The sequence below is a fragment of the Oncorhynchus clarkii genome, chromosome 16 (genome assembly GCF_045791955.1).
Source record: "Oncorhynchus clarkii lewisi isolate Uvic-CL-2024 chromosome 16, UVic_Ocla_1.0, whole genome shotgun sequence".
Taxonomy (NCBI): domain Eukaryota; kingdom Metazoa; phylum Chordata; class Actinopteri; order Salmoniformes; family Salmonidae; genus Oncorhynchus; species Oncorhynchus clarkii.
This window is the reverse complement of record NC_092162.1, coordinates 75,268,547-75,340,635: the sequence shown is the minus strand read 5'-3', so window position 1 is coordinate 75,340,635 and position 72,089 is coordinate 75,268,547. Positions and strand designations below refer to the sequence as shown.

Genomic DNA, 72,089 nt, shown 5'->3' with positions numbered 1-72,089 from the left:
CATCCCTGGTCATCCCTACTGCCTCTGATCTGGAGGACTCACTAAACATAGAACATCCCTGGTCATCCCTACTGCGTCTGATCTGGAGGACTCACTAAACAGAGAACATCCCTGGTCATCCCTACTGCCTCTGATCTGGAGGACTCACTAAACATAGAACATCCCTGGTCATCCCTACTGCCTCTGATCTGGAGGACTCACTAAACAGAGAACATCCCTGGTCATCACTACTGCCTCTGATCTGGAGGACTCACTAAACAGAGAACATCCCTGGTCATCCCTACTGCCTCTGATCTGGAGGACTCACTAAACATAGAACATCCCTGGTCATCCCTACTGCCTCTGATCTGGTGGACTCACTAAACAGAGAACATCCCTGGTCATCCCTACTGCCTCTGATCTGGTGGACTCACTAAACAGAGAACATCCCTGGTCATCACTACTGCCTCTGATCTGGAGGACTCACTAAACAGAGAACATCCCTGGTCATCCCTACTGCCTCTGATCTGGAGGACTCACTAAACAGAGAACATCCCTGGTCATCCCTACTGCCTCTGATCTGGAGGACTCACTAAACAGAGAACATCCCTGGTCATCCCTACTGCCTCTGATCTGGTGGACTCACTAAACAGAGAACATCCCTGGTCATCCCTACTGCCTCTGATCTGGAGGACTCACTAAACAGAGAACATCCCTGGTCATCCGTACTGCCTCTGATCTGGAGGACTCACTAAACAGAGAACATCCCTGGTCATCCCTACTGCCTCTGATCTGGAGGTCTCACTAAACAGAGAACATCCCTGGTCATCCCTACTGCCTCTGATCTGGTGGACTCACTAAACAGAGAACATCCCTGGTCATCCCTACTGCCTCTGATCTGGAGGTCTCACTAAACAGAGAACATCCCTGGTCATCCCTACTGCCTCTGATCTGGAGGACTCACTAAACATAGAACATCCCTGGTCATCCCTACTGCGTCTGATCTGGAGGACTCACTAAACAGAGAACATCCCTGGTCATCCCTACTGCCTCTGATCTGGAGGACTCACTAAACATAGAACATCCCTGGTCATCCCTACTGCCTCTGATCTGGAGGACTCACTAAACAGAGAACATCCCTGGTCATCACTACTGCCTCTGATCTGGAGGACTCACTAAACAGAGAACATCCCTGGTCATCCCTACTGCCTCTGATCTGGAGGACTCACTAAACATAGAACATCCCTGGTCATCCCTACTGCCTCTGATCTGGTGGACTCACTAAACAGAGAACATCCCTGGTCATCACTACTGCCTCTGATCTGGAGGACTCACTAAACAGAGAACATCCCTGGTCATCCCTACTGCCTCTGATCTGGAGGACTCACTAAACAGAGAACATCCCTGGTCATCCCTACTGCCTCTGATCTGGAGGACTCACTAAACAGAGAACATCCCTGGTCATCCCTACTGCCTCTGATCTGGAGGACTCACTAAACAGAGAACATCCCTGGTCATCCCTACTGCGTCTGATCTGGAGGACTCACTAAACAGAGAACATCCCTGGTCATCCCTACTGCCTCTGATCTGGAGGACTCACTAAACAGAGAACATCCCTGGTCATCCCTACTGCCTCTGACCTGGAGGACTCACTAAACAGAGAACATCCCTGGTCATCCCTACTGCCTCTGATCTGGAGGACTCACTAAACAGAGAACATCCCTGGTCATCCCTACTGCCTCTGATCTGGAGGACTCACTAAACAGAGAACATCCCTGGTCATCCCTACTGCGTCTGATCTGGAGGACTCACTAAACAGAGAACATCCCTGGTCATCCCTACTGCCTCTGATCTGGAGGACTCACTAAACAGAGAACATCCCTGGTCATCCCTACTGCCTCTGATCTGGAGGACTCACTAAACAGAGAACATCCCTGGTCATCCCTACTGCCTCTGATCTGGAGGACTCACTAAACAGAGAACATCCCTGGTCATCCCTACTGCCTCTGATCTGGAGGACTCACTAAACAGAGAACATCCCTGGTCATCCCTACTGCGTCTGATCTGGAGGACTCACTAAACAGAGAACATCCCTGGTCATCCCTACTGCCTCTGATCTGGAGGACTCACTAAACAGAGAACATCCCTGGTCATCCCTACTGCCTCTGATCTGGAGGACTCACTAAACAGAGAACATCCCTGGTCATCCCTACTGCGTCTGATCTGGAGGACTCACTAAACAGAGAACATCCCTGGTCATCCCTACTGCCTCTGATCTGGAGGACTCACTAAACAGAGAACATCCCTGGTCATCCCTACTGCCTCTGACCTGGAGGACTCACTAAACAGAGAACATCCCTGGTCATCCCTACTGCCTCTGATCTGGAGGACTCACTAAACAGAGAACATCCCTGGTCATCCCTACTGCCTCTGATCTGGAGGACTCGCTAAACAGAGAACATCCCTGGTCATCCCTACTGCGTCTGATCTGGAGGACTCACTAAACAGAGAACATCCCTGGTCATCCCTACTGCCTCTGATCTGGAGGACTCACTAAACAGAGAACATCCCTGGTCATCCCTACTGCCTCTGATCTGGAGGACTCACTAAACAGAGAACATCCCTGGTCATCCCTACTGCCTCTGATCTGGTGGACTCACTAAACAGAGAACATCCCTGGTCATCACTACTGCCTCTGATCTGGAGGACTCACTAAACAGAGAACATCCCTGGTCTTCACTACTGCCTCTGATCTGGAGGACTCACTAAGTACATGCTTCGTTTGTAAATTATATATTATAGTGTTGCAACGTGCCCCTGGCAATCCTTCAATTAAAAAAACAAGAACAGCTATATGTCTGGCTGGCTTAATATAAGAGATATTTAATTACTTATACTTTTACTTTTGATAGTCAGTACATTTTAGAAATACTTAAATGTATTTAAAAGCAAATACTTTTAGACTTTTACTCAAGTAGTATTTTACTGAGTGACTTTTAGTTGAGTCATTTTCTATTAAGGTATCTTTACCTCTACTCAATTATGACATCGGGTACTTGTTCCACTACTGGTGGCTTCCGTCACTCTTACATGGCAGAAGTTTGTAACCATCAAGACTCTTCCTAGAGCTGGCCGCCCATCCAAACTTAGCAATCGGGGATGAAGGGCCTTGGTCAGGGGAGGTGACCAAGAACCCGATGATCCCTCTGACAGCCATCCAGAGTTCCTCTGTGGAGATGAGAGAATCTTCCAGAAGGACAACCATCTCTGCAGCACTCACCAATCAGTCCTTTATGGTAGAGTGGCCAGACAGAAGTCACTTCTCAGTAAAAGGCACATGACAGCCCGTTTGGAGTTTGCTAAATTAAAACAAATTGTATTTGTCACATGCGCCGAATAGTGTAGTGTAGACCTTATAGTGAAATGCTTACCTACAAGCCCTTATTAACCAACAATGCAGATTTAAGAAAATACAAAAAAAACATTTGTATTAAAAAGTAGGAGATAAGAATAACAAATAATTCAAGAGCAGCAGCAAATAACAATAGTAGGGCTATATACAGGGTATTACGGTACAGAGTCAATGTGGAGGCTATATACAGGGTATTACGGTACAGAGTCAATGTGGAGGCTATATACAGGGTGTTACGGTACAGAGTCAATGTGGAGGCTATATACAGGGTATTACGGTACAGAGTCAATGTGGAGGCTATATACAGGGTGTTACGGTACAGAGTCAATGTGGAGGCTATATACAGGGTATTACGGTACAGAGTCAATGTGGAGGCTATATACAGAGTATTACGGTACAGAGTCAATGTGGAGGCTATATACAGGGTGTTACGGTACAGAGTCAATGTGGAGGCTATATACAGGGTATTACGGTACAGAGTCAATGTGGAGGCTATATACAGGGTATTACAGTAAAGAGTCAATGTGGAGGCTACATACAGGGTATTACGGTACAGAGTCAATGTGGAGGCTATATACAGGGGGTACCAGTACAGAGTCAATGTGGAGGCTATATACTGGGGGTACCGGTACAGAGTCAATGTGGAGGCTATATACAGGGGGTACCAGTACAGAGTTAATATGGAGGCTATATACAGGGGGTACCGGTACAGAGTCAATGTGGAGGCTATATACAGGGGGTACCGGTACAGAGTCAATGTGGAGGCTATATACAGGTGGTATCGGTACAGAGTCAGTGTGGAGGCTATATACAGGGTATTACGGTACAGAGTCAATGTGGAGGGTATATACAGGGGGTACCGGTACAGAGTCAATGTGGAGGCTATATACAGGGGGTACCGGTACAGAGTGAATGTGGAGGCTATATACAGGGGGTACCGGTACAGAGTCAATGTGGAGGCTATATACAGGGGGTACCGGTACAGAGTGAATGTGGAGGCTATATACAGGGGGTACCGGTACAGAGTCAATGTGGAGGCTATATACAGGGGGTACCGGTACAGAGTCAATTGTGCAGGGGTACAGGTTAGGGCAACGGTGTCGAGGTAATTGCGGTAATTTGTACATGTAGGTCGAGTTATTTAAAGTGACCATGCATAGACAATAACAGACAGTAGCAGCAGCGTAGAAGGGGGGAGGGTAATGCAAATAGTCTGGGTAGCCATTTGATTAGCTGTTTAGGAGTCTTATGGCTTGGGGGTAGAAGCTTTTTAGAAAGCCTCTTGGTCGTAGACTTGGAGCTCCGGTACAGCTTGCCATGCGGTAGCAGAGAGAACAGTTTATGACTAGGGTGGCTGGAGTCTTTGACGATTTTTAGGGCCTTCCTCTGATACCGCCTGGTATAAAGGTCCTGGATGGCAGGAAGCTTGGCCCCGGTTATGTACTGGGCCCTTTGCACTACCCTCTGTAGTGCCTTGCGTTCGGAGGCTGAGCAGTTGCCATACCAGGCAGTGATGCAACCAGTTAGGATGCTCTCGATGGTGCAGCTGTAAAATCTTTTTAGGATATGGGGACCCATGCCAAGTCTTTTCAGTCTCCTGAGGGGGAAAAGGTTTTGTTGTGCCCTCTTCATGACTGTCTTGGTGTGTTTGGACCATTCTAGTTTGTTGGTGATATGGTGCCAAGGAACTTGAAGCGCTCAACCTGCTCCACTACAGCCCCGTCGATGAGAATGGGGGTGTGCTCGGTCCTCCTTTTCCTGTTGTTCACAATCATCTCCTTTGTCTTGATCACATTGAGGGAGAGGTTGTTGTCCTGCCAGGTTTCTGACCTCCTCCCAATAGGCTGTCTCATCGTTGTCGGTGATCAAGCCTACCACTGTTGTGTCGTCAACAAACTTAATGATGGTGTTGGAGTCGTGCCTGGCCGTGCAGTCATGAGTGAACAGGGAGTACAGGAGGGGACTGTGCATGCACCCTTGAGGGGCCCCCGTGTTGAGGATCATTGTGGCGGATGTGTTGTTACCAACCCTTACCACCTGGGGGCGGCCCGTCAGGAAGTCCTGGATACAGTTGCAGAGGGAGGTGTTAAGTCCCAGGGTCCTTAGCTTAGTGATGAGCTTTATGGTGTTGAACACTGAGCTGTAGTCAATGAACAGCATTCTCACATAGGTGTTCCTTTCGTCCAGGTCTGAAAGGGCAGTGTGGAGTGCAATAGAAATGGTATCATCTGTGGATCTGTTGGTGCAGTATGCAAATTGAAGTGGGTCTAGGGATTCTGGGATAATGGTGTTGATGTGAGCCATGACCAGCCTTTCAAAGCATTTCATGGCTACAGACGTGAGTGCTACGGTTGGTAGTTATTTATACAGGTTACCTTGGCGTCCTTGGCCACAAGGACTATGGTGGTCAGCTTGAAACATGTAGGTGTTACAGACTGGGTCAGTGAGAGGTTGAAAATGTCAGTTAAGACACTTGCCATTTGGTCAGCGCATGCTCACAGTACATGTCCTGGTAATCCTTCTGGCACTGCAGCCTTGTGAATGTTGACCTGTTTAAAGGTCTTACTCACATCGGCTGCGGAGAGTGTGATCACACAGTCTTCCGGAGCAGCTGATGCTCTCATGCATGTTTCAGTGTTACTTGCCTTGAAGCGATTTAGCTCTTCTGGTAGGCTCGTGTCACTGGGCAGCTCTCGGCTGTGCTTCCCTTTGTAGTCTGTAATTGCCAACGATTCAATCTTAGTCCTCTATTGACGCTTTGCCTGTTTGAAGGTTCGTCATAGTAGGGCATAGCAGGATTTCTTATAAGCTTCCGGATTAGAGTCCTGCTCATTGAAAGCAGCAGCTCTCCCTTTTAGCTCAGTGCAGATGTTGCCTGTAATCCATTGCTTCTGGTTGGAGTGTGTACGTATAGTCACTGTGGGGATGTCGTCATCGATGCACTTATTGATGAAGCCAGTGACTGATGTGGTGTACTCCTCAATGCTATCAGAATATTCCAGTCTGTGATAGCAAAACAGTCCTGTAGTTTAGCATCTGTTTCATCTGACCACTCTTTTATAGACTGAGTCACTGGTGCTTCCTGCTTTAATTTTTGGTTGTAAGCAGGAATTAGGAGGATAGAATTCTGGTCATATTTGCCAAATGGAGGGCGAGGGAGTGCTTTGTACGCGTCTCTGTGTGTGGAGTAAAGATTGTCTAGAATTGTTTTCCCTTTGGTTGCACATTTAACATGCTGATAGAAATGAGGTAAAACTGATTTAAGTTTCCCTGCATTAAATTCCCCTGCCGCTAGGAGAGCTGCCTCTGGGTGAGCATTTCCTGTTTGCTTATGGCGGTATACAGCTCATTGAGTGTGGTTTTAGTGCCAGCTTCTGTCTGTGGTGGTATGAAGACAGCTACGAAAAATACAGATGAAAACTCTCTAGGTAGATAGTGTGGTCTACAGCTTATCATTAGATACTCTACCTCAGGCGGACAAAACCTTGAGTCTTCCTTAGCTATAGTACACGGCCCTAAGCACAAAGCAAAGACAATGCAGGAGTGGCTTCGGGATAAGTCTCTGAATGTCCTTGATTTGCCCAGCCAGAGCCCAGAGTCGAACCCGATCTAACATCTCTGGAGAGATGCTCCCCATCCAACCTGACAGAGCTTGAGAGGATCTGCAGAGAAGAATGGGAGAAACTCCCTATCCAACCTGACAGAGCTTGAGAGGATCTGCAGAGAAGAATGGGAGAAACTCCCCATCCAACCTGACAGAGAGGATCTGCAGAGAAGAATGGGAGAAACTCCCCATCCAACCTGACAGAGAGGATCTGCAGAGAAGAATGGGAGAAACTCCCCATCCAACCTGACAGAGCTTGAGAGGATCTGCAGAGAAGGATGGGAGAAACTCCCCATCCAACCTGACAGAGAGGATCTGCAGAGAAGAATGGGAGAAACTCCCCATCCAACCTGACAGAGCTTGAGAGGATTTGCAGAGAAGGATGGGAGAAACTCCCCAATTACAGATGTGATATTTCAGCTTTTTATTTACTTATACATTTACTAACATTTCTAAAAACTGTTTTTGCTTTGTCATTATTGGGTGTAGATTAATGAGGGGGAAAAACAATTTAATCAATTTTAGTTTAAGGCTGTAAAGTAACAAAATGTGGAAGAAGTCAAGGGGGTCTGAATACTTTCTGAATGCACTATATATCTGGTATATACATATATAACTGATATACATAAAGCTGATATACAGTAACAGTCAAAAGCTGTCATCAAGGCAAAGGTTGGCTACTTTGAATAATCTAAAAATATAAATATATTTAGATTTTTTTTTACACTTTTTTTGGTTACCTCATGATTCCATATGTGCTATTTCATAGTTTTGATGTCTTCACAATTATTCTGTAGAAAATGTAGATAAAGAAAATCCCTTGAATGGGTTTGTCCAAACTTTTGACTGGTACTGTACATATTGTTAATACATTGATATACATACAGCTGGTATGTATGGCTGATATACAGTACCAGTCAACAGTGGTGACACTGTCTGTGATTTATTTAAAATTCAAGGCACACTTAACCAGCATGTCTACCACAGCATTCTGCAGTAATACGCCATCCCATCTGGTTTGCGCTTAGTGGGGCTATCACTTGTTTTTCAACAGGACAGTGACCAAGGCTGTGTAAAGGCTATTTGCAGTGCTGCATCAGATGACATGTCCTCCACAATCACCTGACCTCAACCCAATTGAGATGGTTTGGGATGAGTTGGACCGCAGAGTGAAGGAAAAGCAGCCAACAAGTGCTCAGCATATGTGTGAACTCTTTCAAGACTGTTGGAAAAGCATTCCAGGTGAAGCTGGTTGACAGAATGCCAAGAGTGTGCAAAGTTGTTATCAAGGCAAAGCTACTTTGGAAAATTAGAAATTGTAAATATATTTAGATTTGTAAAAGAAGAAAAAGTTAAAGGGTGACATGATTCCATAGGTGTTATTTCATAGTTTCTATGTCTTCACTATTATTCTACAATGTAGACAATAGTAAAAATAAAGAAAAACCCTTGAATGAGTAGGTGTGTCCAAACCTTTGACTGGCACTGTAAATATAACTGATATACAAACAGCTGATAAATAAATATATAGCTGATATCCATTACTGATTTATACTGAGTATACAAAACATTAAGAACACCTTCCTAATATTGAGTTGCACACCTTTTTTGCCCTTAGAACAGCCTCCATTTGTCGGGGCGTGGACTCTACAAGGTGTGGAAAGCTTTCCACAGGGGTTCTGGCCCATGTCGACTCCAATGCTTCCCACAGTTGCGTCAAGTTGACCGAGCTAACCGGGCTATCTGCAGTGTGTCCCACCACCCACCACCCCCTCTTTTACGCTACTGCTACTCTCTGCTACTTTTATAGCCTCGCTACTGTATATAGCCGGTCATTTTACTGTTCTTTACCTACCTATTGTTCACCTAATACCTTATTTGCACTCTTGGTTAGAGCCTGTAAGTAACCATTTCACTGTAAGGTTGTATTCGGCGCACGTGACAAATAAACTAAATAGATTTGATTTGATGTCCTTTGGGTGGTGGACCATTCTTGATACACACAGGAAACTGTTGAGTGGGAAAAACCCAGAAGCATTGCAGTTCTTGACCCACATACACAATCGATGTCTCAATTTTCTCAAGGTTTAAAAATCCTCCTTTAACCTGTCTCCTACCATTCATCTACACGGAATGAAATGGATTTAACAGGTGATTAAGAATGAAATGGATTTAACAGGTGATTAAGGGATCGTAGCTTTTCATCTGGATTCACCATGGAAAGAGAAGGTGTTGTTTTGTTCACTCAGTATAGCTGTTATGTAGTCTACTGTGTGACACTTCCTTCCTCTATATCTCTGTCCATCTCTCACTCTCTGATCTCACACACACAAACACACTATGACAGAAGCACCAACCTACCCGGACAGCGTGATCACAGGGGTAAATAAAATACATTGAAGAACTGTTTGACCTCCTACAAAACATCTCTCTCCTTCCATCATCAGACATCATACCATGCGCGCGTGCACACACACACACACACACACACACACACACACACACACACACACACACACACACACACACACACACACACACACACACACACACACACACACACTCACACACTGACACACACACACACACACACACACACACTCACACTCACACTCACACACTGACACACACACACACACACACACACACGCACCTACATGTACACACATATGTTTTCATATGCACACACACAGATGCACATACGCACACACAAACATGCATAGGCTACACACCACTGACTCACTGTACAGGCCGAGCTCAAGGACACAGAGACGGAGGCAGAATCCCGTTAATGCGCCTGGAAGCAGAGAATCTACTAAAGTAACAGAGCTGATTCCGTTATCGCTTGGTCCATATGTTGATATTGATCATGATGATGAATATTGTCCCCTTGAAGATCCGCTCTGTCTGTCTGATTGATCTCGCTCAGCAGCGGGGCGCAGAGAGACAAGACGCAGAGGTGATGTGCTTCCTAGGCAGGCGGGGGGGGGGGGGGGGGGGGGGGGGGAGGGACCACGGGGTTCGGTAGCACCCTCAGGTAACGGTTATCAGTCTACCGGGTTCTGCTCGCAGTGTTTATAGTCCTAAAGATAGACAGAGATAGAGAACTACGAGGGCGCTAGGAGAAGCTGATGATGATGCGACATTCCGGGGTTGAACTGAGACCTCTGCACGCACTCGGAGGCATGCAGCGTCTGCAAGAGGAAGGAGAGGAGGGCGGAAGAGAGAGAGAATGGGGAGGAGGGAGGAGGAAAGGGAGGAGGGAGGAAGAGAGAGAGAATAGGGAGGAGGGAGGAAGAGAGAGAGAATGGGGAGGAGAGAGGAGGAAAGGGAGGAGGGAGGAAGAGAGAAAAGGAAGGGAGGAGATAAAGAGAGTCCAAATAAACATACACTGAACAAAAATATAAACGCAACATGTAAAGTGTTTCACAAGAAATAAAACATTCCAGAAATGTTCCATACATGTAAAAAATCATTTTATTTCAAATTTTGTGCACAAATTAGTTTACATCCCTGTTAGTGAGTATTTCTCATTTTGCCAAGATAATCCATCCAGCTGACAGGTGTGGTATATCAAGAAGCTGATTAAACAGCATGATCATTACACAGGTGCACCTTGTGCTGGGGACAATAAAAGGCCACTCTAAAATTTGCACAATGCCACAGATATCTCATGTTGTGAAGGACTGTGCAATTGGCATCCTGACTGCAGGAATGTCCACCAGAACTCTTGTCAGGGTATTTAAAAAAATGCTGTACCGTAAGCCGCCTCCAATGTCGTTTTAGAGAATTTGGCAGTTCATCCAACTTGCCTCAGTAAAATGACACCGACAGATAGGGCAGCCATGCTTCTAGCTGCTAAGAAAAACATTTTTGTGTTCTTACGTACAACCGGGAAGAACTTTTGGATATCAGAGCGGCGGTATCTCGCCAGCCTTACCAACATTACAAACAGGAATCCCCAGGGCAATTGAACTGCACCCCCCAGGGCAATTGAACTGATTCCAGACGCTGATCCAAAACACAGCTGGCAGAGAAGAAGTATTTGCAGTGGACTTCAAGTCTGACTCAGGAGGCGCGCACACCACCTATCGCTTCCAAGTATATTACTCGCTAATGTTCAGTCTCTGGATAATAAAGTTGACGAGCTCAGGGCGAGGATCTCCTTCCAGAGAGACATCAAGTATTGTAACATAGTCTGTTTCATGGAAACATGGCTCTCTCGGGAAATACTGTCTTAGTCCATACAGCCAGTTGGGTTCTCAGTTCATCGCGCAGACAGGAATAAATATCTCTCCGGTAAGAAGAAGGGTGGGGGTGTATGTTTCATGATTAACTACTCCTGGTGTGATTGTGATAACATACAGAAACTCAAGTAATTGCGTTCACTCCAACCTAAAATACCTCACAATCAAATGCCAATCGTATTACCTCCCAAGATAATTATCTTCCTTTATAGTCACAGCCATGTATATACCCCCTCAATTCGACACCACAACTGCCTTTAAAAATAATTTCTCTGGACTTTATGCGAACTGGAAACCACATATCCTGAGGATGCATTTATTGTAGCTGGGGATTTTAACAAATTTGAGGAAAACGTTACCGAAGTTCTATCAACACACTGACTGTAGTACTCGAGCTGCTAAAACACTTGACCACTGCTACTCCAACTTTCTGGATGCCTACAAGGCCCTCCCCGCCTTCCCTTCGGCAAATCTGATAACCACTCTATTTTCCTCCACCCTTCCTATAGGCAGAAACTCAAACAGGAAGTGCCCATGCTAAGGACTATTCAACGCTGGTCTGACCAATCGGAATGCACGCTTCAAGATTGTTTCGATCACGTGAACTGGGATATGTTCCGGGAATCTTCTGAGAATAATATTGAACCAGTGCATTTAACCATGTCAAGGTGACTGGAGATATGGCCGAATATAAACCGTGTAGTTATTCACTCCGCAAGGCAATCAAACAGGCAAAACATCAGTATAGAGACAAAGTGGAGTCGCAATTCAACGGGACGTTGAGACGTGTCTGCGTAGCCAATGTAAATCATTTTTAACATTTAAACGTGTTAACCGTCGCAAGGCTGCCGTCCCAGATGGTATCCCTGGCTGCATCTTCAGAGCATGCGCAGACCAGCTGGCTGGTGTGTTTACGGACATATTCAATCGCTCCCTATCTCAGTCTGTTGTCCCCACATGCTTCAAGATGGGCACCATTGTTCCTGTACCCAAGAAGGCAAAGATAACTGACCTAATGACTATCGCCCTGTAGCACTCACTTCTGTCATCATGAAGTGCTTTGAAAGACTAGTCAAGGACCATATCACCTAACTTACCTGAGATTCCTAGACCCACTTAAATTTGCATACTGCCCCAATAGATCCACAGACGATGTAATCGCCATCGCCATCGCACTGCACACTGCCTTATCCCATCTGGACAAGAGGAATACCTATGTAATAATGCTGTTCATGGACTACAGCTCAGCATTCAACACCATAGTACCCTCTAGCTCATCATTAAGCTTGAGGCCCTGGGTTTGAACCCCACCCTGTGCAACTGGGTCCTGGACTTCCTGAAGGGCCGCCCCAGGTGGTGAAGGTAGAAATCAACATCTACACTTCACTGATCCTCAATACAGGGACCCCACAAGGGTGCATGCTCAGCCCCCTCCTTTACTTTCTGTTCACCAATGACTGCATGGCCACGCATGCCTCCAACTCAATCATCAAGTTTGCAGACGACACAACAGTAGTAGGCTTGATAACCAACAATGATGAGACACCCTACAGGGAGGAGCTGACGGTCCTGTAGGGTGTGATGCCAGGAAAATAACCTCTCACTCAATGTCAATAAAACAAAGGAGATGATCGTGGACTTCAGGAAACAGCAGAGGGAGCACGCCCCTATCCACATCGATGTTCATAACTGTGCACTCTCCTCAAACAATAGAATGGTATTATTTTACTGTAATAGCTACTGTAAATTGGACAGTGCAGTTAGATTAACAAGAATTTAAGCTTTCTGCCAATATCAGCTATGTCTGTGTCCTGGGAAATGTTCTTGTTATTTACAACCTCATGCTAATTGTTAGATATTACTTGTTAGATATTACTGGACTGTTGGAGCTAGAAACACAAGCATTTCGCTACACCCACAATAACATCTGCTAAACACGTGACCAATACAATTTGATTTGATTTGACAACCACAGACCACATGTAACGACGCTCAGGGATCATCTGAGACCATCTTAGGGAAGCTCATCTGCGTGCTCGTCGTCCTCACCAGGGTCTTGACCTGACTGCAGTTTGGCATCGTAACCGACTTCAGTGGGAAAATGCTCACCTTCGATGGCCACTGGCACACTGGAGAAGTGTGCTCTTCACAGATGTATCACAATTTCAACAGTACCGAGCAGATGGCAGACAGCGTGTATGGCGTTGAGCGGGCGAGCGGTTTGCTGATGTCAACGTTGTGAACAGAGTGCCCCTTGGTGCTGGTGGGGTTATGGTATGGGCAGGCATAAGCTACGGACAGAATTACATTTTATCGATGGCAATTTGAATGTACAGAGAAACCATGAAGAGATCTTGAGGCCCATCGTTGTGTCATTCATCTGTTGCCATCTCCTCATGTTTCAGCATGATAATTCACGGCCCCATGTCGCAAGGATCTGTACACAATTCCTGGAAGCTGAAAACGTCCCAGTTCTTCCATGGCCTGCATCCTCACCAGACATGTCACCCATTGAGCATGTTAGGGATGCTCTGGATCGACGTGTACGACAGTGTGTTCCAATATTCACTTCGCACACCCACTGAAGAGGAGTGGGACAACATTCCACAGGCCTTCCAACAGCCTGATCAATTCTATGTGAAGGAGATGTGTTGCGCTGTATGAGGAAAATGGTGGTCACAGCAGATACTGACTGGTTTTCTGATCAACACCCCTACCTTTTATTTTAAAGGTATCTTTGACCAACACATGTATATCTGCATTAATTTCACAGTCATGTGAAATCCATAGGTTGGGGACTAATTAATACATTTCTATTGACTGATTCCCTTATATGAACTGTATGTCCCTAGGAGGGGTGAGTCACTGGCTTACTGGTGCTCTTCCATGCCGTCCCTAGGAGGGGTGAGTCACTGGCTTACTGGTGCTCTTCCATGCCGTCCCTAGGAGGGGTGAGTCACTGGCTTACTGGTGCTCTTCCATGCCGTCCCTAGGAGGGGTGAGTCACTGGCTTACTGGTGCTCTACCATGCCGTCCCTAGGAGGGGTGAGTCACTGGCTTACTGGTGCTCTTCCATGCCGTCCCTAGGAGGGGTGCGTCACTTGAGTGGGTTGAGTCACTGACGTGATCTCCTGTCTGGGTTGGCGCCCCCCCCTTGGGTTGTGCCGTCGCGGAGATCTTTGTGGGCTATACTCGGCCTTGTCTCAGGATGGTAAATTGGTAGTTGAAGTTATCCCTCTAGTGGTGTGAAGGCTGTGCTTTGGCAAAGTGGGTGGGGTTATATCCTGCCTGTTTGGCCCTGTCCAGGGGTATCGTCGGGTGGGGCCACAGTGTCTCCTGACCCCTCGTCTCAGCCTCCAGTATTTATGCTGCAGTAGTTTATGTGTCGGGGGGCTAGGGTCAGTTTGTTATATCTGGAGTACTTCTCCTGTCCTATCCGGTGTCCTGTGTGAATTTAAGTACGCTCTCTCTAATTCTCTCTTTCTTTCTCTCTCTCTTTCTTTCTTTCTTTCTTTCTTTCTTTCTTTCTCTCTCTGAGGACCTGAGCCCTAGGACCATGCCTCAGGACTACCTGACATGATGACTCCTTGCTGTCCCCAGTCCACCTGTCCGTGCTGCTGCTCCAGTTTCAACTGTTCTGCCTGCGGCTATGGAATCCTGACCTGTTCACCGGATGTGCTACCTGTCCCAGACCTGCTGTTTTCAACTCTCTAGAGACAGCAGGAGTGATAGAGATACTCTTAATGATCGGCTATGAAAAGCCAACTGACATTTACTCCTGAGGTGCTGACTTGCTGCACCCTCAACAACTACTGTGATTATTATTATTTGACCATGCTGGTCATTTATGAACATTTGAACATCTTGGCCATGTTCTGTTATAATCTCCACCTGGCACAGCCAGAAGAGGACTGGCCACTCCACATAGCCTGGTTCCTCTCTAGGTTTCTTCCTAGGTTTTGGCCTTTCTAGGGAGTTTTTCCTAGCCACCGTGCTTCTACACCTGCATTGCTTGCTGTTTGAGGTTTTAGGCTGGGTTTCTGTACAGCACTTTGAGATATCAGCTGATGTACGAATGGCTTTATAAATACATTTTATTTGATTTACAGATGGGCTACCTACCTCATCCCCATACTGTATTTATTTATTTACAGTGCCTTGCGAAAGTATTCGGCTGTCACACCCTGACCATAGTTTACTTTGTATATTTCTATGTTGTGGTTGGTCAGGGTGTGATCTGAGTGGGCATTCTATGTTACATGTCTAGTTTGTCTAGTTCTATGTTCGGCCTGATATGGTTCTCAATCAGAGGCAGGTGTTCGTCATTGTCTCTGATTGGGAACCATATTTAGGTAGCCTGGGTTTCACTGTGTGTTTGTGGGTGATTGTTCCTGTCTATGTGTTTTCACCAGATAGGCTGTTTAGGTTTTCGTTACGTTCATTACGTTCTTTATTTTTGTAGTGTTTGTATTGATTCGTGTTTTATGTTTGTTTATTAAAACATGGATGGAAATCTACACGCTGCATTTTGGTCCGACTCTCCTTCTCATATAGAAAACCGTTACAGAATCACCCACCACCAACGGACCAAGCAGCGTGTCAACAGGCAGCAACAGCAGTGTAAAGAGGAATGGACATGGGAGGACGTTATGGACAGCAGGAGTATGGACTATACTACTTGGGAGGAGATCGACAGGTGGGCGGCCGACCCAGGGAGAGTGCCGGAGCCCGCCTGGGATTCGCTGGAGCAGTGCGAGGAAGGTTATCGTAGAATGGAGGCGGTGAAAGCAGAGAGGCGCTGGTATGAGAAGGCAGCACGGCGACGCGGATGGAAGCCCGAGAGGCAGCCCCAAAAATTTCTTGGGGGGGGGGCTAACAGGGAGTATGGCTACGCCAGGTAGGAGACCTGCGCAAACTCCCTGTGCTTACCGGGGGGCTAGAGAGACCGGACAGGCACCGTGTTATGCAGTGGTGCGCACGGTGTCTCCAGTGCGGGTGCATAGCCCGGTGCGGTATATTCCAGCTCCGTGTGTCGGCCGGGCTAGATTGAGCGTCGAGCCTAATGCCATGAAGCCGGCTCTACGCAGCTGGTCCCCAGTGCGTCTCCTTGGGCCGGCTTACATGGTACCAGCCTTGCGCTCGGTGTCTCCGGTTCGCCTGCATAGCCCAGTGCGGGCTATTCCACCTCGCCGCACTGGCAGGGCGACCGTGAGCATTCAACTAGGTAAGGTTGGGCAGGCTCGGTGCTCAAGAGCTCCAGTGCGCCTGCACGGTCCGGTTTTTCCAGTACCACCTCCACACCCCAGCCCTCCGGTAGCAGCTCCCCGCACCAGGCTTCCTGTGCGTGTCCTCGGCCCAGTACCACCAGTGCCAGCACCACGCATCAGGCCTACAGTGCGCCTCGCCTGTCCAGCGCTGCCAGAGCCTTCCTCCTCTTCAGCGCTGTCGGAGTCTCCCGCCTGTTTAGCGCTGTTAGAGCCTTCCTTCTCTACAGCGCTGCCGGAGTCTCCCGCCTGTTCAGAACTGCCAGTTTGCAAGGAGCTGCCAGTTTGCAAGGAGCTGCCAGTTTGCAAGGAGCTGCCAGTTTGCAAGGAGCTGCCAGTCTGCAAGGAGCTGCCAGTCTGCATTGAGCTGCCAGTCTGCATTGAGCTGCCAGTCTGCATAGAGCTGCCAGTCTGCATAGAGCTGCCAGTCTGCAGGGAGCTGCCAGTCTGCAAGGAGCCGCCAGAGCTGCCAGTCTGCAGGATGCCGCCAAAGCTGCCAGTTTACAAGGAGCCGCCAGAGCTGCCAGTCTGCAAGGAGCCGCCAGAGCTGCCAGTTAGCATGGAGCAGCCAGAGCCGCCAGTCAGCATGGAGCAGCCAGGGCCGCCAGTCAGCATGGAGCAGCCAGGGCCGCCAGTCAGCATGGAGCAGCCAGGGCCGCCAGTCAGCATGGAGCAGCCAGGGCCGCCAGTCAGCATGGAGCAGCCAGAGCAGCCGGTCAGCATGGAGCAGCCAGAGCTGCCAGTCAGCATGGAGCAGCCAGAGCTGTCAGTCAGCATGGAGCAGCCAGTCAGCATGGAGCAGCCAGAGCTGCCAGTCAGCATGGGGCAGCCAGTCAGCATGGAGCAGCAAGAGCTGCCAGTCAACCAGACTCTTCCAGATCTGCCAGTCGACCAGACTCTTCCAGATCTGCCAGTCGACCAGACTCTTCCAGATCTGCCAGTCGACCAGACTCTTCCAGATCTGCCAGTCGACCAGACTCTTCTAGATCTGCCAGTCGACCAGACTCTTCCAGATCTGCCAGTCGACCAGACTCTTCCAGATTCTCCAGTCAGCCAGGATCTGCTAGATCAGACTCTTCCAGATTCTCCAGTCAGCCAGGATCTGCTAGATCCAACTACCTGCCTGGGCTTCCTCTCAGTGCTGAGCTTCCTCTCAGTGCTGAGCTTCCTCTCAGTGCTGAGCTTCCTCTCAGTGCTGAGCTACCCATCAGTCCCGAGCTACCTCTGTCCCGAGCTGCCCCTCTGTCCCGAGCGGTCATTAAGGAGGGTAACCTATCTAGGGACGCTAAGGAGGTGGACTAAAACTATTATGGAGTGGGGTCCACGTCCAGCGCCAGAGCCGCCACCGCGGACAGATGCCCACCCAGACCCTCCCCTATAGGTTCAGGTTTTGCGGCCGGAGTCCGCACCTTGGGGGGGGGGGGGGGGTACTGTCACACCCTGACCATAGTTTACTTTGTATATTTCTATGTTGTGGTTGGTCAGGGTGTGATCTGAGTGGGCATTCTATGTTACATGTCTAGTTTGTCTAGTTCTATGTTCGGCCTGATATGGTTCTCAATCAGAGGCAGGTGTTCGTCATTGTCTCTGATTGGGAACCATATTTAGGTAGCCTGGGTTTCACTGTGTGTTTGTGGGTGATTGTTCCTGTCTATGTGTTTTCACCAGATAGGCTGTTTAGGTTTTCGTTACGTTCTTTATTTTTGTAGTGTTTGTATTGATTAGTGTTTTATGTTTGTTTATTAAAACATGGATCGCAATCTACACGCTGCATTTTGGTCCGATCCTTGTTCTACCTCTTCATCAGAGGAGGAGATAGAAGAAAACCGTTACATCGGCCCCCTTGAACTTTGCGACCTTTTGCCACATTTCAGGCTTCAAACATAAAGATATAAAACTGTATTTTGTTGTGAAGAATCAACAACAAGTGGGACACAATCATGAAGTGGAACGACATTTATTGGATATTTCAAACTTTTTTAACAAATCAAAAACTGAAAAACTGGGCGTGCAAAATTATTCAGCCCCTTTACTTTCAGTGCAGCAAACTCTCTCCAGAAGTTCAGTGAGGATCTCTGAATGTTCCAATGTTGACCTAAATGACTAATGATGATAAATACAATCCACCTGTGTGTAATCAAGTCTCCGTATAAATGCACCTGCACTGTGATAGTCTCAGAGGTCCGTTAAAAGCGCAGAGAGCATCATGAAGAACAAGGAACACACCAGGCAGGTCCGAGATACTGTTGTGAAGAAGTTAAAAGCCGGATTTGGATACAAAAAGATTTCCCAAGCTTTAAACATCCCAAGGAGCACTGTGCAAGCGATAATATTGAAATGGAAGGAGTATCAGACCACTGCAAATCTACCAAGACCTGGCCGTCCCTCTAAACTTTCAGCTCATACAAGGAGAAGACTGATCAGAGATGCAGCCAAGAGGCCCATGATCACTCTGGATGAACTGCAGAGATCTACAGCTGAGGTGGGAGACTCTGTCCATAGGACAACAATCAGTCGTATATTGCACAAATCTGGCCTTTATGGAAGAGTGGCAAGAAGAAAGCCATTTCTTAAAGATATCCATAAAAAGTGTCGTTTAAAGTTTGCCACAAGCCACCTGGGAGACACACCAAACATGTGGAAGAAGGTGCTCTGGTCAGGAACATTTTGGCAACAATGCAAAATGTTATGTTTGGCGTAAAAGCAACACAGCTGAACACACCATCCCCACTGTCAAACATGGTGGTGGCAGCATCATGGTTTGGGCCTGCTTTTCTTCAGCAGGGACAGGGAAGATGGTTACAATTGATGGGAAGATGGATGGAGCCAAATACAGGACCATTCTGGAAGACAACCTGATGGAGTCTGCAAAAGACCTGAGACTGGGATGGAGATTTGTCTTCCAACAAGACAATGATCCAAAACATAAAGCAAAATCTACAATGGAATGGTTCAAAAATAAACATATCCAGATGTTATAATGGCCAAGTCAAAGTCCAGACCTGAATCCAATCGAGAATCTGTGGAAAGAACTGAAAACTGCTGTTCACAAATGCTCTCCATCCAACCTCACTGAGCTCGAGCTGTTTTGCAAGGAGGAATGGGAAAAAAATTCAGTCTCTCGATGTGCAAAACTGATAGAGACATACCCCAAGCGACTTACAGCTGTAATCGCAGCAAAAGGTGGCGCTACAAAGTATTAACTTAAGGGGGCTGAATAATTTTGCACGCCCAATTTGTCAGTTTTTGATTTGTTAAAAAAGTTTGAAATATCCAATAAATGTCGTTCCACTTCATGATTGTGTCCCACTTGTTGATTCTTCACAAAAAAAAATAGTTTTATATCTTTATGTTTGAAGCCTGAAATGTGGCAAAAGGTCGCAAAGTTCAAGGGGGCCGAATACTTTCGCAAGGCACTGTATCTTGCTCCTTTCCACCCCAGTATCTCTACTTGCACATTCACCTTCTGCACATCTACCATTCCAGTGTTTAATTGCTATATTGTAATTACTTCGCCACCATGGCCTATTTATTGCCTTAACTCCCTTATCTTACCTCATTTGCACTCACTGTATATAGACTTTTCTACTGTATTATTGACTGTATGTTTGTTATTCCATGTGTAACTCTGTGTTGTTGTTTGTGTCAAATTGCTTTGCTTTATCTTGGCCAGGTCACAGTTGCAAATTAGAACTTGTTCTCAACTAGCTTACCTGGTTAAATAAAGGTGAAATAAAATTTAGAACTCAGCATTCATACTCTTTAGAACAGAAGTTGAAATGGACACAGTGACATCTAGGTTGCATTTAACATATATGACAATACCTCCACCCACCCTGTCTGCTCTGTAGACATTATACCCAGCTAACAGAACATCTGAGTCTACCTCTACCCACTCTGTCATTATACCCAGCTAACAGAACATCTGAGTCCACCTCTACCCACTCTGTCATTATACCCAGCTAACAGAACATCTGAGTCTACCTCTACCCAACTCACTCTGTCATTATACCCAGCTAACAGAACATCTGAGTCTACCTCTACCCAACCCACTCTGTCATTATACCCAGCTAACAGAACATCTGAGTCTACCTCTACCCAACCCACTCTGTCATTATACCCAGCTAACAGAACATCTGAGTCTACCTCTACCCAACCCACTCTGTCTGTAGACATTATACCCAGCTAACAGAACATCTGAGTCTACCTCTACCCACTCTGTCATTATACCCAGCTAACAGAACATCTGAGTCTACCTCTACCCAACCCACTCTGTCATTATACCCAGCTAACAGAACATCTGAGTCTACCTCTACCCAACCCACTCTGTCATTATACCCAGCTAACAGAACATCTGAGTCTACCTCTACCCACTCTGTCATTATACCCAGCTAACAGAACATCTGAGTCTGGAACAGAGACACAGAGACAGGATTCAGATATGATCAAGTATCAAGGTAAGGCCCAAGTGCAGACTGTGTGAAGTAACAATGTTTATTGTAACAGGGGCAGTCAGAAGACAAGGCAGGCAGGGGTCGATAATCCAGAGTAGGAGCAAAGGTACAGGACAGCAGGCAGGATCAGAGACAGGCAGGCTCAGGGTCAGGGACAGGCAGGCTCAGGGTCAGGGACAGGCAGGCTCAGGGACAGGGACAGGCAGGGTCAGGGACAGGCAGGGTCAGGGACAGGCAGGGTCAGGGTCAGGGACAGGCAGGGTCAGGGACAGGCAGGCTCAGGGACAGGCAGGCTCAGGGACAGGCAGGCTCAGGGACAGGCAGAGTGGTCAGGCGGCTGGTACAGGGTCAGGACAGGCAGAGTGGTCAGGCGGCTGGTACAGGGTCAGGACAGGCAGGGGTCGATAATCCAGAGTAGGAGCAAAGGTACAGGACGGCAGGCAGGATCAGAGACAGGCAGGCTCAGGGTCAGGGACAGGCAGGCTCAGGGTCAGGGACAGGCAGGCTCAGGGTCAGGGACAGGCAGGGTCAGGGACAGGCAGGGTCAGGGACAGGCAGGCTCAGGGTCAGGGACAGGCAGAGTGGTCAGGCGGCTGGTACAGGGTCAGGACAGGCAGAGTGGTCAGGTGGCTGGTACAGGGTCAGGACAGGCAGAGTGGTCAGGCGGCTGGTACAGGGTCAGGACAGGCAGAGTGGTCAGGCGGCTGGTACAGGGCCAGGACAGGCAGAGTGGTCAGGCGGAGTGGGTACAGGCTCAGGACAGGCAAGGGTCAAAACCCAGAGGATGAGAAAAAGAGGGGCTGGGAAAAGACAGGAGCTGACAGGACAAACGCTGGTAAGCTTGACAAACAAGACGAACTGGCACAGACATAAGTGGGGAAGATGGGTGACACCTGGAGGGGGGTGGAGACAAGCACAAGGACAGGTGAAACAGATCAGGTTGTAACAGTTATAATCGATATGTCAGCATGTGATTGTGAGACCAGTATTTCAATCAAATCTAACTTCTGGATCAAGCTTCTAACATTCAAATTAATAATTCCAAGGCCACTGTTTCCAGAGCTCATATCAGATGGAGCATTCAAGGTAATATTAGATGATCGACGCTTCCTTGTGACAGGCCTGAGTTGGATGGAGATGAGATTACTTCTAAAGTCCGTCTGATGGGGAATCGACCGAGTATCAACCCCCATGGCTACATATTGTCAGTTCTGACATGCTCTGTGTGAGACTATAGTGAGAGCCAGGTTTGAGGTTAGAAGGCTTGTACCATACCTATTCAGATGTAATCCATCCTGGAGAAAGCTGTAAAGTTGTCCACATATTGTATGCTTATTGAACAACAGTAACCTTTAAGCCAGATGTGTAGCTGGCGTATACGACTGTAATGATCATCCATAGAGCGTGGAGACGGGACCTGAATTAATGCATTGTTTACCTGATTTAAGTACAGTATGAATCAGTGATTTAAAGTCCTTTTTAAGTTGCTCAGATTCCTGTAGTTTAATATCATTTGACCCTACATGGACAGTGTTAGCTGAAGCAGTCGGGTGTTTACTAATGAGTAGCGGAATCATACAGTCAATGTCCTGGATCCAGGCACCCGGGTAACAGATGGTCTCTGAAGCAGTCGGGTATTTACTAATGAGTAGCGGGATCATACAGTAAGTGTCCTGGATCTGGGCATCCGGGTAACAGATGGTCTCTGCTTTCCTAATAGAAACATGTTGGGATCATAGATGAGCCCACAATAAGGACAGTGTGACTGATGCTTGGTAAATGTTTAAAGTTGCGTCTATCTTGAGTTTATCTTCCTCCTAGAAAGTTGTCTGTGGCTGGTTGTATAGAGCTGTTTCGTTGTAAATTGTTTAGATGGCAGGGGGTCCCCTTGTTTCCGGGCAGAGTTGTTTGTTCCTTTGGGGCCAACGGCAGAGACCTCCAACTCTTCCAAAATACGGTATCTGTTTCCCAGTTCCAAGGCATCACTTTAGCAAAACAGTCCTGTAGCGTAGCATCAGCGTCATCTGAACACTTATTGAGTGGTCTAGTCTCAGTCCTGTAGCGTAGCATCAGTGTCATCTGACCACTTATTGAGTGGTCTAGTCTCAGTCCTGTAGCGTAGCATCAGTGTCATCTGACCACTTATTGAGTGGTCTAGTCTCAGTCCTGTAGCGTAGCATCAGCGTCATCTGACCACTTATTGAGTGGTCTAGTCTCAGTCCTGTAGCGTAGCATCAGTGTCATCTGACCACTTATTGAGTGGTCTAGTCTCAGTCCTGTAGCGTAGCATCAGCGTCATCTGACCACTTATTGAGTGGTCTAGTCTCAGTCCTGTAGCGTAGCATCAGTGTCATCTGACCACTTATTGAGTGGTCTAGTCTCAGTCCTGTAGCGTAGCATCAGCGTCATCTGACCACTTATTGAGTGGTCTAGTCTCAGTCCTGTAGCGTAGCATCAGTGTCATCTGACCACTTATTGAGTGGTCTAGTCTCAGTCCTGTAGCGTAGCATCAGCGTCATCTGACCACTTATTGAGTGGTCTAGTCTCAGTCCTGTAGCGTAGTCCTGATTTAAATAGAAAATCAGAGACAGGGCTTGTGTGTGTGTGTGTGTGTGTGTGTGTAACTGGCGGGATCTGAACCCCGGTCTGACGCTAGACTTGTTACAACAGACGGGGCTAGAGTCATTCCAACAGGATCAGACCACATCACCTCAGCTACATTCACTGTGTGTCTGTTCAGTGAGTTTGTGTGTGTCTGTTTAGTGTGTGTGTGTGTGTGTGTGTGTGTGTGTCTGTTTAGTGTGTGTGTGTGTGTGTCTGTTCAGTGAGTGTGTGTGTGTGTGTGTGTGTGTGTGTGTGTGTGTCTGTTCAGTGAGTGTGTGTGTGTGTGTGTGTCTGTTCAGTGAGTGTGTGTGTGTGTGTGTCTGTTCAGTGAGTGTGTGTGTGTGTGTGTCTGTTCAGTGAGTGTGCGTGTGTGTGTCTGTTCAGTGAGTGTGCGTGTGTGTCTGTTCAGTGAGTGTGTGTGTGTGTGTCTGTTCAGTGTGTGTGTGTGTGTCTGTTCAGTGTGTGTGTGTGTGTCTGTTCAGTGAGTGTGTGTGTGTGTTCAGTGAGTGTGTGTGTGTGTCTGTTCAGTGTGTGTGTGTGTGTGTCTGTTCAGTGATTGTGTGTGTGTGTGTGTGTGTGTGTGTGTGTCTGTTCAGTGAGTGTGTGTGTGTGTGTCTGTTCAGTGAGTGTGTGTGTGTGTGTGTGTCTGTTCAGTGAGTGAGTGTGTGTGTGTGTGTCTGTTCAGTGTGTGTGTGTGTGTCTGTTCAGTGAGTGTGTGTGTGTGTGTGTCTGTTCAGTGAGTGAGTGTGTGTGTGTGTGTGTCTGTTCAGTGTGTGTGTGTGTGTGTGTGTCTGTTCAGTGAGTGTGTGTGTGTGTGTCTGTTCAGTGTGTGTGTGTGTGTCTGTTCAGTGATTGTGTGTGTGTGTGTGTGTGTCTGTTCAGTGAGTGTGTGTGTGTGTGTCTGTTCAGTGAGTGTGTGTGTGTGTGTCTGTTCAGTGAGTGAGTGAGTGAGTGAGTGAGTGAGTGAGTGAGTGAGTGAGTGAGTGTGTGTCTGTTCAGTGAGTGTGTGTGTCTGTTCAGTGAGTGTTTGTGTGTGTGTGTCTGTTCAGTGAGTGTGTGTGTCTGTTCAGTGAGTGTGTGTGTGTGTGTGTGTGTGTGTGTGTCTGTTCAGTGAGTGTGTGTGTGTGTGTGTGTGTCTGTTCAGTGAGTGTGTGTGTGTGTGTGTGTGTGTGTGTCTGTTGAGTGAGTGAGTGAGTGAGTGAGTGAGTGTGTCTGTTTAGTGAGTGTGTGTGTGTGTGTCCAGTGAGTGTGTGTGTGTGTGTGTGTGTGTGTGTGTGTGTGTCTGTTCAGTGAGTGTGTGTTTTCAGAGTGTTTATTCCTCCTTTGTAGTAATCCTGATCTTCTTGATGATAACCCAGTCATTCTGTTTGGCTGTGACTCTTATCTTCAGACAGGAAGAGGCGTGGCCAAATCTCTTCTTGTGTACGTCCGTCATGTCCATCCTGCCTCCCTGCAGATCCCCCACATTATAGAACTCTTGGCATGTTGTCCCCGACCCAGTCTTCTCGGTTACCGGGTGGAGACCCAGTTCTACGGTCGCAGATGCCAACCGATCACGACCCTCTGCTGAACCAGTCACCACGGTAATGGAGGTAACCACAACAGGATGTTTGAAGGTGACGGTTAGGTGGTTCCCTGAAGAGGGACTCCGCCCCCAGAAGAAGGTTCCAGTACCAGGAGACCAGGCCATGGCCGCCACATGGTCCTTATAGACTAGAGAGAGATACAGACAGAGATACAGGTTAGATATCAACCAGGAGACCAGACCAGAGTCACCACATGGTCCTTATAGACTAGAGAGAGATACAGACAGAGATACAGGTTAGATATCAACCAGGAGACCAGACCAGAGTCACCACAGGGTCCTTATGAGGCCTTTTCACACTGCACGGTGTGTGTGTTTCTACCTGGTATGTCACTATAGACGTCAGCAGCAGGGTTGATATAGAGATCCTCGTAGTCGTCATCCTTCAGCTTGTTGAAGGTCCCCAGGAAGGACGAGTATGAGCCTGTGTGTTGAAACAGTGAGGGTGTGAAGCGGATCACCTCGCTCTGTGTCAAAAGCACCCGGAAGTGACTGAACAGGAAGTCGCAGGGCATTTCCTGGTAGAACAGGAAGAGGAAGCGTGAGAGGAGGGGGAGGTGTTCTGAGTGGTACAGCTTCCCAATGTAGCCCAGCGCTGAGAACTCTAACGTGGCCCAGGGCACTTCCATTTGCTGGACACGCCCCCTGATGGCGGACAGGAAGTGATGCGAGCAGGAGACGTCGTCCTCCAGCTGCAGGTAGTGCAGGCTCCGCCCAGTGCAGAACTGAATCAGGAAGCTATAGTCAACGTTCTGTTTGGAGCGGAAGGTCACACGGTCAGCCTTGTCGTTAAAGTTCCTTTTCAGGCCTAGAATATAGAAACAACTAGTTAACCATCTGACCAACCAACCAACCAACCAACCAACTGACCGACCGACCAACAGAGCATATAAGCGGTGTTACAATCTGAGTGTGTTTATAAGGTGTGTGTATATAGGTGTGTGTGTGTTTATAAGGTGTGTGTGTTTATAAGGTGTGTGTGTATAGGTGTGTGTGTTTATATGGTGTACCTGTATTAGTGGGTAGCAGAAGTGTGGACTCGAGTCACATGACTTGGACTCGAGTCACAAATATGATGACTTGCAACTTGACTTTGACATTAACACCAATGACTCTTGACTTGACTTGGACTCGAGTCACAAATATGATGACTTGCAACTTGACTTTGACATTAACACCAATGACTCTTGACTTGACCTTGAACCTTTTGACTCAAACTAACTTGATACCCTCCCCAAGCCTCCCCAAGCCTCCCCAACCCTGCCCAAGCCTCCCCAACCCTCCCCAAGCCCAAATATTAAAAGTCATGCTATTAAAAAAGTGTGCAGCGCATCAACTCTTCATTTAACGGATTACAGTTTGAATCGGACAGCAGCCAATCAAATTGTGCCATCTGGGAAAAAGTTGGGCGTGGCAGTGCAGAGTGGTCTGACGCTAGACTTTTATTCTTTCCCATGGCTACCCATGTATTTCCATGGAAAAGAATACAAATACATATTTTTAAAGCATTCATGATTTGCGTAAATGTAATATACTAACTATTACTCATTAAAAATATTAAATGGTATTACATTTGGTGAAGAGCATATTATAACTTAACTCGAAACTCAAAGTTTAGGACTTGACACTTGACTTGATACTTGAGTGCTGAGACTTGAGACTTACTTGTGACTTGTAAAACAACGACTTGGTCCCACTTCTGGATGGTAGTACTGTGTGTGTACCTGTATTAGTGGGTAGTACTGTGTGTGTAGTTGTATTAGTGTTGATACTGCGTGTGTACCTGTTATTGGTGGGTAGTACTGCTTGGGGACATGTACCACCAGTAGCTGGTTTGCCTTCAGCTGGGAGGGAAAGTTAGCTGTAATCTCGCCCAGCGTGGTCGCTCTCCATTGGGCATCGAAGTCTGTCAGCAGTACCACCACCAACATGGAGTTTAGCTCTGCCAGGGAGGAGCGGGAGAAGATGGAGGACAAGGTGGAGATCAGATAGCTGCCTTTAGGACGACTCACCGAGCACAGCCCGATGGTCAGGTACTCTGGAGAGAGAGAACAGACCAATAGTCAGGTACGTGAGTGTAATATTTACTGTTCATTTGTATTGTTTATTTGACATTTATTTATTATCTACTTCACTTGCTTTGGCAATGATAACATATGTTTCCCATGCAAATAAGACCTTAAATTGAGAGAAAAAACAGCCCGATTGTCAGGTACTCTGGAGACAGAGATATGACAGCATTCCCTCCCCCATATGCCCCACTAGACAATACTACGACAATATAACCAACAAAAATGGGTCACAATTCCTGCAGCTGTCACACGCTGGGTATGTACATAGTCAATGGTAGACTTCGAAGAGACTCCTATGGTAGGTACACCTATAGCTCATCTCTTGGCAGTAGTACTGTAGACTACTTTATCACTGACCTCAACCCAGAGTCTCTCAGAGCGTTCACAGTGAGCCCACTGACACCCCAATCAGATCACAGCAAAATCAGTCTACTTGAACAGAGCAATACTCAATCGTGACACATCAAAGCCAAAATAACTGCATAATATTAAGAAATGCTATATACGGAAGGAAAGTAGTTCTCTCTCTCTCTCTCTCATCCTGACCTGTTCACCAGACGTGCTACCTGTCCCCAGAGCTGCCGTTTTCAACGCTCTAGAGTTGGGCCTTTCTAGGGAGGTTTTTCCTTTAGGCTGAGTTTGTGTACCGCACTTTGAGATATCAGCTGATGTAAGAAGGGCTATATAAATTTGATGGAGGAAAACATAACACATTTCTTTCCACAGGGCCGTGAGGTGAGACAGGGATGCAGCTTAAGCCCCACCCTCTTCAACATGTATATCAACGAATTGGCGCGGGCGCTACAACAGTCAGCCTCACCCTACTAGAATCTGAAGTCAAAAGTCTACTGTTTGCTGATGATCTGGTACTTCTGTCACCAACCAAGGAGGGCCTACAGCAGCACCTAGATATTCTGCACAGATTCTACCAGACCTGGGCCCTGACAGTAAATCTCAGTAAGACAAAAATAATGGTGTTCGAAACATGGTCCAGTTGCCAGGACCACAAATACCATCTAGACACCGTTGCCCTAGAGCACAAAAAAATTTCTTCATTTCTTAAAGATATCCATAAAAAGTATCATTTAAAGTTTGCCACAAGCCACCTGGGAGACACACCAAACATGTGGAAGAAGGTGCTCTGGTCAGATGAAACCAAAATTGAACTTTTTGGCTACAATGCAAAATGTTATGTTTGGCATAAAAGCAACACAGCTCATCACCCTGAACACACCATCCCCACTGTCAAACATGGTGGTGGCAGCATCATGGTTTGGGCCTGCTTTTCTTCAGCAGGGACAGGGAAGATGGTTAAAATTGATGGGAAGATGGATGGAGCCAAATACAGGACCATTCTGGAAGAAAACCTGATGGAGTCTGCAAAAGACCTGAGACTGGGACGGAGATTTGTCTTCCAACAAGACAATGATCCAAAACAAAGCAAAATCTACAATGGAATGGTTCAAAAATAAACATATCCAGGTGTTAGAATGGCCAAGTCAAATTCCAGACCTGAATCCAATCGAGAATCTGTGGAAAGAACTGAAAACTGCTGTTCACAAATGCTCTCCATCCAACCTCACTGAGCTCGAGCTGTTTTGCAAGGAGGAATGGGAAAAAAATTCAGTCTCTCGATGTGCAAAACTGATAGGGACACACCCCAAGCGATTTACAGCTGTAATCGCAGCAAAAGGTGGCGCTACAAAGTATTAACTTAAGGGGGCTGAATAATTTTGCACGCCCAATTTTTCAGTTTTTGATTTGTTAAAAAAAGTTTGAAATATCCAATAAATGTCGTTCCACTTCATGATTGTGTCCCACTTGTTGTTGATTCTTCACAAAAAAATACAGTTTTATATCTTTATGTTTGAAGCCTGAAATGTGGCAAAAGGTCGCAAAGTTCAAGGGGGCCGAATACTTTCGCAAGGCACTGTATCTATATACACATACACGTACCTCGGCCTAAACATCAGCGCCACAGGTCATTTCCACAAAGCAGTTAACGATCTGAGACAAGGCAAGAAGGGCCTTCTATGCCATCAAAAGGAACATCAATTTCGACATAGCAATTAGAATTTTGCTAAAAACTACTTGAATCAGTTATAGAACCCATTGCCCTTCATGGTTGTGAGGTCTGGGGTCTGCACACCAACCAAAAATTCACAAAATGGGACAAACACCAAATTGAGAGTCTGCATGCTGTAACGGTTTTGACTTGAGGTTATTATTTATAGGGGTGCCAGGTAGGTTGTGCCTACCAGAGAAAACATTGGTTTCTCCTTTTGGTTTGGGAGGGAATTAGTCCCATCTGGTCCGTAAAGTCTACACCAATACAAAGGACTTATGTAAAAGTCAGGATGGAAATAAACTTTTCATAAACCCTTAAAACATTGGAAAGAACAACTATATTATTTTGCGTGGGTTGTATTAGCAACATCAATGATTACACACACATATATAATAATATATCACAATGAGTTCTGGTTCCTCCAGAAATGTCCTGTACCTCGGGCCTAAAAAGAGTCCAGCCCGGTAAAGGAGTTCAGGGAACTCAAGTGACTTTTGTCACGCCATGTTTGTCCGTTCATTCAGTGTAGCGTAAACCCAGTATTAAATCATACAAACAATATAAAGCCTATCAACTCTAACTAAGTCCTCCCCTACACCTAACTACACAAATCATCACAGTATACCTCACATCAAAACAAATGAAATACCGTAGTCAGTCGGTCAGTCAGACAATCCAATCCGCCAACAGATCTCCAGCGGAGAAAGGTCACGAAGAACGGAGAGGTGTAGTCCGCGGACGCAAAGAGTGGATCCGATCCTGGGTAAACTCTATTAGGCTACAAAACACACGTTTAACGGCAACAAACGGAATAGAGAAGCTTCGGAACTGAGGGTTGAACACATCCTCATTCACGTCTCCATCACAACCCACTTTTGCGCAGCTGATGCTGCTATTTAATTGGGAATTGAAGGGGAAGCGCCCTATTGGAAGGAGAACCACTATTTAATTGGGAATTGAAGGGGAAGCGACCTATTGGAAGGAGAACCACTATTTAATTGGGAATTAAAGGGGAAGCGCCCTATTGGAAGGAGAACCACTATTTAATTGGGAATTGAAGGGGAAGCGCCCTATTGGAAGGAGAAGCACTATTTATTTGGGAATTGAAGGGGAAGCGCCCTATTGGAAGGAGAAGCACTATTTAATTGGGAATTAAAGGGGAAGCGCCCTATTGGAAGGAGAACCACTATTTAATTGGGAATTGAAGGGGAAGCGCCCTATTGGAAGGAGAAGCACTATTTAATTGGGAATTGAAGGGGAAGCGCCCTATTGGAAGGAGAAGCACTATTTATTTGGGAATTAAAGGGGAAGCGCCCTATTGGAAGGAGAAGCACTATTTATTTGGGAATTAAAGGGGAAGCGCCCTATTGGAAGGAGAAGCACTATTTAATTGGGAATTGAAGGGGAAGCGCCCTATTGGAAGGAGAAGCACTATTTAATTGGGAATTGAAGGGGAAGCGCCCTATTGGAAGGAGAAGCACTATTTAATTGGGAATTGAAGGGGAAGCGACCTATTGGAAGGAGAAGCACTATTTAATTGGGAATTGAAGGGGAAGCGCCCTATTGGAAGGAGAAGCACTATTTAATTGGGAATTGAAGGGGAAGCGCCCTATTGGAAGGAGAAGCACTATTTAATTGGGAATTGAAGGGGAAGCGCCCTATTGGAAGGAGAATCACTATTTAATTGGGAATTGAAGGGGAAGCGCCCTATTGGAAGGAGAAGCACTATTTAATTGGGAATTGAAGGGGAAGCGCCCTATTGGAAGGAGAAGCACTATTTATTTGGGAATTAAAGGGGAAGCGCCCTATTGGAAGGAGAAGCACTATTTAATTGGGAATTGAAGGGGAAGCGCCCTATTGGAAGGAGAAGCACTATTTAATTGGGAATTGAAGGGGAAGCGCCCTATTGGAAGGAGAAGCACTATTTAATTGGGAATTGAAGGGGAAGCGACCTATTGGAAGGAGAAGCACTATTTAATTGGGAATTGAAGGGGAAGCGCCCTATTGGAAGGAGAAGCACTATTTAATTGGGAATTGAAGGGGAAGCGCCCTATTGGAAGGAGAAGCACTATTTAATTGGGAATTGAAGGGGAAGCGACCTATTGGAAGGAGAATCACTATTTAATTGGGAATTGAAGGGGAAGCGACCTATTGGAAGGAGAAGCACTATTTAATTGGGAATTGAAGGGGAAGCGCCCTATTGGAAGGAGAAGCACTATTTAATTGGGAATTGAAGGGGAAGCGCCCTATTGGAAGGAGAAGCACTATTTAATTGGGAATTGAAGGGGAAGCGACCTATTGGAAGGAGAAGCACTATTTAATTGGGAATTGAAGGGGAAGCGCCCTATTGGAAGGAGAAGCACTATTTAATTGGGAATTGAAGGGGAAGCGCCCTATTGGAAGGAGAAGCACTATTTAATTGGGAATTGAAGGGGAAGCGACCTATTGGAAGGAGAAGCACTATTTAACTGGGAATTGAAGGGGAAGCGCCCTATTGGAAGGAGAAGCACTGAGACAGTTCAGAAAAATTCAGGGCCGTCACACACCCCCTCCCCTGGAAAAAGCCGACCATTGCACTGGAAGGCACATCTTGGTCGGGGAAACCGAGAAAGGTCTCCTCATCACTTTCCTCTACAAAAATATTCATGACTTTTTGGAGCTCACGCTCCTCAGCTGAGGGGTCACAGGCCTTAAGGTGTGAGACTTCTGGGTCTGTGAATCCGAGAAAAGTCTCCTCACTTTCCTCTTCAAACATATCCAGGACCTTGTGGCGCTCAATTTCCTCCAATTCCTCAGCCGAGGGGTAACAGGCCTTAAGGCGTGAGACATGGACAACGTGCATATCTTCACCTGTGTCCTCTTTCACCACTCGGTAGTTCAAAGGGCCCATCTGCTCCACAATCCTATATGGTCCTTGCCATTTAGGAGCGAGCTTGGCCGAGAAGAATTGTTCAGCTTTCGAGTAAGGATGAGAGCGAAGCCACACCCGATCACGAAGCTGGAACTGCATGTCTCGTCTGTTCTTATCATAATTTCTCTTCTGCTTGAGTCGAGCCTGGATCATGTTCTTTGAGACAAGAGCTCTCAAGTCGTGGAGATGGACTACCTGGTCATAGCAAGCAGCGTCTGGAGTAACCTCCTGGGGCTGTAGCACCATATCCAAGGGTCCTCGAAGGGGACAACTTAGGTTCAGCTCTGCAGGTGTGACTCCAGTGGACTCTTGCACAGCAGAATTCAGGGCAAATCAAAACTCGTGAAGGTGCTTGTCCCAGTGTTTGTGCTGGGTCCCTACATAGGAAGCAATCATTGTCTTCAAGGTTCGATTTACTCTCTCAGTGAGGTGGGCTGTTTGTGATAGGCCGTGGTCAACTTCTGTCTCAGGTTCCAGCTTTGGCATGTCTCCTCAAAGAGATCAGAGACAAATTGGGAACCTCGATCAGACAGGATGTAATCAGGCACTCCCCAGCGAGTCAGGATCTCTTTCGTAAGGATGTTAGAGATGGTCCTTGCTGTGGCCTGACGCAGGGAAAAGAGCTCCACCCACTTTGAATAGTAATCAACAAAAACAAGCATGTACACATTCTGATTGGAGCTTCTAGGAAATGGACCCATCAAATCCACTCCTAACATTTCCCAAGGTCGGGTAACCACCGTTTGCTGCAACTTGCCAGCAGGCTTTCTACCTTCTGGTTTGTACATTTGACAAACCTGACAGTTTCGGATGTGTGACTTCACATCCATGCTCAGATGTGGCCAGTACAGTAACGCTTGCAACCGCTTGTAGGTTTTGAACCTGCCCAAATGACCAGCTAATGGGTCTTCATGGAAATGTTGAAGCAGTTGTAGGCGTAGAGTTTAAGGTATGTACATTTGGTAGAGGGTTCTGTGGGGTAGTTGTACAACACAGTAGACTTTGTCTTCAATGATGGTCAGCTTTGTGGTAGGATTGACCATCTTTTCTCCATCTTCCAGGATAGTCTGGTACAAAGCCTGTACTTCTGGATCATCCTGTTGGGCTTTCCATATCAGAGATGGGAAAGTCAGTTTTGGGTGGGTCTCGACTGCTTGACAGGACAGTAGCACATGTAAGATGAGGGCCACCGTTATCACAAGAAGGAGCTCTGGACAAGACATCTGGAACAATGTTGTATTTTCCTTTCCTGTATTCTACTGCAAAGGTGAACTCTTGCAACCGTAGAGCCCATCTTATGAGTCTGGTACTTGGTTTGTTGGTCTTGAACACCCACACAAGGGAGGAATGGTCAGTGACCACAGTGAAGTGTCTTCCCTCCAGGTAGTACCTCCACTTCTCCAAAGCCCAGACAACTGCAAGGCACTCTTGCTCGGTTGTGGAGTAGTTCCGTTCTGTTCCATTCAATGTCCGACTGGCAAATGCTAGCACTTCTTCAGTGCCAAGTCCAGTCTGTTGGACTAGGACAGCACCAAGTCCAACATCACTTGCATCAGTGTAAACAACAAAAGGGCAATCAAAGTTGGGATGACCCAAAATGAAGAGCAGAATAAGGCCGATACCGGCTAATTATTAAAATCCAGAAAAGAGCCGTTAAATTCTACAACCACCTAAAAGGAAGCGATTCCCAAACCTTCCATAACAAAGCCATCACCTATAGAGAGATGAACCTGGATAAGAGTCCCCTAAGCAAGCTGGTCCTGGGGCTCTGTTCACAAACACAAACACACCCTACAGAGCCCCAGGACAACAGCACAATTAGACCCAACCAAATCATGAGAAAACAAAAAGATAATTACTTGACACATTGGAAAGAATTAACAAAAAAACAAACTAGAATGCTATTTGGCCCTAAAAAGAGTGTAGACATTGGCAAAATACCTGACCACTGTGACTGACCCAAACTTAAGGAAAGCTTTGACTATGTACAGACTCAGTGAGCATAGCCTTGCTATTGAGAAAGGCTGCAGTAGACAGGCCTGGCTCTTGTCGTGGACATTTCCTCTATTTACCAAATCATGAGAGCAAACCACAACACAAGTCAGAGTTAGTTATCACAAAGTCCATCTTTAATTATATGAGCTCTATCACAACCCTGTGACTCTCAGATCAATTCAGTGTCTATTAATGAATTCTCTGAGAGTTCCTCACACATTTCAACTGAGATCCTTTATAGCAAAGACACATAGTGAGACAGCATAGGCATAATTTATCGTTCAGCTTTGTCTCCTAAACTATGTTCTTTTCTCAAACTCAGAACCATAAACCAATCCTCCATATCAACAGGCATATATCAAATCCATCCTATCTTGACAAGATCACAGAGACACACAGACTGGCACACAGACATTGTGGAGCCAAGAGATACACGCTTGACCTCTCCCCTCTCTCCGGCCCAAACAACTTAGTCTTGACATAGAACAGATACTGCAACCCCGCCACAGTATTATACAAAAATAACATTCTGATGAGAAGTAACTTACAAACATATGATGAATATAAAACATCTATGTTACCAACTAATTCTGATTATTCCCCAACACTCTCTTGAGAAGACTGGGCAGTGTGAACATAGCCTCAAAATGAGGTGGAAACTGAGCTGCACTTCCTAACCGCCTGACAAAAGTATGACCATATTAGAGAAACATATTTCCCTCAGAGTACACAGATCCACAAAGAATTGGAGAAAAAAAATCCAACTTTGATAAACTCCAATATCTATTGGGTGAAATACCACTAACACCTCTTTCTGATCACAGCCAAATTACATTGCTCCTCAAAAGAACAAACATGGCAACAACCACACATCCACAGCCCAGTCAGCTGTACAACAGACATTCACAGCCCAGTAAGCTGAACAACATCAGACATTCACAGCCCAGTCAGCTGTACAACATCAGAAATCCACAGCCCAGTCAGCTGTACAACATCAGAAATCCACAGCCCAGTCAGCTGTACAACATCAGAAATCCACAGCCCAGTCAGCTGTACAACATCAGAAATCCACAGCCCAGTCAGCTGTACAACATCAGAAATCCACAGCCCAGTCAGCTGTACAACATCAGAAATCCACAGCCCAGTCAGCTGTACAACATCAGAAATCCACAGCCCAGTCAGCTGTACAACATCAGACAATCATACAGATAGGTCCAAAATAGAAGAATACAAGAAAACAAACAGTAACCAAAACTTAGATAACTTTCTGGACACCACATCCACTCACATTAAATAATCAATCTAGCAGTAAAAAACATCAACAATATATTGAGTTTAGACATTTTGGCAAATTTATTACAGTAATATAATTAAATATCACATTCACATAAGTATTCAGACCCTTTACTCAGAACTTTGTTGAAGCACCTTTGGCAGTGATTATATTTTTACCTTTATTTAACTAGGCAAGTCAGTTAAGAACAAATTATTATTTACAATGACGGCCTAACAAAAGGCAAAAGGCATCCTGCGGGGGCTGGGATAAATAAATAAATGATATTGGGGACATCTGGTGGCCTTTTGGCAGAGATGCACGTGTAGTTCTGAGTACTGTATCAAAAGTCCAAAATCCGTCATAAATTCCTGACAACTGGGCCTCTGAACATTCAAAATGCTTAATATCATGGACCTACGTGACCGAGGACACTCAAATAAGGCACAGAGAAGCCTAAAAGCGTCCAAAACAAAGAAAGACACAGAGCCAACTAAGACCAGCGAGGATACACTGCGCCATATTGAAGGCTCTGAATCAACAACAAACTTCGATGCAGATAATGGGCAAACAAGCAGTTAAGGAATCCCTGGAGGAACTGCTTTCTGGGGGAAATTACATTAATTAAAGATGTGGTGGAAGCCTCCAACACGTCTATCTTAAAACTCTCAAATGACCTGGCCAGTCAATCTGTCAAATGCAAGTCTCTGGAGCAGTGCTGTGATGAGATGCAGGTTAGCAGCAGGACTTCTACAGACGTCATAGCCACCTGCCGAGATGCAGTGAAACAACTGCGGGAGAAAACTATGTCGCTTGAAGACAGAGAGAAGAGACTGAGCATACGTCTGGTGGGCCTGGAAGAAACGACAGAGGGTTCTGACCCAAAATGTTTTCTTCAGGAGAATCTACCAAAATGGATACTGTTGCTACAAGGGAGGAAGATTGAAATTCAACGGGCACACCGAATCTACAGTGGCAATAAAAACCCTGGCCGCCCCCGTCCCCTCATATTCTGCCTGTTAAGATATGAGGACCAAGTGGATATCCTGAACCAGAGCCCTGGAGAATCCACCGAGACATGGGAGATCCAATCTGGCATTCTACCCAGACTACAGCAACGAAACCATACTGAAGGGGAAATCCTTCGACCACGTCAAACAAGAGAAGGAGCCCAGTCATCACCCCCCATTCCTCCAGATTCTCCCCACTTCAGACGGAAGAAACAGACAGCCCCCCTCCTTCCTTGGATACCCATTCGCATGAAGACCCATCTTAACTAGTAAGATGGACACAACTATTGCTAAGCTAACTAGCTAACGTCATCCATGTTTATTTGTTATTCAGTGACATAATGTAGTTAATTGGTACGAGGGGCATGGTGGATTTGTTAACTTGGCGGTTAGCATTCTGGTTATATGACTAATAGGCAGCTGGCTGGCACGTGGCTAGCTAGCTGAGGTGGCTGGCTGGTTAGGTTAGCTGGCTGGCACGTGGCTAGCTAGCTGAGGTGGTTGGCTGGTTAGGTTAGCTGGCTGGCACGTGGCTAGCTAGCTGAGGTGGCTGGCTGTTTAGGTTAGCTGGCTGGCACGTGGCTAGCTAGTTGAGGTGGCTGGCTGGTTAGGTTAGCTGGCTGCCTGGATAAGTATTTGGGTGAGGTTGCAAATGTAGCAGGCTAAAATTTTCAGCCATCAGTAAAGCAGTTGTGGAGTAGGGTAAACATTATGGGGATTAACATACAGAGCTCTCAGCTTGGTGTGAACGTGTTCTGTGAAAAGTAATGTTGCCACATATTCATGTCGTGTTGGATAAAACCAACTGGCTGACATAATGGGACTATATGTGGGACGTGCGTCGCTGTTTGGGAGCCTCCTGATGTTAGTGAATTTCAGTTCCTACCTACCCAAAGAGAGCGGTTGAAGCTATAGACTTCCTTTCTTGCGGGTGGTTAGGGGTTTCGTCTCTCTTATTGTTCAAACCCAGCTGTCAAGAGTTTGGTCACACATATGTATAATGGTGCACAAAATAAACAAAGACTTTCTTCTGAAACTCATCAGTCTATTCTTGTTCTGAGAAATTAAGGCTACTCCATGCGAGAAATTGCCAAGAAACTTAAGATCTCATACAACGCTGTGTACTACTCCCTTCACAGACCAGCGCAAACTGTCCCTAACCAGAATAGAAAGAGGAGTGGGAGGCCCCGGTGCACAACTGAGCAAGAGGACAAGTACACTAGAGTATCTAGTTTGAGAAACAGACCCCTCACAAGTCCTCAACTTCATTAAATAGTACCCGCAAAACGTAAACAGTGAAGATACCAATACTCCAAAAGCTTTGGCCAAGTCAATGAAAATAGCAGCACAACACTGCTTAGAATCACGGCAATGGCGACATTGAGGACCTTTAAGGTTGCAATGACACATCCATAACCTGAGTGGAAACCAGATTGCATACCAGAGAGAATACTATAGACATCAAGAAAGCCAGTCAGTTGATTATTAACAAGATTTTCCAAAACCTTTGGTAGGAGAATCAGAATTAGCTAAGTAACTTAAATAAGACATCTTAATTTTCTGCAGAATATGCTTATATGATTGACCTGTTGAACTATTGTTATTATAATGTATCCCGTCAGACTCTGGTGTTGGCAGCTGCACTTCCTGCCTCATATGGGCCTCAGTCACCTGGGGTCCAGAAGGGGAGAAGTCTGGCTTGTCTATCACATGTCACTGTTGCTATGTAGAATATCAGAAAGAGAATAGGGCAAATGAGATCAGAAGGGAACACTGGGGAATGTGTATCTAATATGAACCATGTGAAGGGATGGCTCTATTCACTCTGTGTGACTGTATTGTGACCAGCCCCCTTATCGATAAGTTATTTTAATAAAGTTAATATCCTGATTGGTGATTGATTGACCTTGTCTCTCCTCATTATTGATTAAAATATCCACTACAGAGGGCAAAATTGAAAAACATCAAAACAGTAAGGATCAGATTTATCAAACTGCAACAGACCTATATCGATCCTACACTGCCTTTCTAAGGTCTTCGAAAGCCAAGTTAACAAACAGATTCACAACCATTTCGAATCCCACCATACCTTCTCCACTATGCAAATCTGGTTTCAGAGCTGGTCATGGATGCACCTCAGCCACGCTGCAATGTTCTAAAGGACATCATAACCGCCATCGATAAGAGACATTACTGTGCAGCTGTATTCATGGACCTGGCCAAGGCTTTCGACTCTGTCAATAACAACATTCTTATTGGCAGACTCAACAGCCTTGGTTTCTCAAATGACTGCCTCGCCTGGTTCACCAAATACTTCTCAGATAGAGTTCAGTATGTCAAATCGGAGGGCCTGTTGTCCGGACCTCTGGCAGTCTATGGGGGTGCCACAGGGTTCAATTCTCGGGCCGACTCTCTTCTCTGTATACTTGAAAGATGTCGCTCTTGCTGCTGGTGATTCTCTGATCCACCTCTACGCAGACGACACCATTCTGTATACTTCTGGCCCTTCTTTGGACACTGTGTTAACAACCCTCCAGATGAGCTTCAATGCCATACAACTCTCCTTCCGTGGCCTCCAACTGCTCTTAAATGCAAGTAAAACTAAATGCATGCTCTTCAACCGATCGCTGCCTGCACCTGCCCGCCTGTCCAACATCACTACTCTGGACGGCTCTGACTTAGAATATGTGGACAACTACAAATACCTAGGTGTCTGGTTAGACTGTAAACTCTCCTTCCAGACTCACATTAAGCATCTCCAATCCAAAATTAAATCTAGAATCGGCTTCATATTTCACAGCAAAGCCTCCTTCACTCATGCTGCCAAACGTACCTTCGTAAAACTGACCATCCCACCGATCCTCGACTTCGGCGACGTCATTTACAAAATGGCCTCCAAAACACTCTACTCAGCAAATTGGATGCAGTCTATCACAGTGCCATTCGTTTTGTCACCAAAGCCCCATATACTACCCACCACTGCGACCTGTACGCTCTCGTTGGCTGGCCCTCGCTTCATACTCGTCGCCAAACCCACTGGCTCCAGGTCATCTACAAGTCTTTGCTAGGTAAAGCCCCGCCTTATCTCAGCTCACTGGTCACCATAGCAGCACCCACCCGTAGCACGCGCTCCAGCAGGTATATCTCACAGGTCACCCCCAAAGCCAATTCCTCCTTTGGCCGCCTCTCCTTCCAGTTCTCTGCTGCCAATGACTGGAACGAACTGCAAAAATCTCTGAAACTGGAAACACTTATCTCCCTCACTAGCTTTAAGCACCAGCTGTCAGAGCAGTTCACATATTAATGCACCTGTACATAGCCCATCTATAATTTTGCCCAAACAACTACCTCTCCCCTTACTGTATTTATTTATTTAGCTCATTTGCACCCCATTATTTCTCTACTTTGCACATTCTTCCACTGCAAATCTACCATTCCAGTGTTTTACTTGCTATATTGTATTTACTTCGCCACCATGGCCTTTTTTTGCCTTTACCTCCCTTATCTCACCTCATTTGCTCACATCGTATACAGATTATTTTTCTACTGTATTATTGACTGTATGTTTGTTTTACTCCATGTGTAACTCTGTGTTGTTGTATGTGTCGAACTGCTTTGCTTTATCTTGGCCAGGTCGCAGTTGTAAATGAGAACTTGTTCTCAACTTCCCTACCTGGTTAAATAAAGGTGAACTAAATCAAAAATAAAATAAATAAACAAAATCTGATCCCTGCACTCTTTAATATTTATATCAACGAACTGGCCACAATTCTAGAAAAATCCTCAGCCACTTGTGTCCACAATTCAGAGGTTAAACGTCTGCTCTTGGCAGATGACCTGTGCCTTCTGTCACCCACAGTACATGGCCTACAGCAGAGCCTGGACCTGCCAGAACAGTACTACCAGACCTGGGCCCTGACAGTAAACCCCCACAGCACATGGCCTACAGCAGAGCCTGGAACTGCTAGAGCAGTACTGCCAGACCTGGGCCCTGACAGTAAACCCCCACAGCACATAGCCTACAGCAGAGCCTGGACCTGCTAGAGCAGTACTGCCAGACCTGGGCCCTGGCAGTAAACCCCCACAGCACATGGCCTACAGCAGAGCCTGGACCTGCTAGAGCAGTACTGCAGACCTGGGCCCTGGCAGTAAACCCCCACAGCACATGGCCTACAGCAGAGCCTGGACCTGCTAGAGCAGTACTGCCAGACCTGGGCCCTGGCAGTAAACCCCCACAGAACATGGCCTACAGCAGAGCCTGGACCTGCTAGAGCAGTACTGCAGACCTGGGCCCTGGCAGTAAACCCCCACAGCACATGACCTACAGCAGAGCCTGGACCTGCTAGAGCAGTACTGCAGACCTGGGCCCTGGCAGTAAACCCCCACAGCACATGACCTACAGCAGAGCCTGGACCTGCTAGAGCAGTACTGCCAGACCTGGGCCCTGGCAGTAAACCCCCACAGCACATGAACTACAGCAGAGCCTGGACCTGCTAGAGCAGTACTGCCAGACCTGGGCCCTGGCAGTAAACCCCCACAGCACATGACCTACAGCAGAGCCTGGACCTGCTAGAGCAGTACTGCCAGACCTGGGCCCTGGCAGTAAACCCTAAAAAGATTAAAATAATGAATTTCCAAAGAATATCCAGATCTCAGGGAATTAGTTCTCAAATGGTACAAAATATATAGAGTACTGTACACACTACAATTACCTAGGTTTAAATATATAGAGTCCTGAACACACTACAATTACCTAGGTTTAAATATATAGAGTACTGCACACACTACAATTATCTAGGTTTAAATATATAGAGTCCTGAACACACTACAATTACCTAGGTTTAAATATATAGAGTACTGCACACACTACAATTACCTAGGTTTAAATATATAGAGTCCTGAACACACTACAATTACCTAGGTTTAAATATATAGAGTACTGCACACACTACAATTACCTAGGTTTAAATATATAGAGTACTGCACACACTACAATTACCTAGGTTTAAATATATAGAGTACTGCACACACTACAATTATCTAGGTTTAAATATATAGAGTACTGCACACACTACAATTACCTAGGTTTAAATATATAGAGTACTGCACACACTACAATTACTGAGGTTAAATAATAAGCTCAATTGGACACCTTAATGAGGCAGTGAATGAACTGAGAGAGAAAGCACGCAGGGCATTCTACGCCATCACAAAGCAAATTCAAATTGAAATATCTATTAAAAGTTGGCTAAAACTAATTGAATGTGTCATTGAACCAACTGCACTTTATGGCAGCGAGGTGTGGGGTCCACTTGCAAAACAAGATTTCACCGAATGGGACAAACACCCCATTGAAACCCTGCATGCAGAGTTCTGTAAGATTCTCCGACATGTCCAGAGGAAAACTACAAACAATGCATGCAGGGCAGAATTAGGCCAGTATCAACTATTAAAATAAATAAAATAGCAATTCAGTTTAGGAAACAATACAATGACCCCCTCTCATATAATTACCAAACCCTGCAATGCCAAGGGCTGAGCAAAGACAATAATCCCCTCATTCAGCTGATCCTGAGTTCACAAACCTGTTCTACTAACAAATCAAATCAAATCAAATCAAATGTTATTTGTCACATACACATGGTTAGCAGATGTTAATGTGAGTGTAGCGAAATGCTTGTGCTTCTAGTTCCGACAATGCAGTAATAACAAGTAATCTAACTAACAATTCCAAAACTACTGTCTTGTACACAGTGTAAGGGGATAAAGAATATGTACATAAGGATATATGAATGAGTGATGGTACAGAGCAGCATAGGCAAGATACAGTAGATGGTATCGAGTACAGAACACACTGAAGCCTCACGACCAGGACATCCAATCAATCAGAATAAACCAAATTACAACACAGTCAAAACAAAATCGCATTACCTATGGGGAAACACAAGCACAAGGCAAAATGCAGCGCTATCTGGCCCTAAATCGACAGTACACCGTGGCTAACTATTTGACCATAGCTACTGATCAAAATCTTAGAAAAACCTTGACAAAGTACAGTGAGCACAGCCTTGCCATTGAGAAGGGAAACAGGAAAACCTGGCTCCCTGTAGAGGAAAGGCTGTGCAACCACTGAACAACAGCAGAACCTGAGACGGAGCTGCATTTCCTGACAAAATTTCAAAAATATAAAACAATTAGACAGTGTCATTTTCCCAAATTTGAAACCCTGTAGAGGAAAAGCTGCACCACAGCAGAACCTGAGACAAAATGTCAACAAATTAAAACAATTAGAGACCAGAGGGCCGTTCTGCTCCTAACCAACTGTGCTATTTTGTTGTGTTGTTGTTGTACATAAATCAGAGGGCTGATATAAATACTATGCATGCCAGTCTCTCTTGGCTAAGAGTTGAGGAGAGACTGACTGCATCACTTCTTTTTATAAAGAAGCATTAATGTGTTGAAAATCCTAAATTGTTTGTATAGTCAAATTACACACAGCTCTGACACACACATTTACCCAACCAGACATGCCACCAGGGGTCTTTTCACAGTCCCCAAATCCAGAACAAATTCATGAAAGTGTACAGTATTATACAGAGCCCTTATTGCATGGAACTTCCTTCCATCTCATATTGATCAAATTAACAGCAAACCTGGTTTCAAAAAAGAGATAAAGCAACACCTCACGGAACAACGCCTCTCCCCTATTTGACCTAGATAGTGTGTGTGTATGCATTGATATGTACTATAGGGTACAGTGGGCTCCAAAATTACTGCCACCCCTAACTGGCAATGCACAAACAATACTTTAAACAAATATAAACAATATAATTATAGAGATAAATTCAAAATACCAACATGTGAGAAATACTGTACTTTATTAATGTTTCAATGGAACCAACCAAAATAATTGCTTGATTTAATAAAAAAATCAACGTCCTCCAAATCAAGGTTTCACAATTAATGGCACCTTTAAATATTATTGTAAATAACATCTACCAAAATGAAACCAGGAACTACATTCCACTTATTTAAGTTGATCTAAGTTTTAAGGAACTACTACTTCCTGTTTCACTAGGCATGCAATATCCCTTTGTCATCCAACACCATGAAGAAAGGAACTGGCAGTTCAAAAGAGACAGATGGTTGTAGACCTTCATAAATCTGGTCATGGCTACAAGAAGATCCACAAACGATTGAATATACCACTGAGCACTGTTAGGGCAATTATTTAAAAAAATTCTAAAGATAAGGAACAGTTGAAAACCTCACGGGTAGAGGACGCAAATGCATTTTGCCCCCCAGGAGAGGGAGGAGGATGGTGAGAGAAGCAACAAAATCCCCAAGAATCACTGTGAAAGAATTGCAGGCCTTGGTGGCGTCTTGGGGTCACCAGGTTTCAAAAAGCACCATCAGATGCCACCTCCACATCCACAGGCTCTTTGGAAGGGTTGCCAGAAGAAAGCACCATCAGACGCCACCTCCACAACCACAGGCTCTTTGGAAGGGTTGCCAGAAGAAAGCACCATCAGACTCCACCTCCACATCCACAGGCTCTTTGGAAGGGTTGCCTCAGACTCCACCTCCACAACCACAGGCTCTTTGGAACCACAGGGCTCTTTGGAAGGGTTGCCAGAAGAAAGCACCATCAGACGCCACCTCCACATCCACAGGCTCTTTGGAAGGGTTGCCAGAAGAAAGCACCATCAGACTCCACCTCCACAACCACAGGCTCTTTGGAAGGGTTGCCAGAAGAAAGCCCTTAATGACCCCAAGACACAGACGCAAGCACTTGGAGTTTCCAAACGTCATTTCAATTATGACTGGAAGAAGGTGCTCTGGTCAGATGAGACCAAAATGGAACGTTTTGGTCAGATACAGCATCAGCATGTTTGGCATCGAAACAGAGATAGAAGGAGAGGCACCTCATACCCACGGTGTAATATGGAGGGGGGTCAGTGATGTTTTGGGTCTGTTTTAATTCCAGAGGTCCAGGGGCACCTCATACCCACGGTGAAATATGGAGGGGGGTCAGTGATGTTTTGGGTCTGTTATAATTCCAGAGGTCCAGGGGCACCTCATACCCACGGTGAAATATGGAGGGGGGTCAGTGATGTTTTGGGTCTGTTATAATTCCAGAGGTCCAGGGGCACCTCATACCCACGGTGTAACATGGAGGGGGGTCAGTGATGTTTTGGGTCTGTTTTAATTCCAGAGGTCCAGGGGCACCTCATACCCACGGTGAAATATGGAGGGGGGTCAGTGATGTTTTGGGTCTGTTTTAATTCCAGAGGTCCAGGGGCACCTCATACCCACGGTGAAATATGGAGGGGGGTCAGTGATGTTTTGGGTCTGTTTTAATTCCAGAGGTCCAGGGGCACCTCATACCCACGGTGTAATATAGAGGGTGGGTCAGTGATGTTTTGGGTCTGTTTTAATTCCAGAGGTCCAGGGGCACTGGTTAAGATTGATGGCATAATGAATTCCACCAAGTATCAGGCAAGTTTGGCTATATGGCCACTCAACTAGTTATATACGGCCACTCAACCAGTTATATAAGGCCACTCAACCAGTTATATAAGGCCACTCAACCAGTTATATACGGCCACTCAACCAGTTATATAAGGCCACTCAACCAGTTATATAAGGCCACTCAACCAGCTGTATAAGGCCACTCAACCAGCTGTATAAGGCCACTCAACCAGCTGTATAAGGCCACTCAACCAGCTGTATAAGGCCACTCAACCAGCTGTATAAGGCCACTCAACCAGTTATATACGGCCACTCAACCAGTTATATATGGCCACTCAACCAGTTATATAAGGCCACTCAACCAGCTGTATAAGGCCACTCAACCAGCTGTATAAGGCCACTCAACCACTTCTATAAGGCCACTCAACCAGCTGTATAAGGCCACTCAACCACTTCTATAAGGCCACTCAACCACTTATATAAGGCCACTCAACCAGCTGTATAAGGCCACTCAACCACTTCTATAAGGCCACTCAACCAGCTGTATAAGGCCACTCAACCACTTATATAAGGCCACTCAACCAGCTGTATAAGGCCACTCAACCACTTCTATAAGGCCACTCAACCACTTCTATAAGGCCACTCAACCAGCTGTATAAGGCCACTCAACCAGCTGTATAAGGCCACTCAACCAGCTGTATAAGGCCACTCAACCAGCTGTATAAGGCCACTCAACCAGCTGTATAAGGCCACTCAACCAGCTGTATAAGGCCACTCAACCACTTCTATAAGGCCACTCAACCAGCTGTATAAGGCCACTCAACCAGCTGTATAAGGCCACTCAACCAGCTGTATAAGGCCACTCAACCAGCTGTATAAGGCCACTCAACCAGCTGTATAAGGCCACTCAACCAGCTGCATAAGGCCATTAACAAACAGGAAAATGCTCATCCAGAAGTGGCGCTCCTAGTGGCCGGAGACTTTAATGCAGGAAAACTTACATGCGTTGTACCTCATTTCTACCATAATGTCACATGTGCAACCAGAGGGAAAAAAACTCTAGACCATCTTTCCTCCACACACAGAGATGCATACAGCACTCTTCCTTGCCCTCCAGCTGGAATATGTTCCGGGATTCATCCAATGGCATTGAGGAGTATACCACCTCAGTCACCAGCTTCATCAATAAGTGCATTGACAACGTCATCCCCTCAGTGACTGTACCTACATATCCCAACCAGAAGCCATGGATTACAGGCAACATCCGTATCGAGCTAAAGGCAAGGAGTGGGAAACTAGTCCGAACGCCTATAAGAAATCCCGCTATGCCCTGAGACGAACCATCAAACAAGCAAAGCGTCAATACAGGATTAAAGATTGAATCCTACTACACCGGCTCTGACGCTCGTCGGATGTGGCAGGGCTTGAAAACTATTATGGACTACAAAGGGAAACACAGAGGGGAGCTGTCCAGTGACGCGAGCCTACCAGACGAGCTAAATGTATTTTATGCTTGCTTTGAGGCAAGCAACAATGAAGCATGCATGAGAGCACCAGCTGTACCAGTCGACTGTGTGATAACGCAGTAGCCGATGTGAGCAAGACCTTGAAACAGGTCAACATTCACAAAGCCGCGGGGCCAGACGGATTTCCAGGACATGTACTCAAAGCATTTGCAACTGTCAAGTGTCTTCACTGACATTTGTAACCTCTCCCTGACCCAGTCTGTAATACCTACATGTTTCAAGCAGACAACCATAGTCTCTGTGCCCAACGAAGTGAAGGTAACCTGCCTAAATGATTACTGCCCCGTGGCACTCACGTCTGTAGCCATGAAGTGCTTTGAAAGGCTGGTCATGGCTCACATCAACAGTATCCTCCCGGACACCCTAGACCCACTCCAATTCACATACCGCCCCAACAGATCCACAGATGACGCAATCTCAATCGCTCTCCACACTTCCCTTTCCCACCTGGACAAAAGGAACACCTATGTGAGTTGTTGTTCATTGACTACAGCTCAGCGTTCAACACCATAGTGCGCTCAAAGCTCATCACTAAGCTAAGGACCCTGGGACTAAACACCTCTCTCTGCAACTGGATCCTGGGCTTCCTGACGGGCCGCCCCCAGGTGGTGAGGGTAGGCAACACCACGTCTGCCATGCTGATCCTCAACACTGTGGCCCCTCAGGGGTACGTGCTTAGTACCCTCCTGTACTTCCTGTTCACTCATGACTGCAAGGTCAGGCACGACTCCAACACCATCATTAAGTTTGCTGATGACACAACAGTGTTAGGCCTGATTACTGTAAACAATGAGACAGCCTATTGGGAGGAGGTCAGAGACCTGGCTATGTGGTATCAGGACAACAACCTCTCCCTCAATGTGACTAAGACAAAGGAGATGATTGTGTGTGTTCCTCTGTTCAGTGGGAGGTGTGTGTGTTCCTCTGTTCAGTAGGTGTGTGTGTGTGTTACTCTGTTCAGTAGGAGGTGTGTGTGTGTGTTACTCTGTTCAGTAGGAGGTGTGTGTGTTCCTCTGTTCAGTGGGAGGTGTGTGTGTTCCTCTGTTCAGTAGGAGGTGTGTGTGTGCGTGTTCCTCTGTTCAGTGGGAGGTGTGTGTGTGTTCCTCTGTTCAGTGGGTGGTGTGTGTGTGTGTGTTCCTCTGTTCAGTAGGAGGTGTGTGTGTGTTCCTCTGTTCAGTAGGAGGTGTGTGTGTTCCTCTGTTCAGTAGGAGGTGTGTGTGTTCCTCTGTTCAGTGGGAGGTGTGTGTGTGTGTGTTCCTCTGTTCAGTGGGTGGTGTGTGTGTGTTCCTCTGTTCAGTGGGTGTGTGTGTGTTCCTCTGTTCAGTGGGAGGTGTGTGTGTGTTACTCTGTTCAGTGGGAGGTGTGTGTGTGTGTGTTCCTCTGTTCAGTGGGTGGTGTGTGTGTGTTCCTCTGTTCAGTGGGAGGTGTGTGTGTGTTCCTCTGTTCAGTGGGAGGTGTGTGTGTGTTACTCTGTTCAGTGGGAGGTGTGTGTGTGTTCCTCTGTTCAGTGGGAGGTGTGTGTGTGTTCCTCTGTTCAGTAGGTGTGTGTGTGTTACTCTGTTCAGTGGGAGGTGTGTGTGTTCCTCTGTTCAGTAGGAGGTGTGTGTGTTCCTCTGTTCAGTAGGAGGTGTGTGTGTGTGTTCCTCTGTTCAGTAGGAGGTGTGTGTGTTCCTCTGTTCAGTGGGAGGTGTGTGTGTGTGTTCCTCTGTTCAGTAGGAGGTGTGTGTGTTCCTCTGTTCAGTAGGAGGTGTGTGTGTGTGTTCCTCTGTTCAGTAGGAGGTGTGTGTGTTCCTCTGTTCAGTGGGAGGTGTGTGTGTTCCTCTGTTCAGTGGGAGGTGTGTGTGTTCCTCTGTTCAGTAGGAGGTGTGTGTGTTTACTATGTTCAGTAGGAGGTGTGTGTGTGTGTTTACTATGTTCAGTGGGAGGTGTGTGTGTGTTCCTCTGTTCAGTAGGTGTGTGTGTGTTCCTCTGTTCAGTGGGAGGTGTGCGTGTGTTTACTCTGTTCAGTGGGTGGTGTGTGTGTGTTACTCTGTTCAGTTGGAGGTGTGTGTGTTTACTCTGTTCAGTGGGTGGTGTGTGTGTGTGTTACTCTGTTCAGTGGGTGGTGTGTGTGTGTGTGTTACTCTGTTCAGTGGGAGGTGTGTGTGTGTTCCTCTGTTCAGAAGGTGCGTGTGTGTGTTCCTCTGTTCAGTAGGTGTGTGTGTGTGTGTTCCTCTGTTCAGTAGGTGTGTGTGTGTTCCTCTGTTCAGTGGGTGTGTGTGTGTTTACTCTGTTCAGTGGGAGGTGTGTGTGTGTTACTCTGTTCAGTAGGAGGTGTGTGTGTTTTTACTCTGTTCAGTGGGAGGTGTGTGTGTGTTCCTCTGTTCAGTGGGTGGTGTGTGTGTGTGTGTTTACTCTGTTCAGTGGGAGGTGTGTGTGTGTTACTCTGTTCAGTAGGAGGTGTGTGTGTTCCTCTGTTCAGTAGGAGGTGTGTGTGTTCCTCTGTTCAGTGGGAGGTGTGTGTGTGTGTGTTCCTCTGTTCAGTGGGAGGTGTGTGTGTGTTCCTCTGTTCAGTGGGAGGTGTGTGTGTGTTCCTCTGTTCAGTGGGAGGTGTGTGTGTTCCTCTGTTCAGTGGGAGGTGTGTGTGTGTTCCTCTGTTCAGTGGGAGGTGTGTGTGTTCCTCTGTTCAGTGGAAGGTGTGTGTGTGTTCCTCTGTTCAGTAGGTGTGTGTGTGTTACTCTGTTCAGTGGGAGGTGTGTGTGTGTGTGTGTTACTCTGTTCAGTGGGTGGTGTGTGTGTTCCTCTGTTCAGTGGGTGGTGTGTGTGTGTGTGTTCCTCTGTTCAGTGGGAGGTGTGTGTGTTCCTCTGTTCAGTGGGTGGTGTGTGTGTGTGTGTTCCTCTGTTCAGTGGGAGGTGTGTGTGTTCCTCTGTTCAGTGGGTGGTGTGTGTGTGTGTGTTCCTCTGTTCAGTGGGAGGTGTGTGTGTTTACTCTGTTCAGTGGGAGGTGTGTGTGTTTACTCTGTTCAGTGGGAGGTGTGTGTGTTCCTCTGTTCAGTGGGAGGTGTGTGTGCGTGTTTACTCTGTTCAGTGGGTGGTGTGTGTGTGTGTGTTTACTCTGTTCAGTGGGTGGTGTGTGTGTTCCTCTGTTCAGTGGGAGGTGTGTGTGCGTGTTTACTCTGTTCAGTGGGAGGTGTGTGTGTTTACTCTGTTCAGTGGGAGGTGTGTGTGTGTTCCTCTGTTCAGTAGGTGTGTGTGTGTGTTTACTCTGTTCAGTGGGAGGTGTGTGTGTGTGTGTGTGTGTTCCTCTGTTCAGTAGGAGGTGTGTGTGTGTTACTCTGTTCAGTGGGTGGTGTGTGTGTTCCTCTGTTCAGTGGGAGGTGTGTGTGTGTGTGTTCCTCTGTTCAGTGGGAGGTGTGTGTGTGTTCCTCTGTTCAGTGGGAGGTGTGTGTGTTCCTCTGTTCAGTGGAAGGTGTGTGTGTGTTACTCTGTTCAGTGGGAGGTGTGTGTGTTACTCTGTTCAGTAGGAGGTGTGTGTGTGTTCCTCTGTTCAGTGGGTGTGTGTGTGTTTACTCTGTTCAGTGGGAGGTGTGTGTGTGTTACTCTGTTCAGTGGGAGGTGTGTGTGTTACTCTGTTCAGTGGGAGGTGTGTGTGTGTTCCTCTGTTCAGTGGGAGGTGTGTGTGTGTGTGTTCCTCTGTTCAGTGGGTGGTGTGTGTGTTCCTCTGTTCAGAAGGTGTGTGTGTGTGTGTGTGTTCCTCTGTTCAGTAGGTGTGTGTGTGTGTGTTACTCTGTTCAGTAGGAGGTGTGTGTGTTACTCTGTTCAGTGGGAGGTGTGTGTGTGTTCCTCTGTTCAGAAGGAGGTGTGTGTGTGTGTGTGTTACTCTGTTCAGTAGGAGGTGTGTGTGTGTGTGTTACTCTGTTCAGTAGGAGGTGTGTGTGTGTTTACTCTGTTCAGTGGGAGGTGTGTGTGTTCCTCTGTTCAGTGGGAGGTGTGTGTGTGTTTACTCTGTTCAGTGGGAGGTGTTCCTGCCAGTAATTGATAAGAGACGTTCAGCGGCAGGTACCCTCCCTTGTCTATCCACGATGCATCGCTGGAGAAAGTCTGGACCTGCCACTCCTCCATCCACTGAAACACACACACACACACACACACACACGTCATAATGCACGGAGCAGCAAGAACAGCAACACAATGATTTTCTGTAGTGGATGGAGACCATGTATGGCAGGGCAGTCAGGTTCAGCAGCATTCAGCCTGGTTTCCCGGTAGATAACAGCTTGGCTTGGAGCCCATCAGTTAGTCAGCTTACCATAAACGTGTTTAATTATTATACACTACCGTTCAACAGTTTGGGGTCACTTAGAAATGTCCTTGTTTTTGAAATGAAAGGCAATTTTTTTGTCCATTAAAATAACATCAAATTGATCAGAAATAAAGTGTAGACATTGTTAATGTTGTAAATTACTATTGTAGATGGAAACGGCTGATTTTTAATGGAATATCTAAATAGGCCCATTATCAGCAACCATCACTCCTGTGTTCCAATGGCACGTTGTGTTAGCTAATCCAAGTTTATCATTTTAAAGGCTAGTTGATCATTAGAAAACCCTTTTGCAATTATGTTAGCACAGCTGAAAACTGTTGTTCTGATTAAAGAAGCAATTAACCTGGCCATCTTTAGACTAGTTGAGTATCTGGAGCATCAGCATTTGTGGGTTCGATTACAGTCTCAAAATGGCAGGTACTATTGTTGTTAAAAGACAAGCACATTTCTAAGTAACCCCAAACGTTTGATAGGTAGTGGATATACATAACCTTGAGTTAAGGTTCTTGTATTAACTGTGCCATACAAACACAGTTTATTTACAGTATTATTATCACCCAGCCTTAGTCTGAGCGCACACGCACACACACACACACACACACACACACACACACACACACACACACACACACACACACACACACACACACACACACGTCACTGATTCAATCCATTTCAACCTGACCCTCAATGTGTCTTTGCAAATGACTGCCACTGCCAACATGTGATTGTGTGTGTGTACCCACGGTGCTCCTGAGGTCCAGAGGGAGACTGAAGTAAAGGATGGCGAGGAGGAGGAAGACTGCTCCCATGGTAACGCTCTTCTTATAGGTCCACCGCATCGCCCCTAACACACAGTCAGCACATCAGGAAATTATTCAGTAGGTGTTTACAGACAGGTAGAAGTGAGACAGGTGACAGGTAGAAAAGAGACAGGCAGTAGAGATGAAAGGCAGGCAGTAGAGAGACGGACAGGCAGTAGAGAGACGGACAGGCAGTAGAGAGACGGACAGGCAGTAGAGATACGGACAGGCAGTAGAGAGACGGACAGGCAGTAGAGATGAAAGGCAGGCAGTAGAGAGACGGACAGGCAGTAGAAATGAAAGGCAGGCAGTAGAGAGACGGACAGGCAGTAGAGATGAAAGGCAGGCAGTAGAGAGACGGACAGGCAGTAGAAATGAAAGGCAGGCAGTAGAGAGACGGACAGGCAGTAGAAATGAAAGGCAGGCAGTAGAGAGACTGACAGGCAGTAGAGAGACTGACAGGCAGTAGAGAGACTGACAGGCAGTAGAGAGACTGACAGGCAGTAGAGAGACGGACAGGCAGTAGAGAGACGGACAGGCAGTAGAGAGACGGGCAGGCAGTAGAGAGACGGACAGGCAGTAGAGAGACGGACAGGCAGTAGAGAGACGGACAGGCAGTAGAGAGACGGACAGGCAGTAGAGAGACGGACAGGCAGTAGAGAGACGGGCAGGCAGTAGAGAGACGGACAGGCAGTAGAGAGACGGACAGGCAGTAGAGATGAAAGGCAGGCAGTAGAGATGAAAGGCAGGCAGTAGAGAGACAGACAGGCAGTAGAGAGACGCACAGGCAGTAGAGAGACGCACAGGCAGTAGAGAGATGGACAGGCAGTAGAGAGACGGACAGGCAGTAGAGAGACGGACAGGCAGTAGAGAGACGAACAGGCAGTAGAGAGATGGACAGGCAGTAGAGAGACGGACAGGCAGTAGAGAGACGGACAGGCAGTAGAGAGACGCACAGGCAGTAGAGAGAAGCACAGGCAGTAGAGAGACGGACAGGCAGTAGAGAGACGGACAGGCAGTAGAGAGACGGACAGGCAGTAGAGAGACGGACAGGCAGTAGAGAGATGGACAGGCAGTAGAGAGACGGACAGGCAGTAGAGAGACGGACAGGCAGTAGAGAGACGGACAGGCAGTAGAGAGACAGACAGGCAGTAGAGAGACGGACAGGCAGTAGAGAGACGGACAGGCAGTAGAGAGACGGACAGGCAGTAGAGAGACGGACAGGCAGTTCCCTACCTCCTCCCGCTGCCACCTGCCTCCTCCATTTTTGCGGTAATGCTGTAATCAATTGGTTGTACTCTTGGTTTGAGCAGACCTTCCCAAACAATTCTGATAACTCCATGAAGGACATAACTCTACCATTCCACTTTACAATATCATTTAAAAACCAAATACCCTTTTCAAAAAGCCATAATATTTGTTCCATCTTTTCAGGGGGATGAAATTAAAATTGTATCCAGCTCTGCAATGCTTGTTTGAAAAACAGAGATACTTTGACAATGAAAATGAGACATGGCAATCGGCACAAAGACAAAAAGACCATTTTTAAACAATGGATGAGCTTTTCTTAGTAATCTACTTGAGAACCATTTAGGGTTCAAATAATACTGTTGAATGAGTGAAGTTTTAGAGGGAGGTTTAGTGCTTTTATATTTAATAATCTCAACCCACTCAATTTATATTTATTATTCAGATAGACTTTCCTTTTTTCTGGTTTAGCGTCCCAGAAAAAGCTAAATATTTTTTGCTCATATGATTTGAAAAACGAATCATCAGGAGTAGGCAGAACCATAAGTGAGTGAGTAGCCCATAAAATTGTCAGGGACTCCAGTAGCCAAGGTATAGACTGTTTTCTCTGCTACCGCACAGCTGTACCAGAGCGCCAAGTCTAGGACCAAAAGGCTCCTCAACAGCTTCTACTCCAAAGCCATTAGACTACTGAACAAGTCATAAAAACCACCACCGGACAATTTACATTGACCCCCCCCCCCCCCCCTCCTCTTGTACAATGTTGCTACTCTTGTTTGTTTATTATCTATGCATAGTCACTTCACTCCCACCTACATGTACAGATTACCTCAACTAGCCTGTACCCCTGCACACTGACTCGGTACCGGTGCCCCCTGTATATAGCCTCCACATCGACTCTGTACCAGTACCCCCTGTATATAGCCTCCACATTGACTCTGTACCGGTACCCCTGTATATAGCCTCCACATTGACTCTGTACCGGTGCCCCCTGTATATAGCCTCCACATCGACTCTGTACCAGTACCCCCTGTATATAGCCTCCACATTGACTCTGTACCGGTACCCCCTGTATATAGCCTCCACATTGACTCTGTACCGGTACCTCCTGTATATAGCCTCCACATTGACTCTGTACCGGTACCCCCTGTATATAGCCTCCACATTGACTCTGTACCAGTACCCCCTGTATATAGCCTCCACATTGACTCTGTACCATAATACCCTGTAAATAGCCTCCACATTGACTCTGTATCGGTACCCCCTGTATATAGTCTCCACATTGACTCTGTACCGGTACCCCCTGTATATAGTCTCCACATTGACTCTGTACCGGTACCCCCTGTATATAGCCTCCACATTGACTCTGTACCGGTACCCCTTGTATATAGCCTCCACATTGACTCTGTACCGGTACCCCCTGTATATAGCCTCCACATTGACTCTGTACCGGTACCCCCTGTATATAGTCTCCACATTGACTCTGTACCGGTAACCCCTGTATATAGCCTCCAAATTGACTCTGTACCGGTACCCCCTGTATATAGCCTCCACATTGACTCTGTACCGGTACCCCCTGTATATAACCTCCACATTGACTCTGTACCGGTATCCCCTGTATATAGCCTCCACATTGACTCTGTACCGGTACCCCCTGTATATAGTCTCCACATTGACTCTGTACTGGTACCCCCTGTATATAGCCTCCACATTGACTCTGTACCGGTACCCCCTGTATATAGTCTCCACATTGACTCTGTACCGGTACCCCCTGTATATAGCCTCCACACTGACTCTGTACCGGTGCCCCCTGTATATAGCCTCCACATTGACTCTGTACCGGTACCCCCTGTATATAGCCTCCACACTGACTCTGTACCGGTACCCCCTGTATATAGCCTCCACATTGACTCTGTACCGGTGCCCCACGTATATAGCCTCCACATTGACTCTGTACCAGTACCCCCTGTATATAGCCTCCACATTGACTCTGTACCGGTGCCCCCAGCATATAGCCTCCAATTTGACTCTGTACCGGTGCCCCCAGCATATAGCCTCCAATTTGACTCTGTACCGGTGCCCCCTGTATATAGTTTCCACATTGACTCTGTACCGGTGCTACCCTGTATATAGCCTCCACATTGACTCTGTACTGGTGCCCCCAGTATATAGCCTCCACATTGACTCTGTACCGGTACCCCCTGTATATAGCCTCCACATTGACTCTGTACCAGTACCCCCTGTATATAGCCTCCACATTGACTCTGTACCGGTGCCCCCTGTATATAGCCTCCACATTGACTCTGTACCAGTACCCCCTGTATATAGCCTCCACATTGACTCTGTACCGGTACCCCCTGTATATAGCCTCCACATTGACTCTGTACCGGTGCCCCCTGTATATAGCCTCCACATTGACTCTGTACCGGTACCCCCTGTATATAGCCTCCACATTGACTCTGTACCGGTGCCCCCTGTATATAGCCTCCACATTGACTATGTACCGGTACCCCCTGTATATAGCCTCCACATTGACTCTGTACCGGTACCCCCTGTATATAGCCTCCACATTGAATCTGTACCGGTACCCCCTGTATATAGCCTCCACATTGACTCTGTACCGGTACCCCCTGTATATAGCCTCCACATTGACTCTGTACCGGTACCCCCTGTATACAGCCTCCACATTGACTCTGTACCGGTACCCCCTGTATACAGCCTCCACATTGACTCTGTACCGGTACCCCCTGTATACAGCCTCCACATTGACTCTGTACCGTAACACCCTGTATATAGCCTCCACACTGACTCTGTACCGGTACCCCCTGTATATAGCCTCCACATTGACTCTGTACCGTAACACCCTGTATATAGCCTCCACATTGACTCTGTACCGGTGCCCCCTGTATATAGCCTCCACATTGACTCTGTACCGGTACCCCCTGTATATAGCCTCCACATTGACTCTGTACCGGTACCCCCTGTATATAGCCTCCACATTGACTCTGTACCGGTACCCCCTGTATAAAGCCTCCACATTGACACTGTACCGGTACCCCCTGTATATAGCCTCCACATTGACTCTGTACCGGTACCCCCTGTATATAGCCTCCACATTGACTCTGTACCGATGCCCCCTGTATATAGCCTCCACATTGACTCTGTACCGGTACCCCCTGTATATAGCCTCCACATTGACTCTGTACCGGTACCCCTGTATATAGCCTCCACATTGACTCTGTACCGGTACCCCCTGTATATAGCCTCCACATTGACTCTGTACCGGTACCCCCTGTATATAGCCTCCACATTGACTCTGTACCGGTACCCCCTGTATACAGCCTCCACATTGACTCTGTACCGGTACCCCCTGTATACAGCCTCCATATTGACTCTGTACCGTAACACCCTGTATATAGCCTCTACACTGACTCTGTACCGGTACCCCCTGTATATAGCCTCCACATTGACTCTGTACCGTAACACCCTGTATATAGCCTCCACATTGACTCTGTACCGGTACCCCCTGTATATAGCCTCCACATTGACTATGTACCGGTACCCCCTGTATATAGTCTCCACATTGACTCTGTACCGGTACCCCCTGTATATAACCTCCACACTGACTCTGTACCGGTACCCCCTGTATATAGCCTCCACATTGACTCTGTACCGATGCCCCCTGTATATAGCCTCCACATTGACTCTGTACCGGTACCCCCTGTATATAGCCTCCACATTGACTCTGTACCGGTACCCCCTGTATATAGCCTCCACATTGACTCTGTACCGGTACCCCCTGTATATAGCATCCACATTGACTCTGTACCGGTACCCCCTGTATATAGCATCCACATTGACTCTGTACCGGTACCCCCTGTATATAGCCTCCACATTGACTCTGTACCGGTACCCCCTGTATACAGCCTCCACATTGACTCTGTACCGGTACCCCCTGTATACAGCCTCCACATTGACTCTGTACCGGTACCCCCTGTATACAGCCTCCACATTGACTCTGTACCGGTACCCCCTGTATACAGCCTCCACATTGACTCTGTACCGGTACCCCCTGTATACAGCCTCCACATTGACTCTGTACCGTAACACCCTGTATATAGCCTCCACACTGACTCTGTACCGGTACCCCCTGTATATAGCCTCCACATTGACTCTGTACCGTAACACCCTGTATATAGCCTCCACATTGACTCTGTACCGGTACCCCCTGTATATAGCCTCCACATTGACTCTGTACCGGTACCCCCTGTATATAGTCTCCACATTGACTCTGTACCGGTACCCCCTGTATATAACCTCCACACTGACTCTGTACCGTAACACCCTGTATATAGCCTCCACATTGACTCTGTACCGTAATACCCTGTATATAGCCTCCACATTGACTCTGTACCGTAACACCCTGTATATAGCCTCCACATTGACTCTGTACCGTAACACCCTGTATATAGCCTCCACATTGACTCTGTACCGGTACCCCCTGTATATAGCCTCCACATTGACTCTGTACCGTAACACCCTGTATATAGCCTCCACATTGACTCTGTACCGTAACACCCTGTATACAGCCTCCACATTGAATCTGTACCGGTACCCCCTGTATATAGCCTCCACATTGACTCTGTACCGGTACCCCCTGTATATAGCCTCCACATTGACTCTGTACCGGTACCCCCTGTATACAGCCTCCACATTGACTCTGTACCGGTACCCCCTGTATACAGCCTCCACATTGACTCTGTACCGGTACCCCCTGTATACAGCCTCCACATTGACTCTGTACCGTAACACCCTGTATATAGCCTCCACACTGACTCTGTACCGGTACCCCCTGTATATAGCCTCCACATTGACTCTGTACCGTAACACCCTGTATATAGCCTCCACATTGACTCTGTACCGGTGCCCCCTGTATATAGCCTCCACATTGACTCTGTACCGGTACCCCCTGTATATAGCCTCCACATTGACTCTGTACCGGTACCCCCTGTATATAGCCTCCACATTGACTCTGTACCGGTACCCCCTGTATAAAGCCTCCACATTGACACTGTACCGGTACCCCCTGTATATAGCCTCCACATTGACTCTGTACCGGTACCCCCTGTATATAGCCTCCACATTGACTCTGTACCGATGCCCCCTGTATATAGCCTCCACATTGACTCTGTACCGGTACCCCCTGTATATAGCCTCCACATTGACTCTGTACCGGTACCCCTGTATATAGCCTCCACATTGACTCTGTACCGGTACCCCCTGTATATAGCCTCCACATTGACTCTGTACCGGTACCCCCTGTATATAGCCTCCACATTGACTCTGTACCGGTACCCCCTGTATACAGCCTCCACATTGACTCTGTACCGGTACCCCCTGTATACAGCCTCCATATTGACTCTGTACCGTAACACCCTGTATATAGCCTCTACACTGACTCTGTACCGGTACCCCCTGTATATAGCCTCCACATTGACTCTGTACCGTAACACCCTGTATATAGCCTCCACATTGACTCTGTACCGGTACCCCCTGTATATAGCCTCCACATTGACTATGTACCGGTACCCCCTGTATATAGTCTCCACATTGACTCTGTACCGGTACCCCCTGTATATAACCTCCACACTGACTCTGTACCGGTACCCCCTGTATATAGCCTCCACATTGACTCTGTACCGATGCCCCCTGTATATAGCCTCCACATTGACTCTGTACCGGTACCCCCTGTATATAGCCTCCACATTGACTCTGTACCGGTACCCCCTGTATATAGCCTCCACATTGACTCTGTACCGGTACCCCCTGTATATAGCATCCACATTGACTCTGTACCGGTACCCCCTGTATATAGCCTCCACATTGACTCTGTACCGGTACCCCCTGTATATAGTCTCCACATTGACTCTGTACCGGTACCCCCTGTATATAACCTCCACACTGACTCTGTACCGTAACACCCTGTATATAGCCTCCACATTGACTCTGTACCGTAATACCCTGTATATAGCCTCCACATTGACTCTGTACCGTAACACCCTGTATATAGCCTCCACATTGACTCTGTACCGTAACACCCTGTATATAGCCTCCACATTGACTCTGTACCGGTACCCCCTGTATATAGCCTCCACATTGACTCTGTACCGTAACACCCTGTATATAGCCTCCACATTGACTCTGTACCGTAACACCCTGTATACAGCCTCCACATTGACTCTGTACCGTAACACCCTGTATATAGCCTCCACATTGACTCTGTACCGTAATACCCTGTATATAGCCTCCACATTGACTCATTACCGGTACCCCCTGTATATAGCCTCCACATTGACTCTGTACCGGTACCCCCTGTATATAGCCTCCACATTGACTCTGTACCGTAACACCCTGTATATAGCCTCCACATTGACTCTGTACCGTAACACCCTGTATATAGCCTCCACATTGACTCTGTACCGTAACACCCTGTATATAGCCTCCACATTGACTCTGTACCGTAATACCCTGTATATAGCCTCCACATTGACTCTGTACCGTAATACCCTGTATATAGCCTCCACGTTGACTCTGTACCGTTACCCCCTGTATATAGCCTCCACATTGACTCTGTACCGTAATACCCTGTATATAGCCTCCACATTGACTCTGTACCGTAACACCCTGTATATAGCCTCCACATTGACTCTGTACCGTAATACCCTGTATATAGCCTCCACATTGACTCTGTACCGTTACCCCCTGTATATAGCCTCCACATTGACTCTGTACCGTAATACCCTGTATATAGCCTCCACATTGACTCTGTACCGTAATACCCTGTATATAGCCTCCACATTGACTCTGTACCGTAACACCCTGTATATAGCCTCCACATTGACTCTGTACCGTAATACCCTGTATATAGCCTCCACATTGACTCTGTACCGTAATACCCTGTATATAGCCTCCATATTGACTCTGTACCGTAACACCCTGTATAGAGCCTCACTATTGTTATTCTTATTCTTTACATTATTACTTTTTATTTTGGTAAATATTTTATTATTCTTCAACTGTTGGTTCAGGGCTTGTCAGGCATTTCACGGAAAAGTCTACTCTTGTTGTATTCGGCGCATGTGGCAAATGAAGATTGATTTGATTTGAGTAAACTGAGATATGACTAAGAAGTTAATAAGGGCAATTTTTCCAAAAATAGACAGGTATTATTTACAGTTGAAGTCGGAAGTTTACATACACCTTAGCCAAATACATTTCAACTCAGTTTTTCACAATTCCTGACATTTAATCCTAGTAAAATTCCCTGTCTTAGGTTAGTTAGGATCACCACTTTATTTTAAGAATGTGACATGTTAGAATAATATTAGAGAGAATTATATATTTCATCTTTTATTTCTTTCATCACATTCCCAGTGGGTCAGAAGTTTACATACACTCAATTAGTATTTGGTAGCATTGCCTTTAAATTGTTTAAACTTGGGTCAAGCTTTTCGGGTAGCCTTCCACAAACTTCCCACAATAAGTTGGGTGAATTTTGGCCCATTCCCCCTGACAGAGCTGGTGTAACTGAGTCAGGTTTGTAGGCCTGCTTGCTCGCACACGCTTTTTCAGTTCTGCCCACAAATTTTCTCTAGGATTGAGGTCAGGGCTTTGTGATGGCCACTCCAATACCTTGACTTTGTTGTCCTTAAGCCATTTTGACACAACTATGGAAGTATGCTAGGGGTCATTGTCCATTTGGAAGACCCATTTGCAACCAAGCTTTAACTGATATCTTGAGATGTTGCTTCAATATATCCACATAATTTTCCTCCCTCATGATGCCATCTATTTTGTGAAGTGCACCAGTCCCTCCTGCAGCAAAGCACCCCCACAACATGATGCTGCCACCCCCGTGCTACACGGTTGGGATGGTGTTCTTCCGCTTGTGACCATCACTCTTTTTCCTCCAAACATTATGGCCAAAAAGTTATATTTTTGTTTCATCAGACCAGAGGACATTTCTCCAAAAAGTACGATCTTTGTCCCCATTTGCAGTTGCAAACCGTAGTCTGGCTTTTTTTTATGTCGGTTTAGGAGCAGTGGCTTCGTCCTTGCTGAGCGGCCTTTCAGGTTATGTCGATATAGGACTAGTTTTACTGTGGATATAGATACTTTTGGACCTGTTTCCTCCAGCATCTTCACAAGGTCCTTTGCTGTTATTCTGGGATTGATTTGCACATTTCGCCCCAAAGTACATTCATCTCTAGGAGACAGAACGCATCTTCTTCCTGAGCGGTATGACGGCTGCGTGGTCCCATGGTGTTTATACTTGTGTACTATTGTTTGTACAGATGAACGTGGTGTCTTCAGGCGTTTGGAAATTGCTCCCAAGGATGAACAAGACTTGTGGAGGTCTACAATTTTTTTCTGAGGTCTTGGCTGATTTCTTTTGATTTTCCCATGATGTCAAGCAAAGAGGCACTGAGTTTGAAGGTAGGCCTTGAAATACATCCACAGGTACACCTCCAATTGACTCAAATTATGTCAATTAGCCTATCAGAAGCTTCTACAGCCATGACATAATTTTCTTGAATTTTCCAAGCTGTTTAAAGCCACAGTCAACTTAGTGTATGTAAACTTCTGACCCACTGGAATTGTGATACAGTGAATTATAAGTGAAATAATCTGTCTGTAAACAATTGTTGGAAAAATGACTTGTGTCATACACAAAGTAGATGTCCTAACAGACTAGCCAAAACTATAGTTTGTTAACAAGAAATTTGTGGAGTGGTTGAAAAACGAGTTTTAATGACTCCAATCTAAGTGTATGTAAACTTCCAACATCAACTGTATATGTAGGTAGGGTTATTAAAGTGACTATGCATATATAATAACAGAGAGTAGCAGCAGTGTAAAAGAGGAGGGGGGGCAATGCACAAAGTCTGGGTAGCCATTTGATTAGATGTTCAGGAGTCTCATGGATTGGGGGAAGAAGCTGTTTAAAAGCCTCTTTTAAAAGCCTCTTGGATCTAGACTTGGCGCTCCGGTACCGCTTGCCGTGTGGTAGCAGAGAAGTCTATGACTGGGGTGGCTGGAGTCTGACAATTTTTAGGGCCTTCCTCTGACACCGCCTGGTATAGAGGTCCTGGATGGCAGCAAGCTAGACCCCAGTGATGTACTGGGCCGTACGCACTACCCTCTGCAGTGCCTTGCGGTCGGAGGACGAGCAGTTGCCATACCAGGCAGTGATGCTCTCGATGGTGCAGCTGTAGAACTTTTTGAGGATCTGAGGACCTTTCCCCATCCACGTGGAAATTCTATAAGAGTTATGTGAATGCCAATTAGATGATGATGATGCGATCGCATTCTGTCTCCTATTAAAACCTTTTTAACTTTTGATGCAAGAGAGAAAGAGACAAGAATGTAGTCAAGACGACTAGCTTGATTAAGTCTCCTCCATGTATATCTCACTAGGTCAGGGTTTTTTTCGTCTCCAAATATCCACTATTTCTAATGTGTCCATAATATTTGTGATTTCCTTAAGGGCAGTGTGATGATAGTTTGTAGAGGGATTTCCTTAAGGGCAGGGTGATGATAGTTTGTAGAGTGATTTCCTTAAGGGCAGGGTGATGATAGTTTGTAGAGGGATTTCCTTAAGGGTAGGGTGATGATAGTTTGTAGAGGGATTTCCTTAAGGGCAGGGTGATGATAGTTTGTAGAGTGATTTCCTTAAGGGCAGGGTGGTGATAGTTTGTAGAGTGATTTCCTTAAGGGCAGGGTGATGATAGTTTGTAGAGTGATTTCCTTAAGGGCAGGGTGATGATAGTTTGTAGAGTGATTTCCTTTACGGTCCATTGAGGTACTTAACAATGTGTTATAGTCTCCTACCATAATGATTAGATCATTTGTTGCCTGGAGGGAAGCTAAAGTAAACAAATAGCCGACCAGTCAGCCTATTACCAACCCTTAGTAAACTTCTGGGAAAAATGGTGTTTGACCAGATACAATGATATTTCACAGTAAACAAATTGACAGAATTTCAACATGCTTATTATAGGGAAAGACACTCAACAAGCGGCAGGGTAGCCCAGTGGTTAGAGCGTTTTGACTAGTAACCGAAAGGTTGCAAGTTTGAATAACCAAGCTGACAAGGTGCACATCTGTCGTTCTGCCCCTGAACAAGGCAGTTAATCCAACGTTCCCTGAACAAGGCAGTTAACCCACTGTTCCCCTGAACAAGGCAGTTAACCCACTGTTCCCCTGAACAAGGCAGTTAACCCACCGTTCCCCTGAACAAGGCAGTTAACCCACTGTTCCCCTGAACAAGGCAGTTAACCCACTGTTCCCCTGAACAAGGCAGTTAACCCACTGTTCCCCTGAACAAGGCAGTTAACCCACTGTTCCCCTGAACAAGGCAGTTAACCCACTGTTCCCCTGAACAAGGCAGTTAACCCACTGTTCCCCTGAACAAGGCAGTTAACCCACCGTTCCCCTGAACAAGGCAGTTAACCCACTGTTCCCCTGAACAAGGCAGTTAACCCACCGTTCCCCTGAACAAGGCAGTTAACCCACTGTTCCCCTGAACAAGGCAGTTAACCCACCGTTCCCCTGAACAAGGCAGTTAACCCACTGTTCCCCTGAACAAGGCAGTTAACCCACTGTTCCCCTGAACAAGGCAGTTAACCCACTGTTCCCCTGAACAAGGCAGTTAACCCACTGTTCCCCTGAACAAGGCAGTTAACCCACTGTTCCCCTGAACAAGGCAGTTAACCCACTGTTCCCCTGAACAAGGCAGTTAACCCACTGTTCCCCTGAACAAGGCAGTTAACCCACTGTTCCCCTGAACAAGGCAGTTAACCCACCGTTCCCCTGAACAAGGCAGTTAACCCACTGTTCCCCTGAACAAGGCAGTTAACCCACTGTTCCCCTGAGCAAGGCAGTTAACCCACTGTTCCCCTGAACAAGGCAGTTAACCCACTGTTCCCCTGAACAAGGCAGTTAACCCACTGTTCCCCTGAACAAGGCAGTTAACCCACTGTTCCCCTGAACAAGGCAGTTAACCCACCGTTCCCCTGAACAAGGCAGTTAACCCACTGTTCCCCTGAACAAGGCAGTTAACCCACCGTTCCCCTGAACAAGGCAGTTAACCCACTGTTCCCCTGAACAAGGCAGTTAACCCACTGTTCCCCTGAACAAGGCAGTTAACCCACTGTTCCTAGGCAGTCATTGTAAATAAGAATTGGTTCTTAACAAAGAGCTGCAGTTAGTTTTGGAATGTGTAGCAAGGAATAAGTTAGTCCTAAATATTTCCAAAACTAAAAGCATTGTATTTTTTGACAAATCATTCACTAAACCCTAAACCACAACTACATTTCGTAATGAATAATGTGGAAATTGAGCAAGTTGAGGTGACTGAACTGCTTGGAGTAACCCTGAATTGTAAACTATCATGGTCAAAACATATTGATACAACAGTAGCTAAGATGGGGAGAAGTCTGTCTATAGTGAAGCACTGCTCTACCTTCTTAACAACACTATCAACAAGGCAGGTCCTACAGGCCCTAGTTCCTACCTTCTTAACAACACTATCAACAAGGCAGGTCCTACAGGCCCTAGTTTCTACCCTCTTAGCAACACTATCAACAAGGCAGGTCCTACAGGCCCTAGTTTCTACCTTCTTAACAACACTATCAACAAGGCAGGTCCTACAAGCCCTAGTTCCTACCTTCTTAACAACACTATCAATAAGGCAGGTCCTACACGCCTTAGTTTCTACCCTCTTAACAACACTATCAACAAGGCAGGTTCTACAGGTTCTACAGGTCCTAGTTTCTACCCTCTTAGCAACAATATCAACAAGGCAGGTCCTACAGGCCCTGGTTTTGTCTCACCTGTTCTACTGTTCAGTAGTGTAGTCAGGTCCTACAGGCCCTGGTTTTGTCTCACCTGTTCTACTGTTCAGTAGTGTAGTCAGGTCCTACAGGCCCTGCTTTTGTCTCACCTGTTCTACTGTTCAGTAGTGTAGTCAGGTCCTACAGGCCCTGGTTTTATCTCACCTGTTCTACTGTTCAGTAGTGTAGTCAGGTCCTACAGGCCCTGGTTTTGTCTCACCTGTTCTACTGTTCAGTAGTGTAGTCAGGTACTACAGGCCCTGGTTTTGTCTCACCCGTACTACAATTTTAAAACCATTACAATACATTCATTACAGAATTTACAACACATTAAGTGTGTACCCTTAGGCCCATACTCCACTACCACAGATCTACAACACAAAATCCATGTGTGTGCATGTGTCTGTGCCTGTGTCTGTGTTGCTTCACAGTCCCCGCTGTTCTATAAGGTGTATTTTTATCTGTTTTTAAAAATCTGATTCTACTGCTGCATCAGTTACCTGATGTGGAATAGAGTTCCATGTAGTCATGGCTCTATGTAGTACTGTGGAATAGAGTTCCATGTAGTCATGGCTCTATGTAGTACTGTGGAATAGAGTTCCATGTAGTCATGGCTCCATGTAGTACTGTGGAATAGAGTTCCATGTAGTCATGGCTCTATGTAGTACTGTGGAATAGAGTTCCATGTAGTCGTGGCTCTATGTAGTACTGTGGAATAGAGTTCCATGTAGTCGTGGCTCTATGTAGTACTGTGGAATAGAGTTCCATGTAGTCATGGCTCTATGTAGTACTGTGGAATAGAGTTCCATGTAGTCATGGCTCTATGTAGTACTGTGGAATAGAGTTCCATGTAGTCGTGGCTCTATGTAGTACTGTGGAATAGAGTTCCATGTAGTCGTGGCTCTATGTAGTACTGTGGAATAGAGTTCCATGTAGTCATGGCTCTATGTAGTACTGTGGAATAGAGTTCCATGTAGTCGTGGCTCTATGTAGTACTGTGGAATAGAGTTCCATGTAGTCATGGCTCTATGTAGTACTGTGGAATAGAGTTCCATGTAGTCGTGGCTCTATGTAGTACTGTGGAATAGAGTTCCATGTAGTCATGGCTCTATGTAGTACTGTGGAATAGAGTTCCATGTAGTCATGGCTCTATGTAGTACTGTGGAATAGAGTTCCATGTAGTCATGGCTCTATGTAGTACTGTGGAATAGAGTTCCATGTAGTCGTGGCTCTATGTAGTACTGTGGAATAGAGTTCCATGTAGTCATGGCTCTATGTAGTACTGTGGAATAGAGTTCCATGTAGTCGTGGCTCTATGTAGTACTGTGGAATAGAGTTCCATGTAGTCATGGCTCTATGTAGTTCTGTGGAATAGAGTTCCATGTAGTCATGGCTCTATGTAGTACTGTGGAATAGAGTTCCATGTAGTCATGGCTCTATGTAGTACTGGGTGCCTCCCATAGTCTGTTCTGGACTTGGGGACTGTGAAGAGACCTCTGGTGGCATGTCTGGGTGTCTGAGCTGTGTGCTAGTATTTAAACAGACAGCTTGGTGCTTTCAACATGTCAATACCTCTCACAAATAGTGATGAAGTAGTGATGAAGTCAATCTCTCCTCCACTTTCAGCCAGGAGAGATTTGCATGCATGTCATTAACGTTAGCTCTTCGTGTACATTTAAGGGCCAGCCGTGCTGCCGTGCTGCCCTGTTCTGAGCCAGCCGTGCTGCCGTGCTGCCGTGCTGCCCTGTTCTGAGCCAGCCGTGCTGCCGTGCTGCCCTGTTCTGAGCCAGCCGTGCTGCCGTGCTGCCCTGTTCTGAGACAACCGTGCTGCCGTGCTGCCCTGTTCTGAGCCTGCCGTGCTGCCATGCTGCCCTGTTCTGAGCCAGCCGTGCTGCCCTGTTCTGAGTCAGCCGTGCTGCTGTGCTGCCCTGTTCTGAGCCAGCCGTGCTGCCATGCTGCCCTGTTCTGAGCCAGCCGTGCTGCCCTGTTCTGAGTCAGCCGTGCTGCTGTGCTGCCCTGTTCTGAGCCAGCCGTGCTGCCCTGTTCTGAGCCAGCCGTGCTGCCATGCTGCCCTGTTCTGAGCCAGCCGTGCAGAAGGTAGAAACTAGGGCTTGTAGGACCTGCCTTATTGATAGTGTTGTTAAGAAGGCAGAAACTAGGACCTGTAGGACCTGTCTTGTTGATAGTGCTGTTAAGAAGGCAGAGCAGCGCTTTATTATGGACAGACGTTACCCCTCGTAGCTACTGTTGTTTTGACCATGATAGTTTACAATCCAGGGTTACTCCAAGCAGTTTAGTCACCTCAACTTGCTACATTTCCACATTATCCATTACGAGATGAATACTTATTGACTCTTGACATTTCAGCTTTTCCTTTTGAATTAATGTGTAAACATTTCTAAAAACACAATTCCACTTTTGACATTAAATAATAATAAATAAATCAGTGACACAAAATCACAAAAGCCCCATATCTGAGCTTTTAATGTGTATCTGGGACACACATGTAAAACACCCAGTGTTCAGAACTAGACTGTAATGTCTCAGCCTTCACTGAGTTCAGACCTGTGATTAACAGTAGGCCTATAAACTAGTAGTGTTGCTGTAATCTCCCCAGTTTGGTCCTTCTAGTGTTTAATGGTCTAGCTAGCACATCAACAGTAGCCTAGACTCGTTTGTAATGTGAGTATTATGGGTAAACTAAGTATGAGACGAACTACATGTTATTGATTGGTTTAAAACCCACCTGTCGCCGGTGTGCGTGACGTCTTTAAATCACTGAACGGAGCTCGGCTGTCACATCAGGCCAATACACCAAAACTCACGTGTTTTATACACACGGTTGTGAAGAAAAAATAGAGATTTAAAAAAAAACTTTCGGTTCGTTTTTCGCGTTCTATCACCGGCATCAATATACTCTCTCCTCAGACGGCGGTATGAGAGCAAGTGCTGCTGTTAGTTAGTCGGTCCCTTCGCAATATAAATGGTACTGTGGTGGTTCATATCTCCCGGTACTTCCTGGTGTTTGTGAGTGGGTGGTAAGTACTATCAATGGTCTCTGGGACGTTCATACCCAAAACCTACCCTTACTGTAACCATTTGAAATATGTCACTTTTTTGGGCCACACGACCAAATTCACATAGAAATGTGTGTTATAGATCTATCATTCTCGTTGAACGCAAGTCTAAGAAGCCGAAGCTGTAGATGTGCATTATGTGCATTTTCCCCTATCTTTTACTTTCGGTTTTGTACACCAGATTCAAAGAGCTGAAAATACTATACTTTTGGTTATGGAAAATATATTTCACAGTGGTTTAGACGGTACAATGATTTTCTACACTATAATTGCTTGTTTTGACACTTGAAATTAGGAGGACTATTCAAATTTTAGAATGGTAATGACTGGAGCTGAATTAGTGGAATGGTATCAAATAAATCAAACACATAGTTTCAAGGTGTTTGATGCCATTACATTTGCTACATTATTATGAGCCATTCTCCCCTCAGCAGCCCCCAAAATACATACATTTTATTGGTCATATGCAGGTGTTTAGCAGATGTTATTGTGGGTGTAGCGAAATGCTTGTGTTTCTAGCTCCAACAGTCCAGTAATATCTAACAAGTAATATCTAACAATTTCGCAACAATACACACAATACACACAATCTAAAGGAATGAAATTAAGAATATATAAATATTTGGATGAGCGATGTCGGGGCGGCATAGACAAAAACCAGTAGAATAGAATACAGTATGTACATATGAGATGAGTAATGTCAGAGCGGCATAGACTAAGATACAGTAGAATAGAATACAGTATATACATATAAGATGAGTAATGTCAGAGCGGCATAGACTAAGATACAGTAGAATAGAGTACAGTATGTACATATGAGATGAGTAATGCAAAATGTGTAAACATTATTAAAGTGACTAGTATTCGATTTATTAAAGTGACCAGTGATTTCAAGTCTATGTATATAGGCAGCAGGGTCTAATGTGCAACTGATGGCTATTTTTTTTTTCTTTACCTCCCTTATCTCACCTCATTTGCTCACATTGTATATAGACTTATTATTGACTGTATGTTTGTTTTACTCTATGTGTAACTCTGTGTCGTTGTATGTGTCGAACTGCTTTGCTTTATTTTGGCCAGGTCGCAATTGTAAATGAGAACTTGTTCTCAACTAGTCTAACCTGGTTTATTAAATAAAGGTGATCTCAACTGGCCTACCTGGTTAAATTAAGGTGTTCTCAACTGGCCTACCTGGTTAAATGAAGGTGTTCTCAACTGGCCTACCTGGTTAAATAAAGGTGTTCTCAACTAGCCTACCTGGTTAAATAAAGGTGATCTCAACTAGCCTACCTGGTTAAATAAAGGTGTTCTCAACTAGCCTACCTGGTTAAATAAAGGTGAAATAAATACAAAAAAAATGTGTAACATACTCTCTCGGGACATACTGTCGGAGACACAGCCTTTTGGGTTTTCAGTTCATCACGCAGACAGGAATAAATATCTCTCCAGGAAGAGGAAGGGCGGGGGTGTATGTTTCATGATTAACTACTCATATTGTGATAGTAATAACATACAGGAACTCAAGTCCTTTTGTTCACCTGACATAGAATACCTCACAATGAAATGCTGACCGCATTACCTCCGAAGAGAATTCTCAGAGTGTTTCCAGTTTCAGAGATTTTTGTAATCCCTGATGTCACTCTGGAAGGAAATCAAATGGTATTTGTCACATGCGCCAAATACAACAGTAGTATACCTTACAATGAAATGCTGAATACAACAGTAGTATACCTCACAGTGAAATGCTGAATACAACAGTAGTATACCTCACAGTGAAATGCTGAATACAACAGGTGTAGTAGACTTCACAGTGAAATGCTGAATACAACAGGTGTAGTAGACCTCACAGTGAAATGCTGAATACAACAGGTGTAGTAGACCTCACAGTGAAATGCTGAATACAACAGGTGTAGTAGACCTCACAGTGAAATGTTGAATACAACAGGTGTAGTAGACTTCACGGTGAAATGCTGAATACAACAGGTGTAGTAGACCTCACAGTGAAATGCTGAATACAACAGGTGTAGTAGACCTCACAGTGAAATGCTGAATACAACAGGTGTAGTAGACCTCACAGTGAAATGCTGAATACAACAGGTGTAGTAGACTTCACAGTGAAATGCTGAATACAACAGGTGTAGTAGACCTCACAGTGAAATGTTGAATACAACAGGTGTAGTAGACTTCACGGTGAAATGCTGAATACAACAGGTGTAGTAGACCTCACAGTGAAATGCTGAATACAACAGGTGTAGTAGACCTTACAGTGAAATGCTTACTACAACAGGTGTAGTAGACCTTACAGTGAAATGCTGAATACAACAGGTGTAGTAGACCTTACAGTGAAATGCAGAATACAACAGGTGTAGTAGACCTCACAGTGAAATGCTGAATACAACAGGTGTAGTAGACCTCACAGTGAAATGCTGAATACAACAGGTGTAGTAGACCTCACAGTGAAATGCTGAATACAACAGGTGTAGTAGACCTCACAGTGAAATGCTGAATACAACAGGTGTAGTAGACCTCACAGTGAAATGCTGAATACAACAGGTGTAGTAGACCTCACAGTGAAATGCTGAATACAACAGGTGTAGTAGACCTCACAGTGAAATGCTGAATACAACAGGTGTAGTAGACCTCACAGTGAAATGCTGAATACATCAGGTGTAGTAGACCTTACAGTGAAATGCTGAATACAACAGGTGTAGTAGACCTTACAGTGAAATGCTGAATACAACAGGTGTAGTAGACCTCACAGTGAAATGCTGAATACAACAGGTGTAGTAGACCTTACAGTGAAATGCTGAATACAACAGGTGTAGTAGACCTTACAGTGAAATGCTGAATATAACAGGTGTAGTAGACCTTACAGTGAAATGCTGAATACAATAGTAGTAGACCTCACAGTGAAATGCTGAATACAACAGGTGTAGTAGACTTCACGGTGAAATGCTGAATACAACAGGTGTAGTAGACCTCACAGTGAAATGCTGAATACAACAGGTGTAGTAGACCTTACAGTGAAATGCTTACTACAACAGGTGTAGTAGACCTTACAGTGAAATGCTGAATACAACAGGTGTAGTAGACCTTACAGTGAAATGCAGAATACAACAGGTGTAGTAGACCTCACAGTGAAATGCTGAATACAACAGGTGTAGTAGACCTCACAGTGAAATGCTGAATACAACAGGTGTAGTAGACCTTACAGTGAAATGCTGAATACAACAGGTGTAGTAGACCTTACAGTGAAATGCTGAATACAACAGGTGTAGTAGACCTTACAGTGAAATGCTGAATACAACAGGTAGACCTTACAGTGAAATGCTGAACACAACAGGTGTAGTAGACCTTACAGTGAAATGCTGAATACAACAGGTGTAGTAGACCTTACAGTGAAATGCTGAATACAATAGTAGTAGACCTCACAGTGAAATGCTGAATACAACAGGTGTAGTAGACCTGACTGTGAAATGCTTACTTACAGGCCCTTAACCAACAATGCAGTATTAAGAAAAAAGTAAGAGATAAGAATAACAAATAATTAAAGATCAGCAGTAAATAACAATAGCGGGGCTATATACAAGGGGAACCGGTACAGAGTCAATGTGGAGGCTATATACAGGGTGTTACGGTACAGAGTCAATGTGGAGGCTATATACAGGGGTTACCGGTACAGAGTCAATGTGGAGGCTATATACAGGGTGTTACGGTACAGAGTCAATGTGGAGGCTATATACAGGGTGTTACGGTACAGAGTCAATGTGGAGGCTATATACAGGGGGTACCGGTACAGAGTCAATGTGGAGGCTATATACAGGGGGTACCGGTACAGAGTCAATGTGGAGGCTATATACAGGGTGTTACGGTACAGAGTCAATGTGGAGGCTATATACAGGGGGTACCGGTACAGAGTAAATGTGGAGGCTATATACAAGGGGAACCGGTACAGAGTCAATGTGGAGGCTATATACAGGGTATTACGGTACAGAGTCAATGTGGAGGTTATATACAGGGGGTACCGGTACAGATTCAATGGGGAGGCTATATACAGGGGGTAACGGTACAGAGTCAATGTGGAGGCTATATACTGGGTGTTACGGTACAGAGTCAATGTGGAGGCTATATACAGGGTATTACGGTACAGAGTCAATGTGGAGGCTATATACAGGGGGTACCGGTACAGAGTCAATGTGGAGGCTATATACAGGGGGTACCGGTACAGAGTCAATGTGGAGGCTATATACAGGGGGTACTGGTACAGAGTCAATGTGGAGGCTATATA

At 46.1% G+C, this 72,089-nt stretch overlaps 1 protein-coding gene across 1 annotated transcript; it reads right to left on the bottom strand.

Moving 5' to 3' along the window:
• Window positions 1–24,863: 24,863 nt before the first annotated feature.
• LOC139367803 (alpha-1,3-mannosyl-glycoprotein 4-beta-N-acetylglucosaminyltransferase C-like) lies at window positions 24,864–67,712 on the bottom strand. Its single transcript, XM_071106141.1, has 6 exons — window positions 67,471–67,712; window positions 51,526–51,626; window positions 50,460–50,580; window positions 26,933–27,187; window positions 25,472–25,957; window positions 24,864–25,277 (listed from the first exon to the last, which is right to left on the bottom strand). The coding sequence occupies exons 2-6, from the start codon at window positions 51,619–51,621 to the stop codon at window positions 24,877–24,879; spliced, it is 1,359 nt and encodes a 452-aa protein (XP_070962242.1). The 5' UTR covers window positions 51,622–51,626; window positions 67,471–67,712; the 3' UTR covers window positions 24,864–24,876.
• Between the last annotated feature and the right edge of the window lie 4,377 nt (window positions 67,713–72,089).

Coding starts and splice junctions, on each gene's coding strand:
- LOC139367803 (XM_071106141.1), bottom strand. CDS start 51,621: ATGCGGTGGACCTATAAGAAGAGCGTTACCATGGGAGCAGTCTTCCTC. Junction 50,581..51,525: donor CTCTGGACCTCAGGAGCACC/GTGGGTACACAC, acceptor TGTGTGTTTCAG/TGGATGGAGGAGTGGCAGGT. Junction 25,278..25,471: donor CGTCTATAGTGACATACCAG/GTAGAAACACAC, acceptor ATCTCTCTCTAG/TCTATAAGGACCATGTGGCG.